The following is a 72,089-nucleotide window of genomic DNA, read 5'->3' as shown; positions in this document are numbered from 1 at the left end:
CTGTTATTTATGCTTGACTATGAACTTGCATGTTGAGTGTTTTGATATAAGAATCTTTTACACTAGCTTACCCTTTCGCTTGTTTGTACAATTGTGTGTGGTTTTCTCTATTGCGACGATCATCAATCTTATTGATGTGAGTAGATGTGAGAACCCCTAGTAGTGGTAATGCTAATAGGGATGCTGCAGCTTAATGGCTATAGACGGGTATCGAGCTCACTATGGAGCCAACATTTGATGGAGTTTTAGTAATTTAAGATTCTATTGTTTTGGACGAGACTTTGTACTTTGTTTTAGGCCATGTGGGGCCTCTTTTTATTTATTTTGAATATGTTTGGTGTTCTATATACCTCCATATCCCAAACTCTGTACTCTCTGAATATTTGTGTATGTGACATCTTATTAAATTGAGGTTAAAATTTTGGGACGTTACAACATTTATTAATTAATTAATTTTCACGGGTCTTACAGATGTCGACATTCGTTTCACCAAAACCAAAAAATTTTACGAAGGGGATCTCGACATCCGTTTCACAAAAAAAAAACATATCGAAATCGATCTCGACATCCGTTTCAAAAAAAACCAAAAAAAAAAATAATGAAACGGATGTCGACATCCGTTTCACAAAAAAACCAAAAAAAAATAAAGAAAACGGATCTCGACATCCGTTATAGAGTTCTCTGAAGCGGATGTCGACATCCGTTATGGAAAAGTTCAGTGAAAAATAAAATGGGTATTCACATTATAAGGAAAATGGTTAAAACATTGATAGATGGCACACATGGCATACAACATACAACAACATTCACAACATTCATATTGTATCATCATTCACAAAAAACCAAACAAAATATGAATGAGAAAAACTTAACTGGATGCGAATGGGGTATGGATGATGTGTGAAGGCAAAGTGAAGGCAAAAAATGGGGCAATGGCTGTTGCTGCTTGTTGCTTGCTTGCTTGTTGCTGGCTCAGATCTGCTCCAAGTGAAGGCAAAGGCAAATTGGCAAAGTGAAGGCAGAGAGGGATGGGTCTAATTTTAAATGGCTAGGTCAAATTCACGTGACCAAATTCGTTGGGGGTGCAAGGCTGCAAAGCAAAAGCAGATTCCCTTATTTGGGGGTGCAGCGTTGCAGGGGGTAGAGGTGCAGGGTTCTTACATTTTTCTCTTTCTTAGTTTCTTTTTTTACTGTGGGGGCAAAGCGGAAAATAAAGAAAGTTTTGGGGGTATAGGAGAAAGGGTTGGGGGTGCAGGGAGAAGCGCCATTTTAAGTAATGAGCTTTAAGAGTGATGGTCTTTTCCTTCTTGATGATTATGCCATCTTGTTTCAGCTCCAACTCACTTACCTTTTTAGGATTCTAACGAACTCTTCAATGGACATGTCTAAATTAAGTACCAAAAGTAACGTAAACAATCTAAGTTTCTAAACAAAAAGTGCGCAAAAAATTCAATAGAAATAGGTTTCTATAACAATAAAATATATAACATGATTTCTAAATTAAAAACAATACTAAAAAAGAACATTATAACATTGAAATAAACATGAAAAAAGTGCAAAAATGAAAAATAAACGATAAAACTTGCCATCGAACACTTGAATCCTATAATTTATTTAATATAATTGAACAAATGTAGTTTGATATGGATTTTTTTTCCATTTATTATCTATCATTTTTACTTTCCTAACAACCGGTATCAGAACTTTAATTACGAGTTTTAGTTTGTACTCTGAAGATGGGAGACACTGATGGTGCCATAACCATGATTAAATTGGATTCTACCAATTATTCAATATGAAAATCGAACATGAAGATCTGTTATATTTCAAAGATCTTTATGATCCTATTGAGGAACATGATGTTAAACCAACAGATAGATCTAAAGATAAATAGGAAGACCATTGGCATTATCAGAGAATAGATATATCAATCTATTTATCATCATATATTAGGTGAGACTCTTGTTTACAACTTTTGGAAAATATTAAGTGAGTTGTTTAAGTCTAAAGATTTCCTTGAACAAAGCATTCCTTATCATGAAGCAAGTAAACTTGAAATATAAGGATGGTTTTTTAGTGGTTGAGCACTTGAGCAATTATGGTGAATCAATTGATCACCATGGAGAGTGTACTAGAAGATGAGCTACTAGCATTGTTGATGCTTAGCTCATTACCAAAAAAATGGGAGACATTGGTGTTATCTTTGAGTAATTCTACTCCTAATGGAAAATTGACTTTTGACATGGTCAAGGATGGTCTCTTAAATGAAGAAACTAAGAGGAAGGATGGCAGTTGGGATATCTCCTATACTCAAAATGAGGCTTTAGTTATGGAGTCAAGAGCAAGAAATTCTCAAAGATTTATTGATTGCTCTCAAAGATTCAATGATCATAGCAAGTCAAGAGGAAAGTCAAGGCCAAAGAAAGACATCATATGTTTCCATTGTAATAAACCTAGATAAATGATTAAAGAGTGAAGGATCCTCAAGCAAGAGATGAAGGGATAGAGGAAACAAGAATAATAAAGGAGAAGAAAAATACAAATCCACCAATGTAGTTGTGTTTGATGGTGAAGTTATCATTGTTTATGAAGATGAGTATATTAATCTCACAAACCAAGAGTATGAATGAGTTATTAACTCTACACCTCATTTCATGTTACATCCCACCGTGATTTCACATCCTATATTGCTGGAGATTTTAGGCAAGTGAAGATGGGGTAAGCAAGGTTGTTGGCATTGGATAAACCTGGTTAGAAACTAATACCAGATGCAAGTTGCATTTGAAGCACATCGGACACATTCCTGACATTCGTGTTAACTTGATATCTATACAAGTACTTGATGAAGATGGTTATCATAATTCCTTTGATGATGAAAAATGGAGGTTCACTAAATAAAAAATGGTAGTTTTAAAAGGACAGAAGCAAATACTCTTTGTTGGACATAAAGTTTTCTACGCCTCAAGTGAATGTAGTTGAGGATTATTCTATGAAACTTTGGCACAAACGACTTGGTTACTTGAGTGAGAAGCGTCACACAAAATAATATAGTAAGCACGATCTTAGAGTCTGAACAATATTCCTTATAGTTGTCCAAAAGAAAACAAGAAATGACCTATAGCACACCACGATGCCAGAACCAAGTGTAATAATAGATCAACAATATTTCAAAATAAAGCCCAAAGATAAGAACATACACGGGCCATGGCCCTAAAAGAAACTCAGATGAACAGAATCCAGCTCAGATGGCTATGCAGCGGAACCTCCATCACCCTGATGACCACGGGGAGTTCTCGGATCTGCTCACATCAATAAGTTGATGATCATCGCAAAAAGAGAAAATCATACCAGACATAACATACAACAAATAAAAGGGTAAGTTAGAGGAGAAAACAATTTATCATATAGTTATATACATCACCTAATCATGTTATGACTTACACACAATACACTAAGACTCGAGACACGACTCATCCGGATACATATAATTAGTCGGATTCAGCAGATGCTTGCACTTGTGGTGGACTTCCCTACTCTACCGAGCTACTCTATCGAGCTAATTGTTACAATGTCTTATCCCCCACACACAAGGTTAGCCCTTAATGGGTTTCGGGCCTCCTGCTACTCTCACCACTAGAGTCAGTACGCTCTATGTGAGACTAACTGACTCTTTAGAGTGGTAGGATGCAACCTTACCTTGAATCATTACTAAATTAAATAGATGGGGCATCACCATGAACTCCCACTAACAAGGGTCATGGAATTACGGCCTGACCAACTGAGGCACCACCATGAGGTCTCACCTAGAGGCTCATGGAATTACGTCCTGACCAAGTGAGGCACCACCACGAAACTATTGTGGAATTATGCCCTAAACATACCAACATCATGTGCCATCAATTAATATAGAATCACATCTCATACCAACACCATGCCACTTTCATAACCAACCATCTCTTTCATTTTACATGCCAAGATCATACCAACACACCAATCCAATTCATCACCTCAGATATTTCATGCATATTTGCACACCTCATACTTTAAATAGATCAAAGCAGCCAATCATACAATCACTAACAATCATGTGAGAAAACAATGTGATCTACAGAAGGTCTCGCTCAAGCCAGAAGCCCTTGCTCAGGCGAGAGGAGTGCTCTCGCTGAAGCTGTAGGCTCTCGCTTAGGTGAGACTGCGCACAGGGGTCCTGGGAGTTTCATGAACTCTCGCTTAGGTGAGGCCATCTCGCCTAAGAGAGATGGTTTTTCGCTTAAAAGCTTGGTTTCTCGCCTGAGTGAGTGCTCGAGCGAAAGCCCCTGGGCGAGCCCTTGCTACTCTAGCCTAAGCGAGACGAGCTCGCTTGGGCGAAAATAGTAGTTCTCCCTCATTGTTCAACACTTGTGAAATCCAAGATTCATCTAAAACAGTATACCAAGTATATTCATTTCAAAGTAGGCACCATACAGTTACCAGAGATGCATAACAGAACCCAAACACAGGCAAAATACACTTAAAATAAGAAACCCTGGCTTCCCTTACGTTGCAAAGGCTAGTAGAGAATCTCTAACGCTTAAGATACAAGCACCACAACTTGAGGACGTATTTGGGAGCTGTAAAATAGCATAAATAGATTCTAAATGGGTTATCTTGGTGAACCCAAGCTAGAATCACGAAAATCAAACCAAAGGAGAAAAGTATGAACTGAAAATAACTTACGTGGATGGAAGAATGAGTCGAACTCACTTGAAATCGAATGGGTCTCAAAACCCTAGCAGAGCATTGTTGGAGAGATTGAGAGAGTAAGGTGGCTGTGTTTCTGTAAAGTGAAGCGAAATGAATGGGATTAGGGCAGTTTAGGGTCCTTGGCTTCCAATGGGTCAGCCTTAGGCCCAACTGACTTGGGGCAGCCCCTATAAAATAAGTGCAGAAAATATTGGACCTTACATCACGTACTTGATATGTTTAAACACTTGATTTTATAATAAAAAAATAAAAACAACGACAGTTAGAGAAAAACTAATTTAATATGTAAAAGTAATAGTATTTCCAAAATTAACTAAGAAAACATTCTAATATCGTGCAAGAAATAACATTTGTTACAATAAATATAACCTAAAATTAAAAAATCCTATTAACATAAATAAAAAAAATCTAATCAAATATCAACAAAATGTCATTTACGATCTTAATACTCAATAACACTCAACAAAATCACACGGAAGAGACAATACAAAGAGTCGAGACAAAATTTAATAATATGAAAAACTTTAAATTCTCACTATTTTAAGTGAAAATAAAATTATCTAATATTAAGAAATCCAATTTCTTTTGAAATTATTTACTTAAATATCTTATTTTTTAATTTCAAATTCTTTAGAAAGAATATTACGATGTTAAAATTTTGTATCCATACACACTATAAAGCAATCCCATTTCATTTAATTTGATTTGAGGTATATTGATGAGTCATTATTTTCTTCCATTCCACTAGCCTTTGTGCACGCATTAGACAGTTGATTAGTGCTTAATTGTTCATCATTAGAGTGTTTTCAATCTGTTGGGCTTTATTAGGCCACTGTTCCGAATTTGGACTAATTTCACATTATTTGGCCTAATTTTTGTTTTTAATTATTTTTAGGTTTTTGGGTGAAGCAATTTTGGAGCTTGGACATTTATATTTAGTTGAAGAGAGTTTCCACATCATTGCCACATCATTTCCATGTCATTTCCACGTCAGCAAAGTCAATGGGTCAACATTTGAGGCCTAGAGTGGCATTTTTGTAAATATGAGTGGCAGAGTGGCAGTTTTGTCAATATGAGTGGCAGGGGTGATATGACAACGAATTAGGTCTGCATGAAAAGGGACCAGCCGCTCCATCATCTTCAACCTCTCTTCAAAACCTCCATTTTCGTTCTCCAAGCTTCCATGGACGTGCCCCTTGCGGTTTTTCACGTTTTTGGCTCATTTTTACCGCTTTTATGCATATTTGACAGCACCCATTGAGGGTTTTACGTTTTGAATTCGTTTTCTTGCTTGGGCAGTTCGTTTTATGGGTTTTATACAACTGGAACAGCACCCATTCATGGGGTTTTCGCATTTATATATGATAACACCATTTTGCATTCCATTAAAGCTTTGAAATCTCTCTTTTAGCTCTTAATTTGCGATTTTCAGATTTCATAAGTTAGGGTTTTTAATATTTATGTTCTGTTTCAGGTTTAAAGTGCTTGATTATTCCATTTTGATGTCTAGCTAAGTTTTTCGTATTGGTTCCTTGAAGAAACTGAATTGAAAGCATGAGGTTGATGTTTTGCAGTGCACTCTAATTCCTATTTTCTCTTCATCCTATTCAATTTCGTAGCTTTGAATGAAATGGAATTTGTGATGCTTAATCATGGGTCCATGTTTTCCACAATTTCAGAACCCTTGTCATGCTTAGTGAGTTCGGGTTCTGCCACAATTGCTTAATCTGTGTGTGTGTGTGTTCGAAATTGAAAGAAGGATGTGTGTTATGCTTAATGGAATAATGAAGCTATGTTAATTTTCACATAGTTAATTAATTCGGATTTCATGAGAGTAAATTGGATAAGAGAATTGATTTAGTAACCTGTGATTGGTGCATTTTCAGTGGAATTAAGGAACTAATACATTTTGAATCCTGTGTTTAACTAAGTTTCGCTGTTTCTATTAGAATTTAGCAATTTTGTGTGAATCTGCCAAACCCCCCCCCCTTGTGTTACTGTGTTGTGTTCCTCTGGAAATTTGGCTTTGAATGAAAACATTGGTCGTTAGGAAACGACTTAGTTCACTTTCATATACTACATTTAATATGTTTTAATTTGGTGGGGTACGGCCTCTATCAAATTTGGCGCCGTTGCTGGGGACCAATCGTTTTGTTCAAGGTATATATTTTTTGGAAAATGAGGTAATGACTACCAAAATTTGACTACTTTGTTACTCCCTCACGTGGCTTTTTAATTTTTTTTTCTTTTGGAACAATTCAAACTCAACTTGTTTTGCAGTCTCTTTGTATGGATACAACAGAGCAAGTCAATAATGAAGAAGCGCTCCAATTTTTGAAAGTTCCTCGACACCTTTTGACCGTAACTTCTTCCCAACCATTCACCTCATTCTCCCCAACCTTGATTGTGAGCTTGGAAAGGAGAGAGCAGTGTTGGTTCAAATGTAGCGTAGATTTTTTTTTTTTTTTTGGCTTCTTCTTGGTGTCTCTATGCTTCTTCTTGGTTTAACCCACTCCCTTAGTATTAATTTTTCGGGGACGATGGGCACTCTCAGCTTTGCCTTTGGAGCAAAAATGAACTATTGAACAATTCTTGCCAAATTTACGAAATATAATGTTGGTTTTTGCTTTAAAAAGCCAAGTTCTAGTGCTTCAGTAATTTTGTAAGTAAATAAGGTGTTTTTAATGGTCAAATGTTAAATCAGTACTTGGAATGCATATTTGCAAAGCCAAGTATTTATGGTTGGAATCTTTAGTTGTCTGTAAAATGAAAATGGGATGTTCTTTGTATAACAATTTTCAGTTTTTTCTTTTTCAGGGAGGATAGTGTTAGCAAAACAATTTGCTAAAATGTTTGTTTTGTTGAACCTATTACTGGTTGAAACTTAGTGGTAATTAATTGGCTTAACTGGACTCCAAAACCAATGGAACAAAACCTATCAATCATATATGGGGATCCAAGTACAAATAAGTGAGGAGCTGGAGAACACGTTTTGTACAAGTCTAACAAAACTTGCAAAATTAATCGTTTTTGTACATATCCACTTACATGTACTTTTTATAGACCAACAATGTAATTACAATTAGTTACTTATGAATCCAAACTATTTAACTTGCTTGACTAGTCTTCAAATAAAATGACACAAAACCTATCAAACATATATGGTGACCCAAATGCAAATAAATGACGAGTTGATGAAGGATCCTCTCAGATTTGGGGTGAAATTTGTCTAGAACGAAAATGACTATGAACCCTAAAACGAAAAGGGGGACATGGAGGACGTCGATTGGGGATTTTTGCGGAACGGGAGGAAATCACGCCACTTGGAGGAGATTCCAAGATAAGTGATGAAGACCTGCCACTTTGAATCGGATATTCAAAGATAAGGATCAATGGTTCTGAGGAGAACCTCGAGACTTGAGAGAAAACTCATTTTTTCATAAAACTCAAATCTGAATACAAATGTGTCTCACAAGGGTTTATATACTATGGGTCGAAACACCAAAAGGCCAAACACAACAAAAGGTCCGATAAAGCCCAAACAAAAACATTACAGAAATTATAAAAGAGTTCCTATTCTACGATCTAAAGCTAATCCGAGATCTCTTTGAAGGTCTTGGGCATGATTCCATCAATTGCTCTAAAATCCCTATGACGATCCTGAACCACGCCTCCATCATTGCCTCTACGTTGGAGAAAATTCGACCTCGAATTTTAGTTCTTTATTACCTATAACCAAACACACAAACATAAGTGTTGAAAGCACACAAAACCAGAATAGTCTAAAGACAGAAATAAAATGCTATAAAGAAAAAAATGAGATTGGAATCATGGAAGAACTCAATCTCTTATTATCAAGGTGCTTGGAGATTGTCCTCCAGGATCAAAGATAAACCTGCACAACACATCAAAGAGTTTCAACACAACTATACTATCCATAAAGAAACAAAAAGGAAAACAACCCCTAGTAATTAGAATAGAAAAAGAGTGTCCCTGAAATCCCTTAGGATTTTCATGATAGGACAAACACACAAGCATATGATTAAAGTCGGGTTCATGTTTTGCCCATGTTGTTGCTGCCTTTTTTCTATCATCTTTTCTTCACCCCAGTTCTTATGCCATTGCCCTCTAATGTATAAGTCTTCCCTAGGCATTAAGACAAAAGGGGAGGGGTTAGTAAGTGTTCCTAATGAAAATGCAAAATGATGATGTGAACGGGAACAACAATTTAATGCATTATCATCCCCCTTTAAGGATTTCATCTCAACCATGCATGTCAAGGGTATGAGGACAAACTCTTTCTCGTGTTTCTCTCTTTGTTCTTCTTCTTCCTTTTCTCGTCGCTCTTTCTTCTTTTTCTCTCTTAGCTTGTTCTCTTTTATTTCTATTAGCGATTTCTTCTTTTGTTCCCCCTCCAAATTTTCCACTTGTCTTGCTTTTTCCAACATTTCCTTTAGTGTTCTTTCTGCATTCTCTCTCTCCCTTTGTGTTTGTTGTCTTTGTTTGACTTCGAGCTTTTTTCTAACACTCCTCTTCACCTCTTTCAAGTATACAATGTAATCTTAGAGTTTTTGAAGAGTCATGTACTTGGCGTTCCAATTAGGACATTGATAATTTTCGTGTCCATAACCTTCACACTTTGTGCACCTAATAGCACTTGTTTTGTCTTTTGGCAATGATCGTCTATCTTCATGTTGCTCCCTTCTAAGATTGTCAAGCTTTCTATTCAACCTGATGATTATGGACACAATGAATTTGATATCTTCTATCAAGGTCGAACGTGTATGGAACATTCTAGAGTGCTCAAAATTCCTAATTCTTGCTGTGAAAGAGAGGGAACAAGAAATAACAGAAAACATAGTAAGTGGTTAGCAAAAGAAATGTAGATAAAGTTATCAAAGACAAGAGTAATCTAAACAGTGTATTTAGAATTACTACTAGAAATGTGAAACAAAATAATCAAGCTAAAATGTGATGATTAATTCAAACTCCCACAAGCAATACTTCCAACAATTTAGCTCAAGGTCCATTGCCCCACAACACAAGAAACCAAGGAAAATCAAACTCAAAGAGAAATGATGGACAAGAGACTCAAGCAAAGCAATAATGAACAATTACTAACTCTAAATGGTAAGAACTAAGCAAAGCAAAATGCAAAAAGTGCATCAGAAATTCAACCAGAAACATGACTAAAGTGCCACAATTTTGCACCAAACAATACCCCAAAACAGCACCAAAAATCACCCTATGATAGCATCCACGATGGTAGGACAAAGCAGCAGTAAAAGGTGAATAACACTACATTAAATGGCTGCTGTTCAAGCTTCAAATTAGCACCAAAAATAGCCAGGACAACCACCCAACACAACAGCCCAAACTGTTCCTGCCACTCAAGTCACGTGGTCCAACCAAAATAACGTGTCAAACCAAGTTCACTAACTGAAATAAAGAAAGGCTTGTTGTTCAATCCAATTTTGCGTTGCTGCCACGTACACTAGTTGGCTTGTTCTAAATCAATTGCACCTAGTGGGATTGCAACCCAACTCTGCTACACTAAAAGCCTTGCCAAATTGCACTACCATGTGGACTTAAAGACAAAGGTTTTGTTGCTACTGAATCAAGCAGCACGTCTCCAACTCCACCACAATAAACGTCCACCAATTAGCTGCACCGATTGGATTTCAAGTTGCTGCCACTACACTAAACAAAATTAGCTTGCTGCCACTATTTCACATTTCAGCTTGTTGCACCAAAGGGCAACAATTGTTTGCACGTCTTTGACATCTACCACCGCATAGACTAGCACCAAGCAAAACCAAGTGCAATACTAAAAACACAAGATCAGGTGATGAGCTAAATTTGCTGCACTAATCTCCTGCACCGCGAGAAATTAAAAGTAGTTGCTACCAATGCTTGAAACAAAAAGTTTGCACCAATGAAGCTGTTGTCCAATTGCCACTGCAAAAATCAAATTTAGTTGTTGTAATTTGCACCGAATAGATAAAGAAAATTATGACATAACAGTTGCAACTGCCCATAGTAAATGGAAACAAAAAAAAAATTGATCCCTTTCGCTGCCATAAGAAATGGATCAGCCTGCTAATGAAATTTGTTGCTCGAACTGCACTGCTTTAGACAAAATTTTTGTTTATGCCTCTAACTATTTAACTTAGCCAGCAACTTCACACAACCACTCATTAACTAGACCAGCCCCCTTTAAATTAGATTAAAACGCTGCCACCAATGCCAATACTTCATGTGGCTTTTGATGATTCTAGAAAACAATGTGTACAACGTGCTTACTTTGTCAGAGAAAATTTTAGTTTCATCTACCACCGAATGAATCAACTTCAATTGCAATTTGGTGTGCACCGAATAAGACTTAAGCTGGCTGCCATCGAATGCATCAAACTACTCCAGCACCATTGCAAATTCTGCACCAGATATAGCAAGGAGCCAACCACAACTGATTTTGCTTCAAATCCAATCTTCACTTGCAAATTTTGGATTAGACCAGCTTTAGATGATCACCTCCTTCAACAAAAAAAAAAACTATTGCTCTAAAAGGTACCGTTGTTGTCATGAATTTAGGTGGCTGCATTGAGAATTAAAGGCACCGCTCCAAATATTTTTCTACACCAATTCATCATTCTGTGATGGTTCCAGCATCTTCCAATTTCGATTTCACGTTGGTTGCACATTCACGGCTAGATTTGTTGTTTCAACAATTGAACCAAAACTGACTTTGAATGATGGTAGCACATCCACTTTGCCAAGACCTTTGTTGCTTCAAGATAGGGCCAACAAATCCTCAAGCACGAAGTTTCTACTATGCACTAGTATCCAATTGTTTGGAGCTTCACCAATTTAATACGAGACAAAAATCTTCAAAATTCTTTGGTGAGTCATTTTCGCAAACACCTTGTATGCATTCTTAACTCTGCTCTACTCAACTACAATAAACACAATCCAATCCTCTAGTGTTGCGCGTCTACCAAAACTTCCAATAAAAGATGAACCAAGAACAAAGTCCATTCATTGTCGAGGTTTAGAAACCCACAACTGAACCGAGAACAACTACCTGTGACAATTCACGACCACTAAACACCATGGAACGACCATTGGGACACTGTCATTTTGAAAGCCACAAAATTGTGCCGTTATGGATAAACAACCACCTCCATTCACCAATTCAAAAGCAAGCCAGATGAAGAGCTACGAATATGACCCAAACATAATGATGAATGAGAACAAATGAAGAAAAATGACAAAACCCCGAAGAACGAACAAGAACCGTGAACAAACGAATGCACCACAAACAATTTTGGAAGCACAAACGAGAAAATCTAAAACCAATATCAAAAGTACAACTAACCGAGCTCTGATTACCAGATGATGAAGGATCCTCACGGATTTGGGGTGAAATTCGTCTAGAACGAAAATGACTATGAACCCTAAAACGAAAAGGGGGAAATGGAGGACGTTAATTGAGGATTTTTGCGGAACGGGAGGAAATCACGCCACTTGGAGGAGATTCCAAGATAAGTGAGGAAGACCCGCCACTTTAAATTGGAGATTCAAAGATAAGGATCAGTGGTTCTGAGGAGAACCTCGAGACTTGAGAGAAAACTCATTTTTTCATAAAACTCAAATATGAATACAAATGTGTCTCACAAGGGCTTATATATTATGGATCGAAACACCAAAAGGCCCAACACAACAAAAGGTCCGACAAAGCCCAAACAAAAACAATACAGAAATTATAAAAGAATTCCTATTCTACGATCTGAAGCTAATCCGAGATCTCTTTGAAGGTTATGGGCATGATTCCATCAATTGCTCTGAAATCCCTATGACGATCCTGAACCACACCGAGTGTTGGTCACTTGGCAAGTGTACCAAGTCAACTATAGTATAATGATTTTTAAGTAGAGTGTCGAACCCATGAGGAACGAATTCAGTTAAAATAAATAATTATCTCGATCAGCATATATATACAGAAATTTTAATTTAATACATGATTTGTAGTTAAACTAATTTGCATAAACAGAATATAGTAAAAGCAGAAATTTAGAAAAATGCAATAAAAGAAACTGGGATTGAATTTCATCTATCTCTCTTGTCTGTAATCTAGATGAATATAATGCATAACATCTGAAAATACCATTATTGATGCACACTCAAAAATAATTTATATCGATCCCTCGCGTAAAAAATTCATATGATTAGTTCCCTGAATATTGATTCCTCACATATTCAGCAAACTATCCAACATTACGATCGAGTGTTAAAAGCAATTGATATATTGAGATCTATTCCTAGCATCACAGTATATCATGTATCATTGTTCAAATCAGATTTTCAAAAATAATTTCCAGTCACATCTAAAAATCAAAATGAAAACATCTATTGATCAGATAGAATCAAGCAATAAGAACATAACAATAATACCAATATTGAGTAAAAACAGAAATGCTATATATAAATATCACTAGATTACATCCAAGTTTGAGTAGATTACATTCAATCCCACAGAGGAAGATTAGCCACTCATGGCAGCCATCAAAACCTACGAACTAAAGAACAAAAAGAAGAAAATATGAACTTTGTTCTGGTCCTGATCGCAGTTCTCCAACAACTCTGTAGTTCTTCTCCAAAAATCCCCAATTGTCTTCCTTTCTGAACTTTCACAATATATATACAGCATGAACTCTCACTTGGGCTACTGAATCTCGCTTGGGTGAGATAGAGTACTGTAGCATGAAGAAAGGGTCTCGCTTAGGCAACCCAATTCTAGCTTGAACGAGAATCACACAATTGTAGAGGCTCCTTCACGAACTCTAGCTTAGGCGAGATTGGCAGCATCAAATCTCGCTTGAGCGAGAATGGCGGCAAAAGATGATCTCAATTGCACAAGCTCTCGCTTAGGCGAGATCATTCTTCACTCAGGCGAGATTGGCGGCCCAAGCTCTCACTTAGGCGAGATTGCTTTAGTTTGAGCGACCCTGCAGAGTTTCTTATTTGTTTCCTTATTTCTCCTTTCACTCTTCTTGTGTTCTTTCCTCCTTCTACTTTAATTTACCTGAAAATTACACAAAATAGGGATCAAGTTATTTCTTTAAGTCAAAACTTGGAAGCATGTAATTGAAACTCATTTATCTTAGATTTAGGGAGAATCAATATGAGATAACACGAATTACAAACAAAAGTGCCAAAGTTCTCTATGAATCTTTTATGATTTTTAGCACTTATAAACTCCACCCAACCTAGCATCTTGGTTGTCCTCAAGCAAAGTAATAAGATGTAACAGCCACTCAAAACTAAAACTCTGAAATTGGTTATTGAGAAATCATTTTCTCAGTTCCTTACCAAACAACTTTTGCATACCAAACTACAAAATCAAAATCAGAAGCAAATGGTGAATCCAATTGTCAAACATCATTAGGATAAGAGTGCAGCAAATTTTTTAGGAAAACCAATTGTACAAACAAATGATTCTAACCAAGGAAATTCTCTTAAATCTCACAGGCATGTGTTTCTCTCATTTTCCACTAAAATTGAACAAATCAAAATTGCCAGTCATTTTCAATCCAACCACAAACACACAATTAACATGGATCTTAAGGTCTTTTCAAGGTTGTAATGAGGCTAGGCTTTCAAGAATTATGGGTTTTCAAGATCACAAAAGCACAACTTAGAAAAGAGAGCATAGCTACAATTCAAACCCAATCCATTTCTACTTTCCATTCATCACAATTCAGACCTCAATACACAACTTGTTTCTTTTTCATTCATAATTCACTCTCATCTCTTTTTGTTTTTTTAGTAGATATATACATTCCTACACAATATTAAAGAGTGAATTATAATACTTAGCCCTTTTTTTCTTTGAGTGCAATTCCACCAACCAATTACTCTTACAGTTGAATAAAATGCACATATGCTCTCTATCCCTAAGTGTGCAAAGGGAAAGGATAGTAATTCAAGTTAAGGTTAAAGTGCACAATTCAAACAATTAAGCTCAAATGGGCTATCAACAAAGGATGATTATTTACAGGTTGGCTATTTGGCACTAAGTTATAAATTTAACAAAATTGCTTTAATCCTTACCATGCTTCAAATGTGATGTCATCAAATGAAAAATCAAGCAATATCAACTTGTCAACAAACAGTGTAAACACTCAAACTATTTATGGATTCACACACTCACTGGGTTTTTTGGTTTATTTCCTTGGTATCTCACTTGTTGTTACAACTGATTGTCTTGACTAATTATCCAGCACAAATATCTTAATCATGTTTAATTATAAACTTAGCCAAAATTTTCCTCTTTATCCTCTATGTTCAGTTCACTCAGTTGTTCTAGACTCAGGATACTTACTGAAATCATATTTCTCTTTAACCAATTCCCTCAAGAAAGATTTTCAAAATCATTCCCAAAAATTTGAGTTGTCTCTAAGTATTATGCACAAAATACTAAGCCAAAAAGTAAAACAGTTAATTAACTAGATAATATAGCATTCTAGCCAAAACAACTAAAGCAAAATAGTACTAATTACATAAATAATGCAAAATACTAAAAAAAATAACAATGAAATCGTATTTATAGAGTTCTGAAGGGTGGAATGGTGTAGTGAATCAATCTCCTCCTCAATGTCCACTCCATCTGTGTCAGCAACAAAGTCATCTTTGTTCGTAGCTCTTGATGGTCCCTCACCTGTAGTAGGTCCACTTCCCCCAGGAAAATAGAAATGTCCCTAGGCCACTATAGATAAGTCAAGAAATATAGTGGAGTCATGCTTGGGTATGGTTTGCGAACATTGTGATAGAGGTACTCCTGAAGGTGGAGTTGTCCTCTATGAATGGAAGCATTTTGCTGGTGGATGTGCTTCATCTGCAACCTCAGATATCTCATCTACTCAAGCAATTCATTGTTCATGTTGAGCTGAGGTTGTTGTGTGGGCCCTATTTGTGGTTCTTCCATTGCTGGGTGTTCTGCAACTTGTTGGTCCAGTTGGGGCTCTTCTGGATGCTTCAAGTCCTCTGGGTGGGTACAAAAATGTTCAATGAATTTCTTGGTGATTGAAGGTCGTATCTTTTCAGTTAACTTCGCCTCCACCCCTTGATCTTGGCAAAGAGCTGTGATTAAAGCCGAAAAACCCAAAACACTTGTTTCCTTTTCATTCCTTGTGTTGACTTCATACCTCACAAATTTTTGGATTTCTTTAGATATAATGGTGGCCATGTCAACAGTGAGATCTTCCCTCATTATGCAATAAAGGAGATGACATATAGGAACATTTAAGTCTGACACGTGGCCGATGGGCACTATGTTTGCAAGTAAGAATGTGGTCCAGACTTGGGCTAAGGTTTTCATATCCCCTCTTAGAATTCTGAGAGGATTTCTAGTGGGCCCGACTTGATAGGATTGTTTGGGAGCGCATATGAGGAGTGCCACTTCATTTTCATCACAAGGTTCCTGACTCCTCCTTTTTCTTGTGAAATCACAGTGTTGCCCTGGTTCTAGTGGTAGTGGATTACCAAGGAATTCACTGATGGCTGCTCAATCATAATTGACCCACCTCCCCCTAGCTTTAGACCTCTTTTCTCCAGGATTGTCCTCAGAATATGCATTGGCATAAAATTCTTTAACAATCTCTGGATCAAATTTAGGAAGCGGTTCAGCCAAGAATATATCATATTCATACCATTTTTGTCTTTGGGGTTCTCTAAACAAATTATTTTTTGGCCTTTCAAGAGAAGGACTACTTGCACATCTTCTCCTCTTCCCTTTGTTGGGTTCAGTGGAAGGAAGTCGAGATGTTGTCTTTGTTCTAGCCATTGACCTGCAAGGATGAAAATTAACCCACCAAAGTCTTGCCAAGTTAGTTAATTACAATGCAATAATAGTTTCTAGAATCCATTCACGAGCCAACCAAGAACAAACAAAAACAAATTCAGCATGACATTTCATCAAACACATTGGGTGCACTTTCAAACTGTAAAAATTTTGAATCAATTCATCCATAGGCAACCCACATTATTCAATTTCAGCATCAATTCACACTAAAACCCATAATGGAAACACAAAACAGATCAAAACAGAGCATGGGTACTACCTAGGGTTTGCAAGAGTACAAAAACGTGACTATGCATAGTGAAAATGAAGAGAAAAGAAGTAGAACTTACCTTTAGAGGGAAATTAGCAAAGGGAGGAAGATATTTGTGAGTTAAAATACAGAGAAATGAGTGAGCGAAGGTGCGCCCAGAGAGTGGAAAAGGGAGAATGTGAGTGAGTGTTGTGAGCGATGGTTTAAGGAAAGAAAAATGAGTGAGTTCTGCCCTTGCCTCTCACTTAACGCGATTTCTCGCTCAAGCGACATAGTCTCACTTAAGCAAGATGAACGTGTGCAGAAACATTAAAGAGTCTCGCGCAGGCGAGACTATTTCGCCTAAAACTGTCTTGGTACAGGGCATTCTCGCCCAGGCGAGCCATTACTCACTTAAGCGAGTATATCAGAAAAAAGGGATGGCTCAAGTTCTGCATATCTCGCCCAAGCGAGACATGTTTAGCTTGGGCGAGATTTTCGTGCAATTTTGGAACACATTGATTTTGCCACTTTTCAATATTTTGTTCTCACTCACTCAATTCATGATCCTTTTAGTTCAAATAACTCAAAAACACACATAAAATCGTACTTCAATCAATTCTCTATCATTCCAAAAGGTTTCACATCAACAAACTCAAAATCAATCTTTTAAACTCAAATTTCACAATTTGGCCAAAACAAGGTAATTTTTAGCATTCAATGAATTCAATTCTGGCACCAAAACTCGTTCCCATGCTTAAAACACCAACTTTGTTTGAAAACACCAAAAGTGCATGGTTTGCCTTATTAAGATAATTGGATGCTAAAAACTCACCTTTTTACACACAAACATAGAACTATAACACAAACACATAATTACATACACAAACACATTTAATCACACAACATGAAATTGAAGTGCAAGAAGATAATTAAAACACTGGGTTGCCTTCCAAGAAGCGCTTGTTTAATGTCACGAGTCTGGCGCCTGTTTCATTAAGGTTCGTCCAGTTGAATGATTGTGGCAAGCCTATCAATCTCACCACCAAAGTAGGGCTTCAACCTTTGCCCATTTATAACCCAGCTTCTTTGTGATTCAGGATCCTCTAACTCAACGGCTCCATAGGGTTTCACATGTTTGACAAGAAACGGTCCTGACCACTTTGATTCGAGGTTTCTAGGGAATAATCTCAACCTGGAATTGAACAATAACACTGATTGGCCAGAATAAAATTCTCTTTTGAGAATTTTCTTGTCATGATAAGCTTTCATCTTTTCCTTATAGATCTTAGAGGACTCATAAGCGTTGAGTCTAATTTCTTCCAATTCTTCCAGCTGTAATTTTCTTTTTTCTCCTACTACCTTTGGATCAAAATTCAAAAATTTCAAGGCCCAGAATGCCTTGTGTTCCAATTCAACGTGTAAGCGACATGACTTGCCATATACCAGCAAGAATGGGGATAAACTAGTGGGAGACTTATAAGCAATTCTGTAGGCCCAGAGTACGTCATCCAACTTCATTGACCAATCTTTTCTTTGAAGATGCCACTGTCTTCTCTAGAATACGCTTGATTTCCCTATTTGACACCTCCGCTTGTCCATTGGTTTGTGGATGATAAGGTGATGCAATTTTATGCCACTCTTCATAATGTTCCAAACATTTCTGAAGTTGAGCATTGCAAAAGTGTGAACCACCATCACTAATCAACACTTTTGGAGTACCAAACCTGCAAAAGATGTTTCACTTGAGGAATTTGATTACAGTTTTGGCATCAGCCTTAGAAGCTGCCACTACTTCAACCCACTTTGTCACATAATCAACTGCCACCAAAATGTATTCATTTGAGAAAGAAGATGGCAGTGGTCCTACAAAATCGATTCCCCAACAATCAAAGGCTTCAACCTCTAAAATGATATTCAGTGGCATTTCATGTCTTTTTGAGATTCCCCTATTCTCTGATAGCTATTGTAGTGTTCCACATATTTGTGTGCGTCTTTGCATAAGGTGGGCCAATAAAATCTAGATTGGAGGACCTTTGCAATTGTTCTATTTCCATTAAAATGCCCTCCATATGGGGAACTGTGACAATGCCACAAAATGCTCTTTGCCTCTTCATTGGATACACACCTTCTCAACAGTTGATCAACTCTAATTTTAAAGAAATGAGGATCATCCCACACATATTTGTGTGCATCTCTCAGGAATTTCTTCTTCTGGTGCCAATTAAAAACTTCAAGTATGACTCCTGCAGCTTTGAAATTGGCCATGTCAACAAACCATGGCCTTTCTTGCACCATCATCAATTTTTCATCAGGAAACTCCTCCTGCACCTCTGATTGAGTGTTGGTCACCTTAGTATTCACCAATTTGGACAAATGATCAGCTACAAAGTTTTCACTTCCCCATTTGTCCTTGATCACCAAATCAAATTCCTGCAACAATAAAATCCATCTTATGAGTCTTGGGTTTGAATTAGATTTGGTTAACAAATATTTAATTGCAGCATGATCAGTATATACAGTGATAGATGAACCAATCAACTATGCTCTAAATTTTTCCAATGCATAAACTATAGCTAGCAATTCCTTTTCGGTTGTTGTATGTTTAATTTGAGCTTCATTAAGGACTTTACTGGCATAATGTATAGCATGAAAAACTTTGGATTTTCTTTTTCCTAAATGGCATAGTCACTTGCATCACACATTAACTCAAAACCTAAATTCCAATCAGGAACAATTATCACATGAGTTGAAATCAATTTCTGTTTTAACAATTCAAATGCATATAAACATTCAACATCAAATTTAAAAGGTGTATCCTTGTTGAGCAGATTGCTGAGTGGTTTGGCAATTCTGGAGAAATCTTTAATGAATATTCTGTAGAAACCAGCATGGTCTAGAAAACTCCTGATACCCTTCACAATTTTGGGTGGTGGCAGCTTTTCAATGATCTCCACTTTAGCTTTGTCAACTTCAATACCTTTAGTAGAGATTTTGTGGCCCAACACCACACCTTTAGTTACCATAAAATGGCATTTTTCCCAGTTCAAGACCATATTGGTATTAACACACCGCTTCAACACGGTGTTTAAGTTTTCCAAGCATTGATCAAATGAAGCATCAAATACAGAAAAGTCGTCCATAAAGACTTCTATGCATTTTTCCACCAAGTCAGAGAAAATTGCAAGCATGCATCGTTGAAAGGTTGTTGGTGCGTTACACACTCCAAACGATATTTTCCTGTAAGTAAACACACCAAAGGGACAAGTAAAAGCAATTTTTTCTTGGTCTTCTGGATCTACTGCAATTTGATTATAACCAGAATATCCATCCAGAAAACAATAGAAAGCTTGCCCTACTAACCTTTCTAGCATTTGATCCATGAAAGGTAAAGGAAAATGATCTTTCCTAAGGGCCTGATTTAATTTTCTATAATCTATACACATTCTCCAACATGTGACTGTTCTTGTAGGAATTAATTCATTTTTGTCATTACAAACAACAGTCATACCTCCCTTTTTTGGAACTACCTGGACTGGGCTGACCTAGGCACTGTCGGAGATTGGATAGATCATACATGCATCAAGTAATTTCATTACTTATTTCTTGACCACCTCTTTCATGGTTGGATTCAATCACCGTTGAGGCTGTGCTACAGGCTTGTAATCTTGTTCCATGTGAATTTTGTGCATACAGTAGGATGGACTAATTCCTTTAAGATCAGATAAAGTCCAACATATTGCACCCTCATTGGCTTTACGGACTGAAATCAGTTTTTCTTCTTCAGAAACCGTTAAAGCACTATTGATCACCACTGGTTTGTTACCTCCATCTGCAAGAAAAACATATTTTAAATGGGGAGGTAATACCTTTAGCAACAACTTCTGACTTTCAGTTCTATTTTCTTGCTGCAATTTCTCAATTTGTATTTCATTTGATGCAATTTCTTTTGTTGAATTCAAATGTGCCAAGTATTCATCGACTTTCTTTTCTTCATCATCCCTCAGATCATCACAAACACCAATTAAAGCTTTTTCCAATGGGCTTGCCTTTGTCAATTGCTTCCTGGATGATAGAAAGATTTCAATTATCACATCCATCTTGAAGTATTGTTATTTGGTCGTCGGGTGCTGCATTGCTTCCAATACATTAAAGTTGACTTCATCATCTTGCACCCTGACCTTCTGTTTGCCATCATCAACGTCAATCATGACCTTGGCCGTCTTCATAAAAGGTCTTCCCAGTATTAGAGGAACTTCAGTGTCTTCCTCAATATCCATCACCACAAAATCAATTGGGAACATTTATTTATCAACTTTAACAAAGACATCCTCTGCCACACTATATGGATACTTCATAGATCTATCAACTAGCTGTAATGTCATCCGTGTAGGCCTCACTTCTAGATCTCCTATTCTCCGTAGCATAGACAAAGGCATCAAATTTATACTGGCACCCAAATCAAGCAATGATTTTCCCACTGGCAATGTTCCAATTATAACTGGAATTGTGAAGCTCCCAAGGTCCTTAGATTTCTGAGGTAATGATTTCTAAATTATAGCACTACACCCTACTTCAAGCTCTGCTGTCCCTTCAGAAAATCTTCTCTTCTTTGTTAGGAGCTCTTTCATGAATTTTTCATATGTCGACATCTGCTCCATAGCCTCCACGAAAGGGATATTAATCTGCAGTCGCTTGAAAATGTCCATTTATCTAGCAAACTGCCTTTCCTTATCTTTTTTGGAAGGATTTTGAGGGTATGGTAGGCTCTTCAACTATGGTACCTGTTTCTCACCCTTCTCCCTCTTTTTCTCCTCACTTTTATTTTTTTCTTCTTTTTCCTCTCTTTTATTTACAAACTCTCTTTTATTTTGTTCTTCCTCTCCCTCTCCCTCCCAAGTTGTCTCCAATCCCTCTTCCCACAATTTTACCACTTCTGGTGGTAATTGATTTACAATGCTCCTTCGGATTAGTCTGTGTGTTGGCTGAAAATTGACTTGCCTGCTGATCTGATAATTGTTTTGCCAACTATCCAACCTGTGTTTCAAGATTCCTGATTGAAGCTTCTGTATTTTTCTAATTAGTCAAAGAAGCTTGCATAAACTTTTCTAGAGTATCCTGCAATTTAGTTGTTATGTCATGCACGGAAGGATAATGTTGTTGTTGCTGTTGATAAGGAGGTTGTCTGTTTGAAGGACCAACATCTTGCTTCCATCCAAAATTCTGAGTTTGATCGTTTCTCCACCCTTGTGAAAAGTTATTATTGTTGGAGAAATTTCCTGGTCTTCCTTGGTTACTCACATATTGAACTTCTCCTTGTGAGCTAATTTGATAAGAACAATGACCATTTGGATGATCGTCTCCACAGAAGTCACATCTCATGAGTTATTGACTGGGAGAAGATTGCATAACTTGCAACTACTCGGGTAATTTAGACATCTACTTCGTCAGTGCTTCAATCTGTTGAGTCAGAATTTTATTCTAAGCTAAGATCGCATCTATAGTACTAAGGTCAAGCACTCCTTTCCTTTGAACAGTTTGCATGTTATGCTGAGCTTGATGATCTGTGGATGCTAATGCATCAATGATTCTTATTGCTTGCTCTGCATCTACACTCATCATTGTTCCACCTGCTACTGCATCTAATATTATCTTGGTATCAGGCCTTAGACCGTTACAGAATATGTTCAGTTGAGCAATATCTTCAAATTCATGATTTGGGCATTTCCTCAATAAAGAATTGAATCGCTCCCAAGCTTCATAGAATGGCTCATCTAGTCCTTGCCTAAACGTCAAAATATCAGCTTTGGCTTTGATGTAGCGAGATGGTGGAAAGAATTTGTTTAAGAATTTCTCCTCAACATCCTTCCAGCTGTTCAAATTCTGATTTGGATGTGACTTATGCCATTCCTTTGCTTTACCTGCCAAAGAAAAAGGAAACAACTGCATGTATACATGCTCAAGATCTCCTTCTTGAAAGCCCATGGTTCCTATCAATTCATAGAATGTATAGAGATGAGTATATGGATCTTCATTATCCATTCAGTGAATTGATGAGAATTGATTAAACAGAGGAAAGTGATGAAGGATTGACCCCAACCAAGGATGAAGGCACATGCTTAAGAAGACTAAGCATGTTTAGAAAGGAAGTTCACTAATCCTTCATCCCTTTCATTTGTGTTTGTTATTTTTGATTCCCTAAGTTGACTTAGTTGAATCAACTTTAGTTGACTTGTTGACCTTTGACTAGGTTTGACTTGTTGACTATAGTTGACTTGACTTAAGCCAACATGCTAATCTATGTTTATTTGCTTTGTAGGTTAATTAGGAGTAAGAAAGCAATGCTAGGTGGCGCATGATGATTGGGGAGCATAAATGATGTGGATGAGAGAGTAAAGCAAAGGCATAAAGCATAAAGTAAAAGGCATAAAACAAGTGTACCTATGTACCTTTGGTCTCCTTTGTTTTTAGCACACTTTGGCCACTTTTTGGAGACATATGAGACACATTCTTTGTCTCCTTTTGTGCTAGAACGAAATTAGCCTTGCACACACCATAGTTGGCTCTTTTGTCTCTCATTTTTGTAACCTTATTTGACCTAGTTTCTAGAAGCTAGGGTTAGGTTTTTGTAGAGACATCCTTAGGTATCTTTTATTTGCTTAGAGGCCCCTAAACTCTTCTATATAAGGGGTGCTCCTAGACATGTAAAAGGGTTGAACATTTTGAAGTAAAAACACTCTTGTGTCTCAACCATTTGTGAGAGTTTCCTCCCTTGGGAGTGAATACTTTTAAGCCTTATCTTGCATAGCAAGTGGCGGCACACATCCACTCATCTTCAAGGTTGTCATGGCTTCTAGCCTAGCCTTGTAGTGGCGTGCTTCTCACATTTTTACCATTTCTTTCCTTTCCATTTTATGTTTTCTTCTTCCTTTAATTGTTCTTGGTTTTCTATGGTTTATGTGCTTTCCATTTCCTTTTTGTTTTGAATCAATCCATCATCTTCTTCTCTTGAGCTTTGTGAAAGGAACCTTCACATCTAGATAGCTTGCTATCTTAATGTCCAGTGGGGATTTCGCTTAGCTTTCTTAATTAACTCACACCATATTCAATAATCTTAAAAAGGAACAAGATAATCCTTCATCATTTGGTATCTAGAGCCTAGGTTATCTTGAATATGGTGTTTTTTTCATGTGCTAATCTTGTCTTGTTGTAGCTATCTTTGTATGGTTCAAATCCACTTCCATTGCACACAAAAACAATGCTGGCAGAAACTGTTCACGATTTTAAAAGATTAAACTGCACCTTCTCAGTGATCCAAAAGTTACGTTCTTGATGTCAAAAGAAAGCTCTGTTAGTCTAGTTTCTAACAAAAAAAGAACCAATGCATTTGGAGTTCTGTGGAGAGAGTTATGATCAAATGAGTGAGCAAAGGTCAGAGCTGCCGAGAATACGAAAAACAACGTTTTCAGGTTATGTTGTGGCAATTTTTGCTTCGGTTTTGTGATTCTTTTACTCCTAAATCTGGTTGGATAACATGTCTTTTGATGCTTAGTCTTTGAGCCTCAAATCCATGAGTTTAAATGCATGATAGCTACATGTTTATGTCTTTGTGTATGTCATGTTGAGTCTTTAAATGTGTATAACTTTTGCTTGAGTCATATGTCATATGCTTCTTTGAGTTTTCTTATTCTTGTTTCTAAGTATTTGAGCTATTGCATGAGATCTATGCCTTTTGTTGTAGCATGCTCCTTGAAATTGATTTTGACCTAATTTTTAAGGAACTAAGTGTTCAAGACACCCTAAAATATCCTTCTCATCATCTTAAGTACCTAGTTTTGAAAAGAAAAATAATTTTCATGACCAAAAACAGTTTGGCCGAGAGCTAATGTGTTGCTTGGTGAATCCATTTGGCCATTTTTACTAGGTGTTATGCTACCAAATTTTATACTTGGATTTTGGGTGATATTGGCAAATTAGTTCCATGCTTTAACTTGGTTATGATCTTTCTTGGTGTATGCATAATTTGAGGTATAATCTTGGCTTGTTCAAATGCTTTCCATAGAGTCTTTAAAAGTGTTTTTCATTGCTTTAGTCTTGTTCAAGTTTTGTCTTTAAAACAAAATTTCCTTAGAAGTTAAACTTTCTTGTTTTTGTGTTTTTCTTGCTTGTCACTAGGTGTTCTTTGTTGTGTCATAGTAGTTTTCTTTTCTTGAAACTCTTGGGATGTTGTGGCCGAATCACTTGTCTTGCATTTGAAAGGTTTTGAACAAGTTTTTAAAAGTGTTTGCTTCACTCCTTTGGTGGATTTTGAGTGCTAGCCTTGCCTTGTTACTTTGGGAGAGTGATCTAAACACTTGGGTTGCAATTTTGGGTTGGATTTGGTCTCGGTTTTCATGTTTTCTAACCTTTAATCCATTTATTTTGTCTCGGATTTGAGTGTTTTTGTTGTAGGAATCATGGCAAGTTCATCAAATGCACCTACTCCAAACAAAAATAATACATTGATGAGATTGCTTCGGGATTTGGAGTTGTCTAGGAAGGAGTCCTTTGAACAATTGAGAAAAGACAAGGAGCAAAGTGACCTAAGAATCCAAGAGCACATTAAAAGGCTTGAAGCTAAAGAGCAAGAAAGAGAGGCTAGGAAAAGAGGGCATTCTAGGCGCAACCCATCACAAGAGATGGAAACTCCAAAGATTCCTAAGTTCCATGGAGGAAGTGATCCCAAAGTCTTCCTTGATTGGGAAGCTAAAGTTGATCAAATTTTCAATGAAAATGATGTAAAGGATCAAACACAAGTTGATCTAGTAGTTTTAGGATTTTTAGAGTATGCCAATACTTGGTGGCATAAAGTTTGTAAGAATTATGACCAAGGGCCACCCGCGGCTTCTTGGATGGACATTAAAACTCTTATGCGCGCTAGATTTGTTCCTCCCTCCTATAGGAAGGAACTTCTTTTGAAGCTCCAAAGGCTTCACCAAGGTTCTATGAGTGTGAGTGAGTACTTTAAAGAATTAGAGTCTCAAATGCATAGGGTAGAAATAAAAGAAACTAACAAAGAGAAAATAAAAAGATTTGTGAGTGGTCTTAGGAGAGACATACAAGATTTAGTAGAGTTATATGAGTACTCCTCTCTTGACAAAGTTTTACATTTGGCCATCAAAGTTGAAACTCAATTGCAAAAGAAAAAAGAGGCCAAGAGGAGTGGTTCATACAATGACTACTATTCTAGTACTTGGAAAGATAAAGAAAGAAAACATGATAAATCACCACTCAAGAGTTCCAAAGACCCACCTCCTAGGACTAATTCGTCTAGGCCTTCTAATGAAACTCCTAATTCTTCTCAAGGTATAAGGACAAGTTCTATAAAATGTTTTAAGTGTTTGGGATATGGGCACATAGCTTCAAATTGTCCCACCAAAAGAATCATGGCCTTAAACCTTAAAAAAGAAGTAAAGAGTGAACATTCTTCTCTCCCTTCCCCCAAAAGTACTTCTTCCCACACTTCTTCTTCAAGTGAAAGGATTAAACCCCTTGAAGGTGGATTGTTAATGATAAGGCACCAATTAAGACAAGTTTCCAAGGAACTTGACCCTTCTCAAAGACAAAACATTTTTCATTCAAGGTGCCATATCAATGACAAACTATGTCCCCTCCTCATAGATAATGGAAGTTGTGTAAATGTGGCTAGCACAAGGGTTGTGGACAAGCTTGGCTTGAAAACTATCCCTCATGCCAAGCCCTACAAGCTATCATGGCTTAAGGAAGAAGATATTAAAGTAACTCAACAAGTCCTCATTAACTTTTCAATTGGAAATTTTAAAGATGAGGTGTTATGTGATGTTGTGCCTATGGAAGCAACTCATATTTTGCTAGGTAGGCCATGACAATTTGATAGAAAAGTCTTTTATGATGGCCATGCTAATACCTATGCTTTCTCCTTCCAAGGCAAGAAGTTCACACTCCTACCTCTCTCACCCAATCAAGCAAATGAGGACCAAAATAAAGTGAAAGATAAGAGAAAAGATGAAAATGAAAAAGAGCAAGTTACCTCCAAAGTGTTACTTGACTCCAAAAAAGGATTTCCAAAGCAAGATGGACATCACCATTCTTCCTTCTCTTCCAAGGTTCAAAAGGAAGACCCAATGCCCAAGCATGAGAGGAAGAATGGTCTAGAAAAGAGGGATGGCCTAACCAAAGCTAGGGGTAATACCCTTAGAAAGGATGGAACAAGAGCTCATAAAAGGGAGGTGCAAATCCTCCCCCAAATCAAGTCAAGCTCCATCTACAAAGGCTTAAAGAATTTGTGGTCAAATTCTCTCCAAGGAGGGGAGGATGATGAAGGATTGACCCCAACCAAGGATGAAGGCACATGCTTAAGAAGACTAAGCATGTTTAGAAAGGAAGTTCACTAATCCTTCATCCCTTTCATTTGTGTTTGTTATTTTTGATTCCCTAAGTTGACTTAGTTGAATCAACTTTAGTTGACTTGTTGACCTTTGACTAGGTTTGACTTGTTGACTATAGTTGACTTGACTTAAGCCAACATGCTAATCTATGTTTATTTGCTTTGTAGGTTAATTAGGAGTAAGAAAGCAATGCTAGGTGGCGCATGATGATTGGGGAGCATAAATGATGTGGATGAGAGAGTAAAGCAAAGGCATAAAGCATAAAGTAAAAGGCATAAAACAAGTGTACCTATGTACCTTTGGTCTCCTTTGTTTTTAGCACACTTTGGCCACTTTTTGGAGACATATGAGACACATTCTTTGTCTCCTTTTGTGCTAGAACGAAATTAGCCTTGCACACACCATAGTTGGCTCTTTTGTCTCTCATTTTTGTAACCTTATTTGACCTAGTTTCTAGAAGCTAGGGTTAGGTTTTTGTAGAGACATCCTTAGGTATCTTTTATTTGCTTAGAGGCCCCTAAACTCTTCTATATAAGGGGTGCTCCTAGACATGTAAAAGGGTTGAACATTTTGAAGTAAAAACACTCTTGTGTCTCAACCATTTGTGAGAGTTTCCTCCCTTGGGAGTGAATACTTTTAAGCCTTATCTTGCATAGCAAGTGGCGGCACACATCCACTCATCTTCAAGGTTGTCATGGCTTCTAGCCTAGCCTTGTAGTGGCGTGCTTCTCACATTTTTACCATTTCTTTCCTTTCCATTTTATGTTTTCTTCTTCCTTTAATTGTTCTTGGTTTTCTATGGTTTATGTGCTTTCCATTTCCTTTTTGTTTTGAATCAATCCATCATCTTCTTCTCTTGAGCTTTGTGAAAGGAACCTTCACATCTAGATAGCTTGCTATCTTAATGTCCAGTGGGGATTTCGCTTAGCTTTCTTAATTAACTCACACCATATTCAATAATCTTAAAAAGGAACAAGATAATCCTTCATCAGAAAGTTGGCTTCATCTCCAAAGTTTTGGTGGTGGGTGGTATAGTTATGCTAGAAAAATATCTTGGCCCTTGTTGCATAGCATAATCTCCAAGTGTCTTTTTGGGTGGAGTTGGTATTTGATTCTCCATGTTTTCTGATTGAAGTGTGATGGAAGTACTAAAAGATTCTTCCCCTGTCTTTCCTTGCTTCTTTTTGTTTTTGCCTTTGTTCCTTCTAGCTCTCTTTTTTATCTTCGGGTCAAATGTTAATCGATCTTTAGGAACCTAACATCGTAAGAACGTAAATCAAAACAGCTCAAGCAAGGATTAGTACAAAGGAGAAAATTGAATAAACGGTCTAATTAAGGAAAATATACACAAAGCTGGATGAGATAACTAAAAATTTTAAAAGAACAACATTCCCCGGCAATGGCGCCAAAAATACTTGTTGATCTCTTTGCAAGCGTACCAAAAGTCAATTGTAGTATAATGACTTTTAAGTAGAGTGTCGAACCCACAAGGAACATATTCAGTTAAAATAAATAATTATCTCGATCAGCATATATATATATATATATATATATATATATATATATACAGAAATTTTAATTTGATAGATCATTGGTACTTAAACTAATTTGCATAAACAGAATACAATAAAAGCAGAAAATTTAGAAAAATTCAGTAAAAGAAACTGGGATTGAATTTCATCTATCTCCCTTGTCTGTAATCTGGATGAATATAATACATAACATCTGAAAATACCAATATTGATGCACACTCAAAAATCATTTATACCGATCTCTCGCGTATAAAATTCATAAGATTAGTTCCTCGAATATTGATTCCTCACATATTTAGCAAATTATCCAGCATTACGATCGAGTGTTAAAAGCAATTGATATATTGAGATCTATTCCTAGCATCACAGTATATCAAGTATCATTGTTCAAATCAGATTTTCAGAAATACTTTCCAGTCATATCTAAAAATCAAAATCAAAACATCTATTGATCAGATAGAATCAAGCATTAAGAAGAGAACAATAATACCAATATTGAGTAAAAATAGAAATGCTATATATAAATATCACCATATTACATCCAAGTTCAAGTATATTACATTCAATCCCACAGAAGAAGATTAGCCACTCATGGTAGCCATCAAAACCTACAAACTAGAGAAGAAGAAGAAGAAGAAAATATGAACTTTGTTCTACTTCAGGTCGCAATTCTCCAAAAATCCCCAGTTGCCTTCCTTTCTGAACTTTCACAATATAAATACAGCACGAACTCTTGCTTGGGCTACTGAATCTCGCTTGGGCGAGATAGAGTAGTTCAACATGAAAAAAGGGTCTCGCTTAGGCAACCCAATTCTAGCTTGAGCGAGAATCACACAACTATCGAGACTCCTTCACGAACTCTCGCTTAGGCGAGATTGGTAGCATCAAATCTCGCTTGGGCGAGAATGGCAACAAAAGATGATCTCCACTGCACAAGCTCTCGCTTAAGCGAGATCATTCTTCGCTTAGGCGAGATTGACGGCCCAAGCTCTCGCTTGGACAAGATTGCTTTGGTTTGAGCGACCTTGCAGAGTTTCTTATCTATTTCTTGATGTTTCCTTTCACTTTTCTTGTGTTCTTTCCTCTTCTACTTTAATTTACCTGAAAATTACACAAAATAGGGATCAAGTGATTTCTTTAAGGCAAAACTCGGAAGCATGTAATTGAAACTCATTGATCTTAGATTTAGGGAGAATCAATATGAGATAACACGAATTACAAACAAAAGTGCCAAAGTTCTCTATGAATCTTTTATGATTTTTGGCACTTATCAACGAGCTGAAAAAGACTTTTGGTACAAGTCTACCAAAACTTGTAAAACTAATTGTTTCTTTAACACCAACTTACATGTATTTCTTATGGACCACCAATGTAATTACAATTAAATGGTTATGAACTCAAACTAATTAACTGGCTTAACTCATATCTAATAAAAATGACACAAAGCCTATCAAACATATATGGTGAACCAAAGTGCAAATAAGTGAGGAGCTGAAAAGGAATTTTTGTACAAGTCTACCAAAATTTGTAAACTTAATTTTTTTTGTACACACTAGCTTACATGTACTTGTTATGGACAAGCAATGTAATTACAATAAATTGGTTATGAGCCCAAACTAATTAACTGGTCTCCTAAAAAAATGACACAAAACCTGTCAAACATATCTAGTTACCCAAGTGCAAATAAGTGAGGAATTCAAAAGGACTTTTTGCACAAGACTACCAAAACTTGTAAAATTAATTTTTTTTGTACATAACTCACATGTACTTGTTATGTTCCATCAATGTTATTGCATTTAACTAGTTTTGAATCCAAATAATTAATTGGCTTGATTGGTCTCCAAAAAACATGACTCAAAATCTGTTAAACATATCTGGTGACCCAAGTGCAAATAAGTGAGAAGTTGGAAATGACATTTTGTACAAGTATACCAAAACTTGTAAAATTAATATTTTTTGTACACACCAACTTACATGTACTCGTTATAGACCACCCATGTAATTACAATTAACAAGTTATGAACCCAAACTACTTAACTAGCTTGACTGGTTTCCAAAAAAAAATGACACAAAACTTGTCAAACATATTTGATGACCTAGGTACAAATAAGTGAGGAACTGGAGAAGACTTTTTGTACAAGTCTACCTAAGCTGACACATGAATATTTTTTCATGATTATCCAATTACGTGTTAATTTTTATATAAAATTTATTAATTTTTAACTTTTACTAAAAGGAATCCATGTTTAATTGATAAAATACATTATTTTCTATTCCCACAAAACATATTAACTAAAAAAATGTTAATAAAGTGTATTTTTGTTTCTATTCTTGTATGTGTTTGATGAGATAACAAGAGATATTAATAATACTAATAATACATATAAAAGTCATGGAAAATTAGATATTCTTGAAATTGTGACAAATTTTGCTATTCTTCTTCTCCTTGCTCTTAAAGGTCTTCATCATGTTGTTGTTATTGTAGGTTCTTCTTTCTCAAGCTTAAAAGAACTCCAAAACTATATGTGTCACTCCTTGTCCTTTAGGTGACCTTCACAATATACACAATTGAAAAAATGTCAGTGGTTATAATATAAATGATCATTTTTTCCTTAAACTGTTTATGAAGTAATTTTTCAGACAACACACACCCATTTTGGAAAAGCTTAATACCTATGACAATATAATCAAGAGCAACGTAGCCAAAGGTGCCCATCACCCTTGTAGAAACATGACTTTTGTCACCTTCTAGTCCATTTTTTGTCAACCCATTATCAGAGAGTTTTGGATTATAACTCTGTCATTAAAAAAACAAATTTTAGAAACTTAGGACTAACTAATAAACTTATCTCTAGCTTGTATGATCAATCCTATTTCACTTGTAGAATCAAGTAAGATATTAGAAGTTTTGAGGTCATGAATATTACATCTACTTCATTAGTGAAGAAATGTAAGGCCCTTCGCAGCATAAGCAATATTAACAATAAATATCTAAACAGAAATGTGAATGATGAATTTAAATTTGTCTAACAGAAATTAAATGACAATAACTATATAATGTGACATGATTTGCTTACTGTAGAAAATATGTTCATGCACATCAGAGAAAGAGAAGATTATCTTCTCCATTACATCCTTTGACATCGCTTCCTTGAATAGATTACGAGAAATCAATTTTTCATGCAACCATCTTAAGTATGAGAAATCACATAACATGTAGCCAACATCAAAAAAAAAAAAAAACAAAAAGAAGCTTAGTACATAATTTTACTTCTATCTATTTAAGAAAGCATGAAATCTAAAATATGACTTATGAACCTAAGAGACTAGCTAAAATCAGTAAAAACAGAACTTAAAACTACATAGGCTTAAAACAACTATGACAAACTATCTACTAATTCATGCAAACTTAAAAATAGCAAAAGATTAATGGAAATAAAAATAACTACTAAAAATTATGTAGAAATTTAAAATTTTCCTTTGCGCCACTTGATAAACTACTCTAGAAAACTACTAAAATGAGTATTTAAAACTGAAACAGGATTAATACCATTAGAACTAACTAGAAACAGCAACTACAAAAATATCAATTTCAACTACTAAAAAACTATTGCAGGTATTTATAAAATTAAAATTGAAATAAAAAAAATCATTGTATGCTTAGAATGTACTTCTTTAATCATCCACTCCACTCTCATCACTTAATCTCCCACCAAGAATTATCATAACATGTATCAGGTACATTTAAAGCCCTAAGTTCAAAGAATAATGAAGAGACTAATTACCATCATTGAAACCTATACAAATTTCAAACTATTTTTTTAAATCACAACTAACATGTCGCTTATGTCGTTGATTCTAATCCCTTAGTTTTTCACAAACTAATTTTAAGTCACAGGTAACATTAAAGAAGTCTTCTGTATCAGGATGGAACTCATGAAAAATGCATTTTTCACTAATTCCCAACTTTATATATCTGCAACATAATTTAGTTACAGGCTCAAAGCAAATTTTAGGATATTAAATCAATTTATTTACTGGTATAAATGAAAAACTCCTTTCAGGATTATCATGACAATCTATTTCATTTAGTGTGCATTTGTCTCAAAGATCATTCAATTTTTTTCTCAAAATTTTCCCACTATCAAAACTTATACAACCTCGCATAGCACCTACGAATGCTACACACAACAATCACATGCGAAACTTCAATGTAAACAACAACAATCAGACCTATTTTTACCGGAAGCCAACCGGTCAAGTAATTCATTCAACTTCCTTATCGTCAACCCTCCCGAAGCGGTCCCTTACATGTTGTGCAGCACTTGGGTCAAAACCAACAACATTTCACTTTTCACCTCATCACAGCATAACAGAATCCTAAAACAGACAAGACGACGTCGTGCACTAACCTCAACGACGACAAGGGCAAAATTTTCGATTGTATCGCTTGTGACGGCACCACCTTTATGCCAATTGATGAGTCGGAGGACATCGGGGGAGTAACGGGAGATGCCGAGGGCGTCGATGAGGGAGGTGGCGAGGACAGACTCCTTGAGGCCGTAAGAGTCGTGCTCGCGATCGAGGTTGGGGAGTATGAGACGAATAGCTGGGAAGAGGGAGAGGAACTTTTGAAACTTGGAGCCCTTCTTCGCTGCCGACTGGCTCTGCTACATCATGGGAAGAGGCTGGACAACAGTCTGAGTTTGGATTGTTTTAAAAGAAAAAAACAATTAGAAATTAAAAAGCCACGTCAGGGTGTAACAAAGTAGTATCATTTCCCACATTTTTTCTATGCGTAGCGTTTTATCTCAAAGTTAAATGCACACATATAGAAACCTGACTATGGAAATGTAAAAAGATGACACGTGTAAGGACAATAAAAAATCAGTTCGTACAAATGAGAAAATGTTGACCTTCGTGTTATATATATTGTCCTTTATTCCCACCTGTAACAGTTGATCTCTGATTGTGAGTGTTACAGTTTCCACTGTAGCAAAATGGACAGTCTTTTATCTACATTCTCCCCACACAAGAAGGAAAAAGCTTTTGTAGAACTGTTTCATTTTTTCATGTGTAAAGATAACTGCCAAGATATAACTCCTCTCCAAAATATTGATGGTCGAATCATTTGAGCTCAGAATTCTGACAGCTAATAATTCAGATATCTGATTTGCCTGTTGCAGTTGTCCCTATAGAATCTTCATGAAGTAAGTTTCCAAGTAGCCTTTGATCCAAAATCATATTAGGAACCTGAAGACCAAGCTGAAAGGTTAGGTCTGTGAAGAAGGTCAGACGGATAATAGCATAGCTAGTAGAGGAAGCGATTACCTTGTCACCGAAGAAAATTTTTGTGTTATTAGCAATGGCTTCAATAAATTTTAGCTGAAGAAATTCGGGGGTAAGCTTCAAGGTGTTTGCTTCAGCTTCCTTAATTACTCTTGAAATGCAAAAACAATAAAATTAATAGTTTATTTTTTCCAATTCCATAATTGTAATATCTTATTCATAAATATAGCTTCAGCAAAGACATTAGGAAAGGAAAATCTCACCGGTAGAAGTCTGCATCTGCCAGGCTCTTCTCCCGGGCCAGATACATTGCATTCTCTATTTCTTCTTGTCTTCTAGTACTGTCCTTTTCCAACAATTTTTGCTCCATAAGGATCTTGCTAACATTGGCATTCTTCTCAGCCTCGCTAATGGCCATCTTCTTCATAGTCTCTGCCTCCTTCTCCGCTACTTTCTGCTTCTCAATAGCAATTAAGACCTATCCCAAACATCCAAAGCACCTTCCTTAACATCATTTAGTAGAGAGAAGATGAAATTATCAACTAATTACTTACATAGCTCCACACATGTCAACAGGAAAATGACAGCTCTTACTGAAAGTATACCTTAGTACGCTCCTCTTCCATTTGTTCGAAATTGCGTCTTATGGTATTTGGAATAGTTGGCTTTGTGACCCGGACACTAATGATCTCAATTCCTGGAGCATAGCGGGTGCAGTCAACTTGAAGAGCATCTTTCATCTTTTCATCAATCTGAAAGGATCCAAATGATGGTATTATTCAGACAACAAGAAAGGAGAAAAACCATAAGCCAAAAGATGCACATCGGTTTAACTCATCTGTACAAAGCAGGGAAAGAATCACAAAGTACGGTACAACAAAAAACTTGCATGAACTCCTTTCCTGTGGATGACAATAGAAGCTACGAGTTCCTAAGCATACATCAAACTATTTAATATCAAGTCCCACCATCATCTTGTTCTTAATAATTACACTATAAAATGGAAGGTACCAGCATAAAATAAACTATGGCTCTAAAACTCACTTATAAATATTAATATTTAACCTGATCAAACACATCAATATAGACTTGTTGTAGACTGTGAGAGCTGCAGAACTGATTGATCTCATGATGAATCTTGTCATATATCCATGTCTTATCATAGTGTACACCATAGTTGAGTAATGTCTCAAAGACAAATTCCTTATGCAGTCGGTTAACAACCTAAAAGAAGAATATACACCACTTCATAAAAAAATATTAAATGTGAGAAAAAAACAGAACACTAGTAAATCTAAGATTATAGAAAAAAAAAACTATCACCTCAATCTTCTCAAAATTGATCATAACACCGCCTTTAGTACCGCAGGGTATATCAGTCACCTGCAATGGTCACCATAATTTCAAAATTCAAAGGGATAGAGCCAAAAGAACTGAAATTCCAATCCTGAACTTTCTCTAATTAAGTTACCTGATCCGTCTGAAGAGTCACTTGAACAGGTTCATACTGGGTAAGAAAAGGCATCTTTAGATGGAATCCTAGAAAACAATAATATAAAGAAAATTAAGCAAACATTGGCGCTAGTATACACTGAACAAAAGAAATGAATATGCAGCACCTGGCTCTGTAATTGTTTTCAGAAGGGCACCTCCTCTCCAATATACCCCCACATGGCCTTCTGGGACTTGTTGCAGAATGGATAAGGTATTTTGGAAGGATGGTGATGCTGAAGGAACAAAAACCTGTAGAAAAATCACATGTCTCTAAGCTTCAAAGGCTGAGTAGAATCAATGTAAATATTTTCCAATTGTAAGAACAGTACAGCAATAAGTAAAAAAAACCTTACCCTAATGTGGTTCGTCTACATGGATCATTGATAAAGAAAAGTAAATGTTTGGGAATCCCAATTAGTTAAGTAGAAGTTCCAACATACTCAACATACATAAACAAGTAAAAAAAATGAAAATGATAAACAAAATATCTTTATTCTCCGAAGTGATCTTCCCAAAAAAAACGTAGGTAAACAAAAAAATGCCAAATCAACATCGAAGCAAGACAATTCATCATCATTTAACTGCAGTAGTTTAGAACTTTCCAATATTCCTCCACCTAACAATTCTAAGCAGATAATTGAATATTTATATCCCTGGCATTTCCACAAGTAGGTGTAATATCATATCACATTTGATGCAAAAGAGGTTCTCTCCTTCTCGCACAAGTGGATGTTAGTGATTACATTCCATTCGTATAACTACAATCTCATCACTAAATGCAAGGCCTATAGTAAAATTCAACCAAAAGTGATCAAACAAAATAATAAGTATATCAAGTTTCTGGTAACAGCTAATGCAATTCAACTCCACTTTGCCTGTTTCATTAAGGTCAGTCCACTGAACGAATGCTTGTTATTCAGAAATAGCACTTACCTTTTTTTTGGGAAATATTCCTAGCACAATGATACAAGTTAAAGAAAACATCGAAATCAGAGAGAGGCAAACCAATTAAACAGCCAAATCAGATATGTGAGTAATGAATCAATAAAGGAATACATATACGAGTGATATTCAACGGAACATCATCGTAGTTATACGACATTAGCTGTGGAGGTGAAATAAAGTGAGGCATTGTCGTTTATCAAAAAGAGGAAAACCCAAGCGGGATTGAAAATATTATGGAACCGCAATGAGGAGAAAGAGAGAGAGTTACCAGAGCGACAACAACAAAGAATGAGAGGAAGGTCAAGAGAATGGCGGTGGAATCGTGGCCTTGCGGTGACAAAGGAGGAGAAGCCATTGTTCGGTGCTGCAAATCCATGGCAGTGGACAACTTTATTTTTTTTCTCCTTTTGTTTTATCATGTTTTATGAGTAATGATATTTTAACAACCAATTTTCACAACTTCTTTCACAACCTGACATGGAAATAAGAGATTTTAACTTTTTTTATAAAAAGTCCACGTAAGGCACGTGTCTAAAGGAAAGAGTGATTGGTGGTTTGAAGGAGTTACATAAGTAAAATAGAAACAAGTGAGAGAGAGAAGCATCAGAAGCATCAGTGGTTGAAGTGAGAGAAGCGGGAGTTACAGATCTAAAAGAGAATGGGGGAGAGAGAGCGAAGTAGTGAGAGAAGGAAGTGAGAAAAGTGAGAGAGGAGTTACAAAGCACGCAGTGCAAGTGGTTGGAGCAGCGATGGTGAGCATTTTGTCGTTAAACCATCTACAGGTATCATTTTCGTCCTTGTCCATCGTTTTTTCGTCCTCCATGTCGTTTCATATGTGTATTGTTGGTGAGCCCTGTAATTTTCTTCATCCATGGGCGTTGCTTTGTTTCGTGGTCATCCCTTTCTGTTTTGGTGAAGCACAAAAATTTTTGGGTTAACCCACTGCGAGAAATTTGTTGATGTTGGTGGAAATGAGTGATTTTAGTTTCATTTTTTGGTTACAGTAAATGTGTGATAAAGTTTTGATTTTTTTTTTCAAATGAGGGTTGTTGAAGAGGTAAGCAAAGTGATTGTTGAAAGTTTATGCTAACCTGTTAATATATAAGTGGTAAGGCAAGGTAATTACTTTCGCACAGACTTTGCAGTAATGAATTGGAACTGAATATTTAAAATGTTTGCACAACATATGTGTGAGTGGGGTAATTGTTTTTGCAGATATCATGATTGGTTCGAAATTATGTTAAGTGGGAAAAAATATTTGGTGTGCTAAAGCATGCTTATATGTTGGACCATATGATGTCCATTATTGTTGCATGTATTCATAGGTGATATGGATTGCATTTATGGTAAGCTGTTTGATGAGTACGTATTTTTGCCCTCATTTAATGTTTAATTCTAGGTATTTTAATTGAATTTGTGTGCTTAAAGATTGATTTAATTGGGATTTCCTATAATTGGGTTTATTGAGCATGAGATACAAAAACATGTTAAAAATAGCTTTTTAGTTGCATAAATGTTCTTTGGATATTTTGAGGTGTGTTAGTGCAGCGGTAGCTAAGTTGAGCTTATGGAGGTGTGGAAATAAATTGATTAAAGTTTCATGACACCTTAAAGATAAATCCAATAATAAGAAATTATCAAAAGCACAAAAATCCAAGTCAAGCATTGCATGAAGACGACAAGAAAAGCTTGAAAAAGTGAAGAAGTTTGGCTAAACCAAGAAGAGTGGAACAAAAAATTGGACCTTGCGGTTTTCTTTATCTTTATGATAGAAGATAATTTGGGAAAAATATATCTTTAGATATTTTATTTTATATTTTTAAATAATTATCTTATTTAATTATATCATAAAATATTAAAATATAATAACTACCAAATCTTTTTTTGATATGACAAGATCTTGAATATTTTTAGTTCCACAACAAACAAATATATCTTGAAAATATTGAATTATTTAGAAGATAATTTAAGGAGATTGCAAAGGGTTGATTTGGAAAATTAATAGAAATACTAATTGGAGATAATTTATCATATATCTTTAATTAATTAATTAATTAAATTATATTAGATATTGATATTATCAACCAATTATATTTGTCAAATAGTTTATATTTCTCTAAATATTTTTAAATATTTATCTTTATCTTTATTTTAAAAGATATTTGAGAGATTTTAGCAACAGAAAAGCCCAGTCCAATTCCTATATAAAGACACCAAGGGAGCAGCAGAAAGAAGAAGCTCGGGACTTCAGAGTTTAGGAACCCTTAGGGGGGCCTAATTTCGTTTCCTTTCTCTCTTTCTTCTTCTAATATTTCTATTTTGTATTTCATGGAGTGTTGAACTTCTTGGGTTGATTCCATTGTAATTTCTTAATTGGATTCTAAGGTTAGATCAATTAATTTGTTTGTTCTTTTGATTCTTGTTGAGATTTATTTTCATCTATGTCTTTTGGTTCTTAATTTAGTAAAACTAATGATTTTTACATTGTAGCAAGTTAGCACGGTGTTAAATTTACATAACATTACAATCGTATGAGTCCAAGGGTGTTTAAATTTTAATTGAGAAGTTACTTTGATTAATTTTAGAAACTTTCATATGATTGAATGAGTTTTTGCTAATAATTGAGAAATTACTTTGATTAAACGTGAAAACTTAGATTAGAATTAATCAAGAAGTTACTTTGGTTAATTAGCTTTTTACTAGATATAAGAGGTAAAAGAATGGACATGATTAGGATTAGTAATATTTAATTGAGAAGTTACTTTGGTTAAATTTACTAAGATTAATCTACAAAGTTCTTGCTTTTGATTGAGAAGTTACTTTGGTTAAAAGTAAGGACGCCAACAAATTAATTGAGAAGTTACATTGATTAATTTGAAGTTTTAAACAAGAAATCAATAACAATAATCTTTAGGAAACCAATGATGAATCCTATTTTGAAAAAGCAGTGGAATCGACCTATTTTTCTTTACTATTGTTTCTATCTTATTTTATCTTTTAATCTTTATCTCTCATACATTTATTTGACTAACTCTTTTGTATAGTTTTATAAGAACTAATTTGTTAAAAATCAATTTCGTGTTCGTTGGGAGACGACTTTGGGTTACTTTACCCTTACTATTTTGTTGACTACTTTCTTAACAAGACTGAAGTTGTTATAGATAAGTAGTATTAATTTGATGTGAATGAGTACACGATTCAAATGTTAGATCAACCAACACCAGAATCACATCACCCTGATATATCTGCTGATAGATATAATGATGCTCATAGTAATATGTCTACTGATGAACATGTCAATTTTGCTAAAGATTTTACTGATTTAGAAATTGAAGATTCTCACACATACATATCTACTTATGGATATGTTGATGATGCTCGATGTGAATATAAAGTTTTATCTATTAATGATGTTATGAGTATAGATGATCTTTTTGTGGAGCAAAGTTGTGAGAATAATACAATCAAGGAACCAAGTGCAGTTGAAGAGCCAACGATATTCGAAGATGCAGTTGAAGCATCAACTATTGCAACTTACTTGGCTAATGATGAAGCAACAGATTCAACTACTTCAAGTGCAGATTTTTGCTCACAAGGTGAGATTATGAGGATTACTGATGATCTTGTTAACCATCTGAATGCACTCATCACTGTTAATATAAGTGCTAACCTCTTTGTTTGTAACTGCTAACCTATCAGTTTCTTATTGGTAAGCTATCATTTTTTAAGTGTTAAGCTTTCAGTTTGTAAGTGCTAAGCTGTGAGTTTGTAAGTGTTAAGGTATCATTTTTGAAGTGGTAAGGTATGAGTTTGTAAGTGCTAACCTATTAGTATGTCAATGCACATATGGCAGGACGTGACAACAGTAGTTTACAAAAGTGATAGTGTCATGGCTCATTATAGTGATAAGAGTGAATGTGGTGGTCAAAAGAAGCATGAGTTTAAGGTGTGAAGACTTAAATTTTGGTTATTATTGACTAACATGTACAATGACATTTCATAAGTTTTGTTGATGCATATATGCAGACTTTTAGGCATTGCTGTTGGACCAAGTACATTGCTTCATTAAATAAAAATTTAACTGGAGAACAAAGGTCCGTAATTGAAGACACACCATTTGGATGGTTTTTGATGTTGAAAAGAAATGTAAAAATGAGTAGGAAACTTCTTAGTTCCTTAATCAGTGTGTGGGTTGAAAGGAAGGGGGTTTTATCATAAGTAATAAAGTTGTTCGTTTATCTTTATTGGATGTTTGTTTGGGACTCAAATTACGGGTTGTTGGTCATAGTATTAAGTTAGATGACATTTTTGTGGAGAACAAGTGTAGGAAATTATTGAATAACAAAATTGTTGATGTTGAGATGTTATATGATTTTTCTAAGAAGATGTAGGGAGTCGATTAGCCTAGAGGATTACTATAGGCTATATATTGTTTTGGGAATATCGGAGTTCCTTATTCCAAGTCGCAAGGGAACAATTTTTCACATGTTATTTACCATTGTTGATGACCTTAGTGGTCTTGGCAAATACAATTGGGGTGGACTTGTTTATGAACAGTTAGTTGGGAGCATATGCAATGCATCCATGTTCTTACAGGACAAAGGAAAGAAGAGACACTTCCACATTGTTGGTTGTGTGTACTTGTTACAAGTAATTTTTAATGAATTCGTTTGAATTGAGATGTGTATTGTTTGAAATAGGAAGAACTGTATTCATTTAATTTTATTGATTTTGAGATGGTTTAGATTTGGGCTTTTGAGCACTTTTTGATTCCAAAATGTGATGTTGGAAATTCAAGCATAATGTTCCCCCGAATATTGCAATGGATGGATATGAAAGTGGCTGAGGAAAAAATAAGTAGTGCTTTGAATAACAAGAAGGTTTGAAAATGGATTTAGTATTAGTAGTTACTTATAGGTATTGACATAAATTGTATGCAGTAATTATTGGGTGTAATGTTTCAGGTTGTGATGGAGGTAGGTGTATCAAAGTCCAAGCTTTGTCATCCTTTTATGCAGGAAGGTTTTGATAAATATGGTGAAGGATTTGAGGACGACGAAGACGAAGAAGACGAGGAAAATTTAAGTATAGAAATAGCTAAACAAGAAGTTGAGATTATGGAACTGCGGAAGGCAATGGAGGATTTTAAAGCTATAATCAATGATACATCCAAAAAGATTTTGAAACAAGATGTTCCCGTTGAACCACATAATTATGGGGGACAGTAAGACTTTGATGAATATGGGCAAGAAGAGAGGTTTGAGGATGTTGAAAGGACTCCTCTGCAGCAACATGACGAAGAGGTTGGTGCGAACATACAGTGAGATGAAGGTCAAATTAGTAATTTGTACCACCGATTGAAGGAAGAACCGAAGCAGTGTTTCAAGAGCATAGTCATACGAACTCCTTTTATGACTTATGGGAGGAGGAGGAAACGAAGTAGTTAGAAGTTGTTAGATGTTTTTAGTGTTGTTAGATTTGATTTGAATTAAACATAGAGTAAATTAATTGTGGTACCCTTAATTTATGTAAATTGTGGATGAATTATGAATTTATAGCAGTAATGTTTGGAACAAGAATTAAAATTATATTCTTAATTTGTTTATTGACAATTGAATGTGGTTCTTTTGTTGGTTCTTTATTCAATGTTGTTTAATGGATTCGAATTATGTTGTATGTGTAATAAAGGAAAGAAAGATTGAGAATGAGTAATGTGAAATTTTGTTGTCATGTATTCTGCAAGAATAACATTTTTTTTCCAGGATGCCTTTAATAATATTTGTACTCCAACCTACAATAGTTAACAGTGATATATGCGCATGGTTTTGTCTACCTTAATTGGTTTTCTAAGTGCAAAGAAAGGACATAAGTACTGATAACTCAGGTGACTGATTTTGAAACAAATGTTGTTTGTGCTGCCAAATATAAGGGTGCAGTTTATGTGCTAAGCCGTGCCTAAATAACTGCTAAGAAGTACTACTTTATTTTCAATTATGTTGATATTTTCAGGAGCCATGTAATTCTAATATTACTCCATCCTGCAATAGTTAATAGTGATATATGTGCATGGTTTTGTCTACCTTAATTGGTTTTATAAGTGCAAAGCAATAATATAAGTACTGATAACCTAGGTGACTGATTTTGAAATAAATGTTGTTTGTGCTGCCAAATATAAGGGTGCAGTTTATGTACTAAGTCGTGCCTAAATAACTACTAAGAAGTACTACTTTATTTTCAGTTATGTTGATATTTTCAGAAGCCATGTAATTATGATATTTCTCTATCCAGCAATAGTTAACATTGATATATGCTCATGGTTTTGTCTACCTTAATTGGTTTTCTAAGTGCAAAGTAATGACATTAGTACTGATAATCCAGGTGAATGATTTTTAAAAAATTGTTCTTTCTGCTACCAAATAAGAGGGTGTAGTTTATGTGCGAACCCGTGCCTTAATAACTGCTAAACAGTAGTACTTTCTTTTCAGTTATGTTGATATTTTCATGAGCCATGTAATTCTGATATTACTCCATCCTGCAATAGTTAACAATTATATATGCGCATGGTTTTGTCTACCTTAATTGGTTTTCTAAGTGCAAAGCAATGACATAAGTACTGATAACCCAGGTGACTGATTTTGAAACAAATGTTGTTTGTGCTACCAAATATAAGGATGCAATTTATGTGCTAAGTTGTGCCTAAATAACTGTTAAGCAGTACTACTTTATTTTCAGTTATGTTGATATTTTCAGTAGCCATGTAATTCTGATATTAGTCTGGTGGAGTTCCAAAGGTGCGTGAAGAACTTCATGGCAACGAAGTTGGATGAAGGAATGGATGCAAGTTTTGAAGGCACTTGCAAGCTATAGAAAGTGAAAGAGGTGATAGGATTTCCTAATCTATGCTAGCCTAAGGAAGGTGACTAGAGGTAGAGAAAGGAAATCTCTAGAAAGGGGTGACTCTCAAAGGCAATAGAGGGAGGAGTGCTCTCAACTCAAGTAGCATCTATTGCATAAAATTTCAAGAGTGTCTACAAATGAGTGAAATTTTGACTTTTATATGAAGCCATTTACACATGAGAAAGGAGAGCCATTGGATGGAGTAGGCCTTAATCTTGGCCCTTAGATCAAGCTTGGAGAAGGAGGCAAGGTCACGCCCCTTGGATCTTGGCTTGAAGAACAAGAAGGATTCTTAGCCTTTAGATGTGATGACCAACCTTAGTCAAACCATGAAGCAAAGAAGCCTCCTTGTCTTGATAATCTCGGCCATGTATGAAGAGAATTGGGCTGAGCCCAATTTGAACCCCATCCTATGTTCCTTTCATGTCTTATGTATTATTGGAAAGCAAAGCCCAAAGAATGACCCAATTTAAATCTACACTACTAGATTTATATGCACTTCTTCAAGTCTTTGTGATCTCTTTGGCCCATTTGAATAATGTGTGAAGCCCATTGAATTTGTGATCATCTAATGGGAGGCCCTTTTGAATCTTCTTCATCATTGATCTTGTAATTGGGCCTTTTAATGGGCTTGGGCTTGGGCTTGGGCTTGAAGGTACAATTGGGCTTGGTGGGGTCACATCATAGTCCATCCTACAATAATTAACAGTGATATATGTGCATGCTTTTGTGTACCTTAATTGGTTTAATAAGTGCAAAGCAATGACATAAGTACTGATAACCCAAGTGAATGATTTTTAAACAAATGTTCTTTGTGCTGCCAATTAAGAGGCTACAGTTTATGTGCTAACCCGTGAGTCCGTAAGTGCGAATTTGTATGTGTTATTTGTTATTGATATCCATATTGGAGTTCAAAAAAGTATCGGACACAAAAAAAAGCTTAATCATTTAATGTTGTTTGGAGTTAACATAATTTTTTTGTTTAACATTGTTTTCTTAATGTCAGGTATACGACCATACAATGTCAAGAAGTTGTAAATCCAAAAGATTCTAACAAAGTGAAGACATGAAATTATCTATAAACCTACAGCCACGTATGTGCTAAACTACGTGGGAAATAATATCTGTTGTTACTGTCTGATACAACAAATTGGGCATGACAACAGAATTGCAGAAACAATCTCAATTTACCAATTCAACCTTCATCCACCATATCGTAATGACAGAAATAGAACAGGTCCAAAAAGACAGTACAAAATAACCCTCCAAATGTTGTCATTCATTTCTACATCGAGAATTGAAAGTCATGACATATGTTCAGTGGTTTGGATGTTAATAAATAACAGTAGCGTGATATATTACCTAATGATGTCTTCATTTGTAGATATTTGAGTATCGATATTGTGTTCTAATGACGCTAGGAGAGTGATAGAGGCTGTACCCCACCAAATTAAAACATATTAAATGCAGTACATGAAAGTGAACCAAGTCGTCTCCCAACGACCATTATTTTCATTCAAAGCGAATTTTCCAGATGAACACAACAATAAGACACAAGAGGGGGGGGGGGTTGGCAGACAGATTCGGAATGCTAATCAATAGATTAATTTAAATGCTACAGTGACTAAAACCGTATTGACATCCCTGATTCAAACGCAATTTCACTTATCATAGGCCACCAAATTAACACCAATCCTGCCTTGTCTCAATCCACTAGATAATAATTCACTAAGCGAAAATTACAATCTAGCTTCATTATGCAATTAAGCAATGCACACATCCTTAAATTCGTGACAGCCAAGCTACATACATTAAGCATGAACGTATCTTAAACAAAACACATGCAATTACTCTGTAAATTAAGCATTGACAGATTCACCACATGCATTCCACGAATTCAGAACAAAAACATGGCAGATTTCACAAAACAAGCACAACCTCAAAGCTTCATTGCATTTTTCATCAAGGAGTCAATACACGAATTTAGCTAGACATGGAAATGAGTAATTAAACACTTCAAAACTGAAATCACAAAAATCAGAACCAAGAACCCTAACTTATCAAATCTGAAAACGCAATTTAAGAGCAAAAATTGAGATTTCAAAGCTTAAATGGAATGCAAAACGGTGTTATCATATATAAATGCGAAAACCCCATGAATGGGTATTGTTCCAAGTCAATAAAACCCACAAAACGAACTGCCCAAGCAAGAAAACGAATTCCAAACGTAAAACCCTCAATGGGTGCTGTCAAATATGCATAAAAACGGTAAAAATGAGCCAAAAACGTGAAAAACCGCAAGGGGGGCGTCCATGGAAGCTTGGAGAACGAAAATGGAGGTTTTGAAGAGAGGTTGAAGATGATGGAGCGGCTGCCTCTTCCTCATGCAGACCTAATTCGTGGTCATATCACCCATGCCACTCAGAATTACAAAACTGCCATTATGAGCCGCAGAATTACAAAAATGCCACTCTGGGCCTCAAATGTTGACCCATTGACTTTGCTGACGTGGAAATGACATGGAAATGATGTGGCAATGATGTGGAAAGTTTCTTCAACTAAATATTAATGTCCAAGCTCCAAAATTGCTTCACCCAAATACCTAAAAATAATTAAAAACAAAAATTAGGCCAAATAATATGAAATTAGTCCAAATTCGGAACAATGGCCCAATAAAGCCCAACAGATTGAAAACACTCTAATGATGAACAATTAAGCACTAATCAACTGTCTAATGGGTGCACAAAGGCTGGTGGAATAGAAGAAAATAATGACTCATCAAAATCGACCACACTTACCCTTTTGCACTCCTGGGAAAAATTAAAGAGTAAAGCAAAGCAAGGACATCACAAACATAACGAGAGAGACAAAAAGACACAAGACAAACAGACACATGACAAACGGACTCGACACAGACAAATGGAAACACATCTAACACAGAAGGATTCAAAGCTGCAAGGTATCCGTGAACATCATCTAAGCAGTTCAAAACATGTCAAGTACTCAGTTCAGCTTAAGGAGAGAATTGAAAGCAACATAACCTCACGAAATATGCACTGTATCACTCAAATCTCTAGGCTACTGTTTACTCTCAAAGCACCCTTGAAAAACAAACATCAAACAGACTTAGCAAGCTTCTAGAACGAACAACCAAACCAGAAACACATGCAGGTCAAGATCAGAAGGACTTTTCAAGGTTGTAATGGGGCTGAGGACAAGGTGTGGAACATATGGATAAGTAGCTAAGCAACCAAGGAAATAGAGGAGCAGTGGGGAATAAGTCTCAATCAATCATGAAAATAATACCAAACACCAACACTTCCAACTTCGGTTCTCACACAATGCTCAAATCCAAACTCCTTTTTATTTCTTTTCTTTATTCTCTTTTCTTTTCTTTTTTTTTCTTTTTTTTTCTTTTTTTCTATACAGAGAACATGTAGAGAAACAACAATTTTGAAATCCCACTTTGGTGTACAAATGAGCAATTCCAAGAACCAACAACAAGTGCGCGCACAACCATACTTGTTGTGCGCGACCACACTTAATTGAGCACCCATTCCCAAAACAATTCCAAAGCTCCAAAATTTCCTAAGGTAGGAATAATCATGGTTTTTCAGGCTAAGGGCTTGTAATGAGCTGTAAAACAATGAAAGGGTATGTAGGCTCAAAAAGGGGTATCAACGGAAACAGTTCAAGGTAGGCTCATCTGGTTGTAGGCTCACAAAACAAAATTGCCTAAATCATATCCCAACATGCATGTGAATTAGAAAGGCATTCAGAAAGAGTCAAGCCAAGGCCACTGTGCAAGCATTCAAGAGGCATATATCACACAATCAAAGAACAGAGAATGGCTCAAATTCTTACACAGGGTAAACTAATTCCAAAAGCAAGTTGACATGCAAAGACAAAGCAAGGATAACAGTTCACAGAATAACCAACAACTCATCCTCCAAAAGTGAAGTGAGTGTCCCAAACAGAAAACAAAAACATCACACTAACTAACACAAATTAACAATAATGAAACAAACAAACAGAAACAACAACAGACAAACAGACCTGGACAAGTGCAATAAAAGTAAAGAAGAAGGGGGAAGAAGGGGAAAGAAAACTCCTTGAATCATGGTGAAACAGCAGTGGGGTCAAGCAGGGAAGTTTCCTCCACAATAGTATCCACCAAGGCAGGATTGCTGAGGAATGGCTTAAGACGATGCCCATTCACTTTGAAGCTCTTATCTGTGGACTGGCTTTTGATTTCAACTGCACCATAAGGATAAACATTAGTGACAACAAAAGGACCAATCCACTTTGATCTCAACTTACCCCCCATGAGTCCAAGTCTGGAGTTATACAGTAAAACTTGCTGACCAACAACAAACTCCTTTCTAGCAATGGAGCTATCATGGAATCTCTTGGTCTTCTCCTTGTAGAACATAGAGTTCTGATATGCCTCCAAGCGGATCTCATCCAACTCGTTCAACTGCAGCTTCCTTTCCTCCCCAGCTTAATCAAAAGAGAAGTTGCATGACTTGACAGCCCAGTAGGCTCGATGCTCTATCTCCACTGGAAGGTGGCATGGCTTACCAAAGACAACCCGATAAGGAGACATCCCTATAGGTGCCTTGTAAGTAGTCTTGTGAGCCCATAGAGCGTCCTCAAGTCTATTGCTCCAATCCTTCCTGTTGGGCTGCACAATCTTCTCCAAGATCCTCTTGATTTCTCTGTTTGAGATCTCAGCTTGCCCATTAGTTTGGGGGTGATATGGTGTAGAAAGTTTGTGCACAACCCCATACTTTTGAAGCAAAACCCCCAAGGATCTGTTGCAAAAATGGGTGCCTTGGTCACTAACAATAGCTCGAGGAACTCCAAACCTGCAAAATATGTGAGACCTAACAAAATCCATAACAACTCGAGCATCATTAGTTCTAGTGGCTTTGGCTTCCACCCATTTTGAAACATAATCAACAGCAAGCAAGATGTAAGTGAAACCAAAAGAGACAGGGAAAGGGCCCATGAAATCTATACCCCAAACGTCAAACACCTCACAAAATAGCATGGGTTGTTGAGGCATCTTTTGTCTCCAAGAAATGGCTCCTCCTGCTCGTTGGCATTCCTCACATGTGCTACAAATCCTCCACGCATCTTTGAAGATGGTGGGCCAATAAAATCCGCAATCTAGCACCTTACGAGCTGTCCTTTGTGTGCCAAGGTGACCACCAGGTGCAGATGAATGACAAAATTTGAGGACCGAGTCAATCTCATGGTCCGGAATGCATCTCCTGGTAACCTGATCACTGCACATTTTCCACAGATAGGGGTCATCCCAAATGTAGTACCTAGCATCGCTCTTGAGTTTATCACATTGAGCTCTTGATGCTAGGGGAGGAAAAATAGAAACAGCAAGATAATTAACAATGTTAGCAAACCAAGGTGAGGAAGAAGTAGAGAGTGTCAACAAACTTTCATCGGGAAAGTCATCCCGAATCGGTGTAGCATCATCAGTAGACCTCTCAATCATGCTTAGGTGGTCTGCAACCAGGTTTTGTGCTCCGCTCCTATCACGGATCTCCAAATCAAATTCTTGGAGCCAGAGCATCCATCTTATCAGCCGAGGTTTTGATTCTGCCTTCTTCAACAGGTACTTAAGAGCTGCATGGTCAGTAAACACAACAACAGGAGAACCAAGCAGATAAGATCGAAACTTTTCAAGTGCAAAAACTACCGCAAGGAGCTCTTTTTCTGTTGTGGTGTAATTTGATTGGGCAACATCTAATGTCCTGGAGGCGTAGTAGATTACCCTCGGATGCTTATCAATCCTTTGAGCTAGAACAGCCCCTAATGCATAGTTGGATGCATCACACATAAGCTCAAATGGGGCTGTCCAATCGGGCGCCTGAATGATTGGAGTTGTGGTCAGGGCCTTCTTGAGGCAATCAAAAGCCTCTTTGCATCCTTCATCAAAGATGAAGTCAACATCCTTTTGCAATAGGTTGGACAGTGGGAGGGCCTTCTTACTGAAGTCTTGAATGAAGCGCCTATAAAACCCTGCATGGCCAAGAAAAGAACGAACCTCTCGCACAGAAGAGGGGTAAGGCAATTGTGAAATAATTGAGATCTTGGCAGGGTCAACTTCAATGCCCTTTTTTGAAATTATGTGCCCCAATACTATGCCTTGTTCTACCATGAAATGACATTTCTCAAAATTGAGAACAAGGTTAGATTGGATGCACCTGTTTAAAACTCTGTCCAAACTATCCAAACATGCATCAAATGAGGACCCATATACAGTAAAGTCGTCCATAAACACCTCTATGCATTTTTCAAGAAAATCACTAAAAATGCTTAGCATGCACCGCTGGAATGTGCCAGGGGCATTGCATAGGCCAAACGGCATCCTCCTATAGGCAAAAGTGCCAAAGGGGCAGGTGAATGTGGTTTTCTCTTGGTCCTCAGGTGCAATGTGAATTTGAAAATAACCAGAAAACCCATCAAGAAAGCAATAGTGGGACTTACCTGCCAAGCGCTCAAGCATCTGATCAATAAAAGGCAGGGGGAAATGGTCTTTTCTGGTTTCTTGGTTTAGCCTTCTGTAGTCAATGCAAACCCTCCAACTGTTTTGCACTCTTGTTGGAATTAGCTCCTCTTTTTCGTTCTTGACTACAGTGAGGCCAGTCTTCTTTGGAACAACATGGATGGGGTAACCCACTGACTGTCAGAAATGGGGTAGATGATCCCAGCTTGTAGAAGCTTGGTCACCTCCTTCTTTACAACATCCGAGATGACAGGGTTGAGTCGCCTCTGTGGCTGTCTCACTGGCTTTGCTCCATCTTCCAACAATATCCTGTGCATGCATGTTGATGGGCTAATACCAGGGATGTCAGCTAATGTCCATCCAATTGCCTTCTTATGCTTCTTAAGAACTTGCAACAACCTCTGCTCTTGTTCAGCAGTGAGGGAGGTGGAAATGATGACAGGCAGTTTGTCCTCCTCCTCTAAGTAGACATACTTGAGGTTGTCTGGTAGTGGTTTTAACTCTGGAGTACTGGATGCTGGCTGAATATCAGGAACCAGAAGGGAGGGAGAAATGGGTTCCACAGCTTGTACCTGAGCATAACAATCAGATGCATGTGTACTTCCTGCAACATGGTTAGTGCAACCTGATTGTATAACATCAAAGTGAATAGGTACAACATCCAGAGAGTCAAACTCATTAGATTCAATATTATCCACATCATATTCAGCATCAACAGAGTCAGAATCAGAATCAAGAACATCAATGCATGCAAATTCAGATAACTCAGACACGGATGAATGTTTTAATGCATGCAAAGAGTGGAAATCAGAAATCAATCCATCAACAGCATCATCAATAATATCCACGTGAAAAACAGAATGATCCTCAGAAGGATGTTTCATGGCATCCAGAATGTTGAATCGCACAACAATATCATCAAACTCCATGGACAAAGTACCTGCATGGACATCAATTTTGGTTCGTGCAGTTTTCAAAAATGGTCTGCCTAAAATGATTGGTGCAGAACCATGTGAAAATCCCTCTTCCATGTCAAGAATGTAAAAATCAGCAGGGAAAATCAATTCACCAACACGAACCAAAACATCATCAACCAAACCTGCGGGGTGGGCAACACTTCTATTTGCCAAATGAATCACCACACCCGTAGGTTGCAGGGGTCCAAGAGAAAGAGATTTAAAAATAGACAGAGGCATTACATTTATTGAAGCACCAAGATCAAGCATTGCATTTTCAAATTTATTGTTACCTATGATGCAAGGTACACAAAATGTACCTGGGTCCTTGCACTTCTCAGGAATATGAGGAACAGATTTACCTATCAATGCTGACACGTTTCTGCCCATGCTGATCTTTTCGTTTCCCTTCAGCCTCCTTTTGTGCGTGCATAGCTCCTTCAAGAACTTTGCATATTTGGGAATCTGTTTAATGGCATCCAACAGAGGTATGTTGACCTCCACCTTCCTGAAAGTTTCCAAGATCTCCCTGTCAACCTCTTCCATCTTTTTGCTTGGAATGGCTCTTGGAGGGAAAGGAAGAGGTATGGAAGGTGTAGAAGTAAATGTGGAAGGACCAGCTGCATGAGCATCACGCTTTCTCTAAAGTGTGGCAGGGTCGGCTTCCTTTGGAGGTGTAGGCTCGGAAGTGGGAACTTCAATGTTCTTCCCAGATCTCAAAGTAATGGCACTCACATTCCTAGGATTTTCCACCGTCTGTGATGGAAGCTTGTCAGAATTCTGAGCTTGTGCCTGGTTTAGCTGAGTGGCCATTTGCCCCATTTGATTTGTCAAACTCTGGATTGAGGCCCTAGTCTCCTGCTGAAATTGCATATTTTGAAGGGTCATCATCCTGACTAACTCCTCCAATGAAGTAGAAGAAGAAGGTGCAGGTGCTGCAGCAGGAGCTGGTGTGGGTACAGGTGGAACAGGAGCAGCTTGTGGTGCAGGTGCAACTCTTTGTTGTGGAGGTGGTTGCACATTTTGAAATTGTTGGGGCTGCTGGTTACCCTGGTTTCCCCATCTCAAATTAGGGTGATTCCTCCATCCTGGATTATATCTGTTGGTTGACAAATCATGGTGGTTTTGTTGGTGCTGTTGGGGCCTATTGTTGTTGAAAATATTTGCTGCATAGGCCTGAGGGGTATCCACTGGTGTAGAAGAAGAAGCCTGTTGTTGCAATGCTGGGCAAGAGTCTGTAAAATGATCAACAGATGTACAAAGGCCACAAACTCTTGCAGCTGGAGCTCTCTGATTGGAAGCAAGTTGATTGACCAGTGTAGTAAGAGCATCAATCTTACTTTCCAACTTCTTTGTGTACTCGGCTGCTCCTACATCATGAACACCTCTAACAACTATGGCATCACTCCTTGTGCCAAATTGTTGAGAATTTGAAGCCATGTTCTCTATCAGTTGTCTGGCTGCAGTTGGGGTTATGTTACCAAGGGCACCACCACTTGCGGCATCAATCATATTTCGATCCATGTGGTGCAAGCCTTCATAAAAATACTGCAGGAGGAGATGTTCAGAAATCTGATGGTGTGGACAGCTTGAACAGAGATTCTTGAACCTCTCCCAGTACTCATAAAGGGTCTCCCTAGATTTCTGCTTGATGCCAGAAATCTCCTTCCGTATGGCTGTTGTCCTTGAAGCAGGAAAGAACTTGGCAAGGAACAATCTCTTCAGGTCATCCCAGCTTATGATGGACCTGGGTGCTAGGTAGTACAGCCAGTCTTTCGCATTACCCTCCAAAGAATGAGGGAAGCCTTCAAGTATACATGGTCCTCTTGTACATCTGCAGGCTTCATGGTGGAACAGACGACATGAAACTGCTTCAAGTGTTTGCACGGGTCCTCACCTGCAAGACCATGAAACTTTGGCAACAAGTGTATTAAACCAGTTTTCAGCACATATGGAACCTCCTCCTCAAGGTATTATATGCATAAACTATCATAAGTGAACTCTGGTGCAGTGAGCTCACTCATGGTTCTCTCATGAGGTGGAGGAGGTTGAGCCATGTTATCAGTATGAAAATGCTCAGAATATACAGTATGCTCAGAATGCAAAGAATGAGGAGTGTCAGGAATGTGATGAGAATCAGAAGAATCAGGAAATGTCACTGAATATTCAGCATGCAAAGATGGATTCCTAGGATGCCTACTTCCTCTATGGAATGTCCTATCAATCTCAGGGTCAAATGGTTGTAATTCACTTGGGTTTCCCCTAGTCATGCACCAAAAAGCATTAATTGTGGTGATATTGGCATAACAAAGGGTATAACTACAAGTATACTCAAACGACCTCCAAATGACTTGAAAATTGGTAGGATATTCCTTTGAGTGGTCAAACAGAAGCACAAAAAAAATCAAATCAAAACTCAAAGCACAAGTATTTTTAACAATTTTTCAAAAGTGGAAAAAAATGAAGAAAAATCACAAAAAACATTGCTGAAATGTAGAAAATGGCATTTTCTGGAGATTCTGAGTTTGCAAACCGGCGACGCTGATTACAACAAGGTGGGAAATCAAATTCTAGCCCAAATCCATATAAAATAATAGTGATTCTGATAACCAGAGCAAAAGTTATGGTCCTCTGAAGTTTCACTAAAAATCAGTCCAAATTTTTTTTTTGAATCTCTTAACTCAGACCATACCAACTGCTCTAGCTATTTTTCCTATCAAGTTCAACGTCTTAGAAGTGGGGGAAAAAAATTTCAAGTCAAAACAAGCTCCGTAGCTACCAAAACAAAAATCCAGAAGTTAAATGCCAGATTCGGACACTATTCAAACACTATTCACTACTACAAATGACACTATTCATGCGCGCCGCGACACTATTCATTACACTACACAGAAACACACAGGAATGGAAACAGGCACTGAACTTAACACAACATTAACATCACAATGAACATATACCAACTCAACCACACTTGAACTACACACACACACCAAAACACAAAACACAAACACACTGGAAATTTTACTATGAACGAAACGATTGGTCCCCGGCAACGGCGCCAAATTTGATAGAGGCCGTACCCCACCAAATTAAAACATATTAAATGCAGTACATGAAAGTGAACCAAGTCGTCTCCCAACGACCAATATTTTCATTCAAAGCGAATTTTCCAGATGAACACAACAATAAAACACAAGAGGGGGGGGTTGGCAGACAGATTCAGAATGCTAATCAATAGATTAATTTAAATGCTATAGTGACTAAAACCGTATTGACATCCCTGATTCAAACGCAATTTCACTTATCATAGGCCACCAAATTAACACCAATCCTGCCTTGTCTCAATCCACTAGATAATAATTCACTAAGCGAAAATTACAATCTAGCTTCATTATGCAATTAAGCAATGCACACATCCTTAAATTCGTGACAGCCAAGCTACATACATTAAGCATGAACGTATCTTAAACAAAACACATGCAATTACTCTGTAAATTAAGCATTGACAGATTCACCACATGCATTCCACGAATTCAGAACAAAAACATGGCAAATTTCACAAAACAAGCACAACCTCAAAGCTTCATTGCATTTTTCATCAAGGAGTCAATACACGAATTTAGCTAGACATGGAAATGAGTAATTAAACACTTCAAAACTGAAATCACAAAAATCAGAACCAAGAACCCTAACTTATCAAATCTGAAAACGCAATTTAAGAGCAAAAATTGAGATTTCAAAGCTTAAATCGAATGCAAAACGGTGTTATCATATATAAATGCGAAAAACCCCATGAATGGGTATTGTTCCAAGTCAATAAAACCCACAAAATGAACTGCCCAAGCAAGAAAACGAATTCCAAACGTAAAACCCTCAATGGGTGCTGTCAAATATGCATAAAAACGGTAAAAATGAGCCAAAAACGTGAAAAACCGCAAGGGGGGCGTCCATGGAAGCTTGGAGAACGAAAATGGAGGTTTTGAAGAGAGGTTGAAGATGATGGAGCGGCTGCCTCTTCCTCATGCAGACCTAATTCGTGGTCATATCACCCATGCCACTCAAAATCACAAAACTCCCATTATGAGTCGCAGAATTACAAAAATGCCACTCTGGGCCTCAAATGTTGACCCATTGACTTTGCTGACGTGGAAATGACATGGAAATGATGTGGCAATGATGTGGAAAGTTTCTTCAACTAAATATTAATGTCCAAGCTCCAAAATTGCTTCACCCAAATACCTAAAAATAATTAAAAACAAAAATTAGGCCAAATAATGTGAAATTAGTCCAAATTCGGAACAGTGGCCCAATAAAGCCCAACAGATGAAAAACATGATGAACAATTAAGCACTAATCAACTGTCTAATGGGTGCACAAAGGCTGGTGGAATAGAAGAAAATAATGACTCATCAGAGAGACATAAAACCTGTGGAAGGTGAGAGTGATAACCGGTTGTTTGAATTAACCATGGTCGTGGGTAGCTGAACTGTAGGCGCTCCACTTTCCATATTAAGGGTAACCTGGTGCAAAATGTTTAAATATGTTTATAATGTGAACAACATAAATTGGGTGTAATGAAGTAATTCTAATTCAATCCGTTTAAATATGTTTATAATGTGAATGAATTACTTACATCAAGATTCCTTGTCGATTTAGTTAATGCTGCCCTCCATTTTCGTTTCTTGGAAATCTTTTCAACTGTTGATTGAAGCCTATTTGTTCGGGTCGACCCTTCCTCTTAGCATGTGAAAGGCTTCGTACCATGTTGTCCATTGTTGGCGTTGGATGTTGGGTTAATTTTTCCTTCACCTTCTGGGAAGGAAGACTTACTATATTCAATATAGGTAAGTCAAGAGTTGCATACATGAAATCAAGTTGGGTTAACACAGAATTTGTCACATTCTCATATTGACATGCAACTTCTACAATTTCGTAAAATCTCTTACACATGAAGTCATACCTTTCGACATGGGGATCGTCCTTATTATGTTTGTATGATGCTTTTATGTAAGTGTGTCTTCATCGAATGTGTTTGCTCCACCTCTTCAATAGGTACTGCGGAGATACACTTTTGACCTCTTTTTGTGCTAGTACAAGAAAGTTGTGTCGGCATAAAATACCTTTAAATTCAAACAAAAGACAAGTACATCCAATTTGTTGCGTCACTTTATCAAGAACAACTTCATTCATTTTGTCATCACTTTGTCCATTACGTATGTACTCCTCTTTAACAATGTACTTTGAATACATTTCATCACATTCGTAACTTTTGATAGTGCAATTGATCTTACTCCTTAACTCTTGCTGAACTTCAGCTAGCTTTGCATGAGTGTATTCTTCCTGGAACTGCCTGTCAATTAATGATTGAGTGGCACGAGGTAGGGTGGTATTGGAGGAAGCAAAATCAACTTCAATTTCTTTCTCGGCCTTCGACCATAGCACATTGTCATATTAGACGACAAATTGTTTCACTGTTGTGGTTGAATTTATGAAACCATCAAAGAAGGCATTCATACTCTCACTTCTTTGAGTGGTGGACATACCAGCCCAAAATTGAGACGTCAAATAACAAGGAACCCATCTACTTCTTTCGGCGTAAAGCGTAGAAAGCCATTCGTTATGATGTAAGTCGAAGCTGGATATGAATTGTTCCCAACCAAGCTCAAAATTAATTGTGGAGGTGGACTCGTACACCAATTGTTTCAAAGCATGTTCTATGGTCTTGTGCATTGTCAATCCACCCAACTTTTCGGGGACTTTCTTTATGATGTGCCACATACACCAGCAATGCCTGGTGTTGGAAATACAACAGTAATAGCATTTTTCATTACTTTGCATTGGTTAGTTATGATGCCATCTGGTGCCCTATTCCCCATGCACCTTAACCAGCATTGAAAGAGCCATGTGAAAGTTGATGCATCCTTTGCAGAGAGCAACCCACATTCAAGTAGAATTGAGTGGCCATGATGGTTAACACCAACGAAGGGTGCGAACGACATTTCGTATTTGTTGGTGAGGTATGTAGTGTCGAATGATATGACATCGCCAAAGTCCACTAACGTGGCTCTACTCCTTGCATATGCTTAAAAGACATTAATGATTCTATTTTCAGCATCAATGTCAATTTCATAATAGAAGGAATTATTCAACCCTCTCATTCTTGAGAAATGTTGCATCAAAGCCTGCCCATCTCCCTCCTTGCCAAAAGCTCGTCTTTGCTGCCCGATGTAGTTCCTTGCGTCTCGTCAAAACCTCCTGCTTGACCAACCAAGGACCTAAATGTCTTGTTCAAACGTACACCAGCCTCGTCATTAATATCAAGTGTTCGCTTAGCCTACAAATTCAATCTTCTATTCCTACGTATTAACCTTGATTTGGTTGGACTAATGTCATGATTGTGATCATGTACCACAGTGCTTAGTGTCCATGCTTCTGGTTTTTTGTACTACTGTTAAGCTTGTTGGACATTGTCTTGTTTGGGTTGGGTGGGTCTTCAATTCTGGCGAGATTTGGGACATGTAACATCCCTAAGGAATATTACTTTTAAATACATATAGATGAATAAATAAAATAAAAACACAATATTAATAAATCAAACCTCATTTATAATTACACTTTCCCAAAAACGCGAGAAAATGAAAACCATAAAATGGTATATTTTATCAAAAATTCAAAGGTAATAATTATTACAGTCCCATAAAATAACTAAACATAAATTGTTTGAAAACACGAAATTATCGAAATAACAAAGGTCTTCAATTCCCCAATTAATCCCACTCTTTATCTCAAGCATCTCCTGGCTCACCTGTCAAATCATCTGCTCCCGGATAACAAGTTATCCGATCATTGCCACACACACAGAGATAGGGTGAGCTATGCACATATACATATACATACATATATATATATATATATATATATATATAAAATAAATATGACATTCATCCCAAAGAAAATAAATCTTGCCTAAACATTTCATTATTTCAAATTACCCATGCTTGATCTCATAGTCCTTCATGAGTCATATGCATGAAACTAGGTCTCGGGACTTTACTGTGCTCCCACGAAACTAACCCATTCGTGTTCCAATCCCTACGAGTCTATCTTGCTCATAGTCATGCCCCACAGACTCCTCGTTTGTAGAAAACCATCCAAGCCTTCCTCGCTCGGACCTTAGCACGCACACAATCACCATACTATGGACTCCTCGCCCAATAGCAGCCAACGGGAACAAAACTATTCCTTGCCCATCGTGCGTCCGACACATGTAATCACCATACTAAGGACTCCTCGCCTCTTAGTAGCCGACGGGAACTAACCAGTTCCATGCCCATCATGCGTCCCACCACTAAGCACATCCCAGACCCCCTATTGGACTTAGTCCATCAAGCCCAAACACAAAAGTAAGTGAACTTAGTCCTTCAAGTCCACTGATCAAAGCAACAACCAATTCCACAACAACCAAAACGCCCGGCGACCAAACCCCCACTGCCAGGCGCAAAGTGCCAAACAAGAGTTGCGCTGCTCCGTCATCGCCTAGCGGAAACTTCCCTGCCGCCAGGCGCCATGCATGTCTAGTGGCCACTGCCACTGTTTGAGTCACCTATCGCCTGGCGACTTGCCCCGCACCGCTAGGTGCCATACCAGTAGCGTAGTGCTACTGGTTTTTGGCATTTCCAACAAGTATTAAGAGACCCAAAACATGTAATTCGTCTTGCACACATCAATCATAGTATTTAAGACATAACACCACAACTAAACACAACACGTATAATTAACTCGTGCCCAAATTAAATATTAACATGCCCTATCATGCTTTACCTTATTCATTTATAAAAACCAGTCAAGAGATGGTCCTCATGGTACCCTCCTTTTGCAACAACACAAGTTTAGACAATTCACAATACTCTATCATACTACAACTACACACCCAAATCGTGCCAATTCAATTTTATCATGCACACCTACACTTCTTCTATTATTACCTTAAACTTGCCCCCTATTCACAATGTACATCAACCCTGTACCCATACAGTTCAATTTTAATATCACTCATGCTACCATGTCTTAAACTTGCACCTATTCTTAATTAATAAGACCAACACTGCAGTAATCAACAAGTATGAAACACTTAGCCCATCCATATCATACATAATACTCTCATCATTATGACCAAATGACACACATCCTAAATCATGGTCTATCGCACACCAAAACACGTTCTAAAAGCGACCCGAGTAACTGCCCCATGACCATATCACAGACCCATCCAACTTCTCCCTACACTGATGGGTCGCCTGGCGGCAACCCCGACGCCGCGAGGCAGTTCGTGAAAAATATGGGTTCTACCATATTTCTCCCGCACTCAGTGTCACTCGCAAACCCCCACTTTCGAGTTTACCTTCACTTTGGCGAAATTCCACATGCTCATCCCATCCATGTTTTAGAATATAGTCATGTTATCATTGATTCCTTACAAACAGTACACCACTAATAAATATCATCCATGTAATTTATCTACAACCCCAACATGGACCCTGAATCCCGATTTCAAGTAAAGGTTCACGTCATGTTCTACAATTAAGCATTTACAGATAACAACTCATCATATCAATTATTCTCATATCATAAAATCACCTCAGACATCCCCACATCACTAAAATACCAAAAATGCGCGAGAACAGGGCAAGCCAGTTTGTGTCACCTGGCGGACATCACATAGCCGCCAGGCGGTGCATAGCATAAAACCCAGAAAATAGTTCTAGAAGCATGAGTCGTCGGGCGGGCCTTCAATGCCCGCCACGTGGTTTTTGGAAATTTCTAGAAATGCAACAGAATTCAACACGATTCCAAATTACACAACCCATATCATCCAGAATAGCACGAAAAACATATAAACAACATACAACACACAAAATTAACTCCCCTAACCTGGTTTCCTTTGTGTAAAGCTTTGAATATCCCTTGGTTCTCCCTTGCTTGACCACTAGCCTTCCTGGACTTCTCTCAATTCAGCCTCAAATTCCACTCACACTCTCAATACTCACTTATTTTCGGACTTCTCTACCTATCTCACAATGGCAACTACAGAAATCTTTCTTTTTTCCCTCTATTTGATTTTTAATGGTGTTTTAATGATGAATTCAAGTCCTAAAACGAAAATGTCCTATTAATGGTGTTAATTATCATTCAAGCACTCTAAATGGATTGTTTTCCAGCCACCCTTGGCTGCTAGGATTGCTAGGGTTTCCTTTAACCCTTCAACTTCAAGCCAAAACTAAAAACAACAAAAATAAAGTTTAATTTGGGTTTTCCATGGCTTGAACCCATAACCATGCAATGCCAAATCAATGTCAAACCATCATGCCAATTCATATTTCTTACTAACTCATGATTCAATTATTATAATATCGCATAACATGGTCTACATATATAAAAAAATAATACCAATTTAAATAACACACAATTGGCAAATATAGGACTTGAACCCAAGTCCTCTCACACAATCAAAGTACTTTCAACCACTTTAGCTAGTACTTTTCCATGCCATAACACTCCGTATTTAATGTCTTAATGGCTTCTACTACCCGGATTTATTAAATAATTATTTAATTAATTATTTAAATCTCTCAGGTCTTACAGGACATGTACTTCCCTTCCCTTGAGCAAACTAATTTCAGGTAACACAACTGGTTATCGTCATCCTTTTTTGATGTACGAGTTCGAACACCAAAACCACATTTCACAGCATGTTGCTTGTAGAAACTCTTAACCTCTTCTGCACTTTGAAATCGCATTCCAACAGTGGGCACAACACCCTCCTCAGTGTTGTTAATGACTTAAGCACTATCACACATTTCATTCGCATCAGATGTGCCTAGTCCACAGTCTTCATCAAGTAAAGTTATGTCGTCCAAGCATATTGGGTCATCTTGTTCCCCATTTTGCAATTGTTCATCACAGTAAATTCACATTCAGTTTACTTCATCCATAACTCCACCATCCCAATGGCCATTGGATCAGTTTAGGTATTTTATTTTTTGTTTATAATTTTAAAACTCTGTTTGTGATTCATATGAAGGTAGCATTTAGGTAGCATTTGATTTCAGAAATAATATTTCAATAAGCTTAGGATTGCATTTGAGAATGTATAAGCAAATAAAAAACCTACTTAATAAGTATACGTATATGGGAGACAATAAGAAGATTATAATGCATCATTGTAAGTGGTCGAATTAGTTGTTGGTGGAAGTAAAAGCTGGCATTAATTTCTTCTCTTACGTCTTCAATGGTGGCCAAAATGTCAGCCCTTGTTAGTCGATCAACATTAATTCCACCTTCAATCTGCTTTTAGAAGCTTTAATGGTGTTTATGTATTTTTAATTTTTTCTAAGCTGAAAATTCAGACTATGCCCTTCATTGCAATGAATGCAATTAAATGGTGATGGCTGAAGTGACGTGTCGCAACCGAGATCACGGCGGGACGGCAAAAATAATTAAAAAAACAGAGGAGTCGCCACCATAGTTTATTATGGAAAACTATAGTAAAAACCTTAAAAGAATAGTCTTCGAAACCAAATTTCGATTCGGGGGTCGGTTACGTGTGGGAAAGGTATTAGCACCCCGCAACACCCGTCTTAAGATGGTTCCCTCTTTAATTAAGTGTGCAAAGTAGAATTTTGATGTTTAGAATATTTGTTATTCCCTAAAAAATCAAACAAAATAAAAAAACACATAAAAATATTAAAGATTAAAACAAAATTATTCTTTTTTTTTGCCCGACGAGGATTGCACCTCGCTCCTACGTATTTCCATTTGGAAAATCAGGGATAACGTAGTTCTTTGTACAAATATTGCTCCTAATATTATACCGTTCTCTATAAACAAAAATTATCAAACGTCCTTTTCTGACATGTCATGTGAAGAGTGTAAATAGCAAACAGTGGGGGTGAAAATATGTACAAAACATTTGGACTCATGAAAAGCGTGCGATAATTAAAAATAAATTAGACTCTCCCTTCTCTTGGTTTTTTCTTCTTTTTCTTTTTTTTTTCTTTTTTTTGCATGGTAGAATTAAAATTAAAAAAACCTACCATCAATTAAAACATATTTTCTATTTTTTTAATTATTATTATTGTTTTATATATTATTTATTATTATTATTATTTTATTATTATTATTATTATTATTTTTAACAAAACAAATGCATTTACCCGGACGAAATTGGGTGTTGACAAGACGGGTGTGTGTGGCTTGTTTAAAAAGTCACAGAAGAAGTGCAACATAACAGTCTTTAGAGTGGGAAAATGTCACATCACTTAAATAACCAGTTTGCAAGGGTATTTTGGTCAGGAAATCTGCATCACACAGACAAGTGATTTTCTTCAGCTCCAATTTGAACGTTGTTTCATTGGGTGATATTGCATCAGAGAAAATGGAACAATGGGAGTCTCTGAACTTAGAAGAAGCGGAGCTGCAGAGCTTCATGCAACGGTGTAGTGGAAGCACGTCTTTGATCCCTGGTCCAGTAAGAAATTATCAAGCTGTGATCATGAACCGTGGGGCAAGAAGACAGGAGTCCACATAGCAGTTTATGGGGCACATTGCTGCTGCAACTTTTGCTCGTGACTTTGAATCAAATGCTTGGAAATAGGCGACCATGTTCATCAAACACCACGGTAATTTATGATTGAAATACTGTGTTATACATATATGCTACAACTTGGTTATAAGCTTCATCAGTGATAAAATATGAGTGCACTAAATATTGCCAAATGCAGTGGAAGGGGGTGCAATAAAAAATGTTACTCCCATGTACACGAAAAAGTTGTTTGACAAATTGCCCTTTGTGGCATGTGTTGTGAAGGAGTATAAAGGAAATGGGTTGGGGGATCTGCTTCTCACTGTTAAGGTATTTAAAGTTATATTGTGTTCTTAATTTCCTAAATTTTGTCCCACTCAAACTCCTCTACAAACATTATAATGGTGGTGAACTATTTTATCAGGACCCAAAGCACACTGCCCAGGCGAGCGTTCACAATAAAGTAGTTTCACATCCTGAATGTGGTCCATTGATTGGTATTGGGGCTGTGATTTTACTGAAATAAGTGTATGTATTCAATCCTAAGGCAGCTAAGTTGTACTTAAACATCACTCTAAGGAATATTGTTAAGGTCTGATATTTAATACCTTATTCATTATATTGTGTCATGTCCAAACACATTATTGATTGTGTTGTAAAAAAATGCAAAGGTCTTCAACCATGACATCAGTGATCCAACAATGGAAGATGTAGCAGCTTCACACAGGGTTGATATAGAAAAGGAACCACCCCAACAACCTGTTCAAGAACAGATCAACCACACTAAACCACTAAACTCTGATGTTCAACCAATTGTTTACCAAAATATGGAAATGAATGTGGATTCAAATATGGAGCATCTGGACCAAATCCTTGTGCAGACAGTAGAGGATAGCAGTGAAGATGAGGAAATGACCTACATTAGCATTGATGACAGAATTAAAAGCCTAGTTGATCCTTTCAAGAAATTCAAGAACACTCAGGCATGGCAATCATCAAAGTCACAACCATAGTGCCAAGTAAATCCTGTTATATATTATGGTTTAAGATGAAATCCTCACCTCAATGTTAAGTTTACTTATATTCTGCCAAACGTTATCTTATGCAAAACATTATGGGTATTTTGATTTATAATTTGGCTGCAATGTATGACATGTAAGGACCCGTTATTTTGTTATGTGATTGCTTAAATTGTGGTTGTGGTTGACATATCATGTTCTTTGGCAGTTAGATTGTGAATGGATTGTGACCTAAGTTTTCCTTTGAAGGAAACTTCAGGTTCGTAGTTATGATAACAGAGCTTTGCACTTAAACTGGAAGTCTTCCATATGCAATAAGTTTAAAACAAACTCCAAAGCATATAAATATAATTCTTTATCATTTGGTGTGACTCTACCATTTAAACGAAGTCTATAATTTAGCACGTCTCCAATCAGGATACATATTGTACTGGACCTGGTCAACTTAACCATATAAATGACAACCCTTACGTATATGTCGGAAACAACCCAAGTACACGACTTGGGTCGGCATGGACTTAAACTTGTAACTGAACGAAGGCTAAACTAACAACAGAACGGCCAACCCAGGACAGTGCACGGGCAAGGACGACATCCGTCAAGTTGAGAAGTAACCGGATCAGACCGCTCCTAAAGACTTAGCAAAAAGAAATCCCTCCTGCCATCCAATGAGCCCACAATAGTCGAACTAAGGACCTGGGCCAAGGCCCAAGTCCACTTACAGCCCAAACTGAGGCCCAAACCAGGGCCCGACCCATGCCATAACCAGACATAATTAATACTCTATAAATACACGTAGACCCCATTAATTAAAGGTACGCATTCATTACTCCATTAATCACTGATTTGACCTTCTGAGAGCTTTGACTTACTTGAGCTTTGGAGTCCCTTCTCCAAGTAACCCCTCTTGGGTCCAAGCCGACATGTACCAACTGGGAAGAGGCCAACTGAGGAGATAGCAGACTACATGGGTAAGGTGACACTTGTGCCTAACTTATCTTGTTTGTTCTCTGCAGGAACAATTGGTGTAACATCCCGTCAGGATATTACTAATTTATAAACAAAGAAATGAAATAAATAAAACAGTGCGTTTAATAATACCTCATTTTCCCAAAACGCGGGAAAATTAAAACTTTATTAAATGAACGGATAAAGTTTACAACGTCCATTACAAAAATCAAAATCCACAATATGATTAAGTCACCCATCAGGGTTTACAAATATTTTCAAAAACAAGTACATAAACGTAAGAGTTTCCCCAAGTCAATCCCCTCTCCGCAACTAGGCTGCACCAGAGCCACCTGCATCACCAACATCTGCTCCCATGTACCGCGTACACGATCATCGCCACACACACGCAGGGTGAGCTTAACAATTAAATCATATATATAAAGTTACAGAAACATAAGCATATAAACACAAGAAATCATACATGACATAAACATCTCACATTGCCTTATTCTTTAATTCCTACCATCTGAACCCCAATCAGATTATTCGTGTACTACAACGTCTAAGGATTTCTTCAAGGACTTGCTGCCATACCTATCGGCCATAACCGATAGAGCACGTGCGGGAAAACATGCTACGGATTATACACCGCAACGCCAGGTAGAGTTCCCATATACGAACATAGTCCGTATCGTCCCAGGACTACCAAACTCGTCAGCCAACAACTGAGGAGGGCAATCCATCTGGACCCATCCGTACTGGCCACAACCAGCACACTCACACCGGCAACACTCGCCAACCCGAGCCACAACTCAAGGGTTCCTCGTGTCCATCCGCCATCCCGAGCCACAACTCAAGAGATGCCATTCCGAGCCACAACTCAAGGAATACCACGTGCTTAACCCCTATCCCGAGCCACAACTCAAGGGATACGTTCCGAGTCACAACTCAAGGAACACTAGCAATATCACTCTTAAAGCACCACTAGACGCACTGTAGATCACAATTTCATAAATAAAACTCAAAGTTGCAGCAGTATAAATCGCCTGGCGGGGGACACGTGCCGCCAGGCGCTGCTAGCTCCCAAACCGCTTGGCGGGTGTCGCGTACCGCCAGGCACCAAGCGCCTCAAAACACATGATCCTAGTCGCCACCGCCTAGCGATTAAGTCGCTATCGCCCGGCGCCAACACTCTTGGACATCACTGTTGTTGCTCCGTTCGCCTGGCAGAATCTCCCTCTCTGCTAGGCGCCACTCACTCCAGAGCCACTTGTGTATTGGCTATCGCCTGGCGGTCTCAGCCCTGCCGCCAGACGCCATATCAGTATGTTGCACAGTACTATCTTTAGATTGCTCGACCAGAGTACACCATGACTCAATTCAGCCAACGTCACTACGTAATTTCCTTCTAATCCTCTTACACTCACTCCCAATAGCTAACCCATTACATGAATTCTACACTTTCATTTGGGTTCGTTAACCCTACTTATAAGAGGGTAATCTGGTTTAACTCTATTATTTAACACATGAGACGTACCCTTAAGCGTTTCCTACCTCTGTTACCCTCTGATTCATCCAGCTATGAATACAAAAAATACTAGGGTCTACATCTCGCACCATTTCAATTACTATCTTTGCTCTCAAGATCCAAAGCTAACATTACCAATTAACTTTAAGGTTTCCCCATTTAATCGTTTTACCCAACAAAGAACTCTGATTTATCGAACCTCAGATTCATTAATGTGACATTAATTTTTTATCCTACACCACCATTACACCTCTAGCAGTTTGCATATTATCCTTCCCTTCTTTCCAAGTCAAAAAATCTCCTTCCATACTCTCTCCTCACATTCTTCCTTTTCGCCTTCCAACTTGCCTTCCAATACATCTACCACCCTCATTATTTCACGCGATCACTCACCCTAGTCTCACTGCCACGAGAGCGCCTGGTGGCAAGCTCCGCGCCGCTAGGCGGCACAAAGAATTATGGGCAATTCCCAGTCTCAGAGCACCTGCGAAATGATCCCTTTCAAATTTGGAAGACTCTCTTATCCCCTTCGCAACCCATTTTCTCCAAGCACCCGATGAATGTCACTCTACACTACATAATGTAATTTCCAGCAAACCAGTTACATTATAATTAACTTTTGTATCCTAATTCCACCAATCTACTAATATCTCAACCCTAACCATTTCGTTACACTGTTTCATCAATTTACGACTTCAATTACGCTACAAATAAATAAACGCAAGCCATATCACCCCCTAACACTTACCACTACATTTTCATCCAATCATACTCACCCCTGAACCCAGAATATACCCAAAATCGCTAACATTTACTCGCGTCGCCTGGCGGTCGCTCATCACCGCAGGCAGTTCGTAAAAAAATTCCAGAATTGGTGCAATTAATATGTGTCGCCTGGCGGTCGGGTATGTACAGCCAGGCGGTCCCCTCCCAGGAACCCAGAATAGGCGAACTCTGCATGCGCCGCCTGGCGGCTACGAACAGCCCGCCAGGCGGTTTCTGGAAAATTTCCAGAACTCAGCATTTTCAATCCAATAATACAAATTCAGAAAAACACACATACTTTCAATCATATAATTATGCAATAATTGATATAAGACGTGGTTCAGCTCCCCTAACCTGGTTCTCCTTCGCTTAAGCTTGACAATTTGTAAGATTCCCCCTTGATCACCCACCTTCCTTGCTTCCTCACTATTCAGCAACTCAAAATCACACTAGAACCTCTCACACTCTCTCAGATTTTCGCTCTCTCTTTAGGTATAGTTTCCCAGCTTGTCAAACCTTAGCCCTTAACCTAATTTTCCTTTTTAAAGTGTGCCTAAACTAAGTGATTAATTACCAAAACGAAAATGGCATTGAATAAGACATAATGTGCCATTCAATCCCTCCCTATGGCTGCCCTTCCAGCCTCCTTTGGCTGCCCACTCACTTAGGTTCCCTTCCCACCTTTCCATATTCACGTCAAAACCAAAAATGCCAAAAATATAAGGTTTAATGTAAGTTCTCCAAGGCTCGAACCCACAACCATGTAATCACCAAGTCTATATCAAACCATTTAACCAATTCATATTTCTTGCTAGGAATCACAATTCAATTATCATAATATACAAGAACATGTTTTCATAAATTTAAATAACAAAACCATAACATCAAAAGTTAGCATACATAGGACTCGAACCCAAGTCCTCTCGCACAATCAAAGTGCTCTCAACCACATGAGCAAGCATTTTTCCACGTCATACCAACCATAATTTAATGTCATAATTATTACCCCTCCCGTATTTATTAATTAATTATTTATTTAATTAATTAAATTCTACGGGTCTTACAATTGGCGCCCACCGTGGGACACGAGACGAACACCTTTAGTACCCATTTTTCTCCGAAGATGGTTTCCATCCGCAGCAAAGCTGGAGTGAACAAGCAGGCGGATGTTGGTCCCTCAGGACCTGCTGGCATCACCCCTGACCTAGCCACCATCCTGGATGGCCAGGCGAAGATGCAACAAGAACTAAAAGATTTGAAGAAACGCAACGCTGATGAGATGGAGGCGCTGCGGCAAGAAAACTCTCGCATTAGGCGAAAGATCGAAGCTGATCCCACCCTGAAGAGAAAGGCCAAGGAGGCCTCTAAGGCTGCAAGGTCCTCGGCCTTCCAACCCACAGAAGAGGAAAACGAATACAATCCCACCCCTCACACCTTCACCACCACCACCCAACAAACACCCATTCCCTCTACCCATCCCACTCACTTCCCATCCACTCAATCAGGGCATACTGCAGCCCCAACCTCTGCTGCTACCCTCCCCACCACCGAAATCCCCTACAACGTACTCACCACCCTACACACTACACACGTACCACCCTACAACCCCCAATACCTGCCAACAACCCACATCCCCCCTCACAACCTTACCTTCACCATCCCCGCTATGATAAACCATCCCATCCCACCTCATTTGCTCCCTCCCCACTAGCCTAGACGTCGTCACCCATTCACTGACTTTATCGCCAACACCCCCCTTCTTGCCCAGTGGGAACCCTTCATGCTGGACCGCTACACCAGCGAAATCGACCCTGATGAACATCTCAAAGTATACATCACCCATGTCGCCCTGTACACGTCCCAAGACGCAGTCTTCTGCAAAGCTTTTCCCACCACCCTCAAGGGCCCTACTCTGGAATGGTTCACAACCCTTCCGCCTTACTCCATCGACAACTTCGACGTTCTTTCTCACATGTTCTCCACCCATTTTGCTGGCAGCCGTCCACACCAAACTACCACAATCTACCTCCTGGGCATTAGACAGGAACAAGGCGAACCACTCAGAGCGTTCATAGATCGCTTCAGTAAGGCAGCTCTTCGCACCCCACACCTCAACCAAGAGATGATCCTCTAGTGCATGGCACTTACCCTACAACCCGACCCCTTCGCCAACAACGTTTACCTCCACCCATATGCCTCTTTGCACGAACTTAAATTGCGCGCGGCCGACTATGTCCGCATGGAGGAGATGCAGACCCTCCATACCAAATTTTGCAACGACTATGCAGCCACCACAGCCAACCCTACCCCGCAACCTCCCCGCCCTGATACCCACCCACGCGAGCCCTGCCAACCCGGCTTCACCAGATACGCCCCTCTTATCGTAGCCTGCTCTCGCATCCTCGATGAAGCCCTACAAGCTGACCTCATCCCTCTACCACGCAAGACAACCACACCTCCTAACGCTAATATGACCAACTATTGCCGCTACCACCATAGCCATGGCCACACTACAGAAGACTGCAAAGCACTCCAGGATAAGATAGAAGAACTGGTCCGTGCTGGTCATTTTCGCGGCTTCATACGACGAGACGATCATTCCTCTCGATCCCGCCAACATTGTTTTTATGTGGACCATTCAAAGATAGCTACACAAGACAAGGTTAGAACATGAAAACATCATATTGAAGATAACCTAGGCTCTAGATACCAAATGATGAACGATTATCTTGTTCCTTTTTAAGATTATTGAATATGGTGTGAGTTGATTAACAAAGCTAAGTGAAATCCCCACTGGACATTAAGATAGCAAGCTATCTAGATGTGAAGGTTCCTTTCACAAAGCTCAAGAGAAGAAGATGATGGATTGATTCAAAACAAAAAGGAAATGGAAAGCACATAAACCATAGAAAACCAAGAACAATTAAAGGAAGAAGAAAACATAAAATGGAAAGGAAAGAAATGGTAAAAATGTGAGAAGCACGCCACTACAAGGCTAGGCTAGAAGCCATGGCAACCTTGAAGATGAGTGGATGTATGCCGCCACTTGCTATGCAAGATAAGGCTTAAAAGTATTCACTCCCAAGGGAGAAAACTCTCACAAATGGTTGAGACACAAGAGTGTTTTTACTTCAAAATGTTCAACCCTTTTACATGTCTAGGAGCACCCCTTATATAGAAGAGTTTAGAGGCCTCTAAGCAAATAAAAGATACCTAAGGATGTCTCTACAAAAGCCTAACCCTAGCTTCTAGAAACTAGGTCAAATAAGGTTACAAAAATGAGAGACAAAAGACCTAACTATGGTGTGTGCAAGGCTAATTTCTTTCTAGCACAAAAGGAGACAAAGAATGTGTCTCATATGTCTCCAAAAAGTGGCCAAAGTGTGCTAAAAACAAAGGAGACCAAAGGTACATAGGTACACTTGCTTCATGCCTTTTACTTTATGCCTTATGCCTTTGTTTTACTCTCTCCTCCACATCATTTATGCTCCCCAATCACCATGTGCCACCTAGCATTGCTTTCTTACTCCTAATTAACCTACAAAGCAAATAAACATAGATTAGCATGTTGGCTTAAGTCAAGTCAATTGTAGTCAACAAGTCAAACCTAGTCAAAGGTTAACAAGTCAATTAAAGTTGAATCAACTAAGTCAACTTTGGAAATCAAAAATAACAACCACAAATGAAAGGGATGAAGGATTGTGCATCGAAGTACAGTTTTGCACTTATGATAACTATGCTTTGCACTTAATTTGGGACTTGGTCTCTTGCAAAAAATTAACAACAATGTAGAAAACTTGTCATAAGATGTATTCCTTCTCAATTCGTGTTAGCTTTAAGGGAGTCCATAATTTACTGACCCCACCAAAGGGGATAGTTATCATCCAACCCAACAACTGTTAAACATTTTGTTCAAATCATATGATGGAAGTTAGCATAAAGGGACACTTTAGTTCGCAGTTAAATCCAGAATCACTTCTGACACCACAAACTACTGAAATTGGTTCACCTTTAATTAAACCACCTCATCCACCAAAACAACAACATAAATTCACTAAACTTAAGGCTAATAACTTGTACGTGAGTCTATGAAATGAAGATTGTGCAATAAAGTTCAGCTTTGCACTTATAATAACTATGCTTTGCACTTAATCTGGGACATGGGCATTTGCAAAATAGTAACAATGTAGGAAACTTATCATAAGATGTATTCCTTCTCAATTCGTGTCAGCCTTAAGGGAGTCCATTATTTACTGACACCACCAAAGGGGATAGTTATCATCCAACCCAATAATTATTAAACATTTTGTTCAAATCATATGATGCAGGTTAGCATAGGGGACACTTTAGTTCGCAGTTAAATCCATAATCACTTCTGACACCACAACCTACTAAAATGGGTTAACCTTTAATTAAACCACCTCATCCACCAAAACAACAGCATAAATTCACTAAACTTAAGGCCAATAACTTCTACGTGGGTCTATGAAATGAAGATTGTGCAATGAAGTACAGATTTGCACTTATGATAACTATGTTTTGCATTTAATTTGGGACTTGATCACTTGCAAAAAATTAACAACAATGTCGAAAACTTATCATAATAGTTATTCCTTCTCAATCCGTGTCAGTCTTAAAGGAGTCAATAATTTAGTCACCCCACCAAAGGGGATAGTTATCATCCAACCCAACAACTATTAAACATTTTCTTCAAATCATATGACGCAAGTTAGCAGAAGGGGACACTTTAGTTCGCAGTTATATCCAGAATCACTTCTGACACCACAAACTACTGAAATGGGTTCACCTTTAATTAACCCACCTCATCTACCAAAATAACAGCATAAATTCACTAAACTTAAGGCCAATAACTTATACGTGGCTCTATGAAATGAAGATTGTGCAATGAAGTACAACTTTGCACTTATGATAACTATGCATTGCACTTAATTTAGGACTTGGTCATTTGCGAAAAATTAACAACAATGTCGAAAACTTATTGTACCACACCTAGCCAATCCAATCAAATAATAATAATAAACGATCACCATATCTATACGCAAAATAATTCAAGTAGCCGGCCTAGGCTGACCTAAGCCTACTATACCACTAGGTTCTCTAACGTGATCCTGGTCAAGAAAGCCAATGACAAGTAGCGAATGTGTGTTGATTATACCGATCTCAACAAAGCCTGTCCTAGAGATGCCTACCCATTACCCAATATTGACCGACTTGTCGACGACGACGCTGATAACAAGGTCCTTAGTTTTCTTGACGCATACTCTGGTTACAACCAAATCCTCATGGCCACATCCGACATGAACAAAACCGCTTTCATCACAAACGATGCCAATTACTTCTACAA

General features: G+C 37.6%; 3 protein-coding genes, 2 non-coding genes and 1 pseudogene across 20 annotated transcripts; 3 read left to right on the top strand and 3 right to left on the bottom strand.

Moving 5' to 3' along the window:
* Positions 1 to 18,339: 18,339 nt before the first annotated feature.
* Positions 18,340 to 20,932, bottom strand: LOC146887804 (uncharacterized). Its single transcript, XM_085670408.1, has 4 exons — positions 20,472 to 20,932; positions 19,577 to 20,072; positions 18,961 to 19,265; positions 18,340 to 18,559 (listed from the first exon to the last, which is right to left on the bottom strand). Exons 1-4 carry the CDS (start codon positions 20,930 to 20,932, stop codon positions 18,340 to 18,342), a joined length of 1,482 nt encoding a protein of 493 aa, XP_085526534.1.
* A 1,607-nt stretch (positions 20,933 to 22,539) lies between these two features.
* LOC114180041 (small nucleolar RNA R71) lies at positions 22,540 to 22,646 on the top strand. Its single transcript, XR_003603617.1, has one exon. It is a non-coding gene; the product is annotated as a small nucleolar RNA R71 (small nucleolar RNA).
* A 6,624-nt stretch (positions 22,647 to 29,270) lies between these two features.
* Positions 29,271 to 36,889, bottom strand: LOC114176311 (uncharacterized). 16 transcript variants are annotated; one of them, XM_085671672.1, is made up of 14 exons: positions 36,767 to 36,889; positions 35,679 to 35,802; positions 35,531 to 35,598; positions 35,383 to 35,442; positions 35,125 to 35,283; positions 34,665 to 34,811; positions 34,323 to 34,537; positions 34,102 to 34,210; positions 33,720 to 34,023; positions 33,183 to 33,470; positions 33,004 to 33,094; positions 31,848 to 31,960; positions 31,444 to 31,567; positions 29,271 to 31,321 (listed from the first exon to the last, which is right to left on the bottom strand). In XM_085671672.1, the coding sequence occupies exons 1-9, from the start codon at positions 36,872 to 36,874 to the stop codon at positions 33,931 to 33,933; spliced, it is 1,083 nt and encodes a 360-aa protein (XP_085527798.1). In that variant the 5' UTR covers positions 36,875 to 36,889; the 3' UTR covers positions 29,271 to 31,321; positions 31,444 to 31,567; positions 31,848 to 31,960; positions 33,004 to 33,094; positions 33,183 to 33,470; positions 33,720 to 33,930. The 16 variants fall into 16 exon arrangements, with proteins under 16 accessions (XP_085527798.1, XP_085527800.1, XP_085527796.1 ...); XM_085671674.1 differs by having other exon boundaries at positions 33,004 to 33,076; XM_085671670.1 differs by having other exon boundaries at positions 33,004 to 33,470.
* A 14-nt stretch (positions 36,890 to 36,903) lies between these two features.
* LOC146887803 (uncharacterized) lies at positions 36,904 to 42,070 on the top strand. The gene is made up of 3 exons (XM_085671678.1): positions 36,904 to 37,280; positions 39,924 to 40,094; positions 41,463 to 42,070. The coding sequence occupies exons 1-3, from the start codon at positions 37,248 to 37,250 to the stop codon at positions 41,724 to 41,726; spliced, it is 468 nt and encodes a 155-aa protein (XP_085527804.1). The 5' UTR covers positions 36,904 to 37,247; the 3' UTR covers positions 41,727 to 42,070.
* A 5,060-nt stretch (positions 42,071 to 47,130) lies between these two features.
* On the bottom strand, positions 47,131 to 53,210 carry LOC146887801 (uncharacterized; annotated as a pseudogene).
* LOC146887802 (small nucleolar RNA R71) lies at positions 52,450 to 52,558 on the top strand. Its single transcript, XR_014994141.1, has one exon. It is a non-coding gene; the product is annotated as a small nucleolar RNA R71 (small nucleolar RNA).
* Positions 53,211 to 72,089: the final 18,879 nt, after the last annotated feature.

This window comes from Vigna unguiculata, chromosome 3, assembly GCF_037176805.1.
Source record: "Vigna unguiculata cultivar grain cowpea cultivar isolate G323 ecotype 2 chromosome 3, ASM3717680v1, whole genome shotgun sequence".
Lineage (NCBI taxonomy): Eukaryota > Viridiplantae > Streptophyta > Magnoliopsida > Fabales > Fabaceae > Vigna > Vigna unguiculata.
Note: the sequence above shows the minus strand (reverse complement) of the source record. Positions and strands in the feature narration are given on the sequence as shown.

Excerpts from the sequence above, each read along its gene's own strand:
- LOC146887804 (XM_085670408.1), bottom strand. The coding sequence starts at position 20,932 with ATGGATGTGATAATTGAAATCTTTCTATCATCCAGGAAGCAATTGACA. Across the intron at positions 20,073-20,471 it reads CCTGTAGCACAGCCTCAACG|GAAAATATCGTTTGGAGTGT; the intron begins GTGATTGAATCC and ends GTTTACTTACAG. Across the intron at positions 18,560-18,960 it reads GTTGATCAACTGTTGAGAAG|GTTTGGTACTCCAAAAGTGT; the intron begins GTGTGTATCCAA and ends CATCTTTTGCAG.
- LOC114176311 (XM_085671669.1), bottom strand. The coding sequence starts at position 36,874 with ATGGATTTGCAGCACCGAACAATGGCTTCTCCTCCTTTGTCACCGCAA. Across the intron at positions 35,443-35,530 it reads TGACTCTTCAGACGGATCAG|GTGACTGATATACCCTGCGG; the intron begins GTAACTTAATTA and ends TGACCATTGCAG. Across the intron at positions 34,024-34,101 it reads AAATTTTCTTCGGTGACAAG|GTTCCTAATATGATTTTGGA; the intron begins GTAATCGCTTCC and ends CTTGGTCTTCAG.
- LOC146887803 (XM_085671678.1), top strand. The coding sequence starts at position 37,248 with ATGGTGAGCATTTTGTCGTTAAACCATCTACAG. Across the intron at positions 37,281-39,923 it reads TGTCGTTAAACCATCTACAG|ATGATCTTTTTGTGGAGCAA; the intron begins GTATCATTTTCG and ends TTATGAGTATAG. Across the intron at positions 40,095-41,462 it reads TGCAGATTTTTGCTCACAAG|GTTGTGATGGAGGTAGGTGT; the intron begins GTGAGATTATGA and ends GTAATGTTTCAG.